Source organism: Pongo abelii, chromosome X (genome assembly GCF_028885655.2).
Source record: "Pongo abelii isolate AG06213 chromosome X, NHGRI_mPonAbe1-v2.0_pri, whole genome shotgun sequence".
NCBI lineage: Eukaryota > Metazoa > Chordata > Mammalia > Primates > Hominidae > Pongo > Pongo abelii.
This window is the reverse complement of record NC_072008.2, coordinates 94,821,612-94,893,700: the sequence shown is the minus strand read 5'-3', so window position 1 is coordinate 94,893,700 and position 72,089 is coordinate 94,821,612.

The window sequence follows — 72,089 nt, the reverse complement described above, 5'->3', positions numbered from 1 at the left end:
AAACGTTACTGAACAGCTGAATCACCTGAGGAGTGTTTCAAAATGCAGATTCTTCACTGAAGCATTATATCCAGAATTTTTGCTCCATGGATCAGCTTTAATGGATCAAAAAATAATACATCCTTATACATCCTTAGCCTATTTGTAGGCAGTGAAACTTAGAATAGAAAATAAGTCAAACTTCCAGTGTTTCCAGCTGCCACCGAAACATACTCATATTCTGCTTGTTCCTACTTTCAGGTCTAGTGCCACCGCGCATCACTGAGCAATACATCCTTCTATAAACACTCAATCCCATAGTTGTCTATAAATCCTCAAATCTGACCTCATTCCCCACTATACCACACAGACACACATACACACAAGCACACACTTCACCACCTTTACTAAACGTTGTAGTTGTCTTTCTGGAGCTCAAAAGTGATCAACAGCAAACATTTCTACGTATTCCAACTGTACCTTGAATACGCCTTTCACTTTATTTCACTCAAAAAGATACAGCTTTTTCTAAAGCTCTCTCAAGCACAGCCTCCTCCCCGCCTGCATCATGCCAGAGACTGGTGATAGATAAGCGGCTTCCTTACTTCCCACCACTTCCAGACTGTCTTCCTTTTATACAAAAACAAGTTCCTTTCAAATATATCATTGGATTTTACTACTTGCAAGTGCTCCATGTCGCTGACATGTAGCAACCTAGACACAATATTTAATTCATAAAATATTTAATTTAATACTTATTTTACTGTAGCTCACTTCATCATCATTCCTAAAAACTTCTTTATCCATATAGACAAGAAACTCAAGATGCTAGCTTCTGATTCTTCATCAGGCTAGCTTCTTTCATCTCATGTCTAATGTTTTTATCATCCACCTCAATTCAGCTACACAATCTCATGGTTCTGTCTTTGGCTATTGGGTTTCAACCTTTTTAGATCAATATAGTTTACTGTTAACTCCATGGCGTACAAAATATCTGGATGATGTTGGAAAAAACTCACAAAACCATGTTGACTGGATTGGCTGAAAAGTTATGACATAGTTTCTCAAGTGAATAATCAACACTGACAAAATTTTTACTACACTTCTCTAAAAATTTCATTTCCTTTTCTCAAAGACAGGTATTTTAACCCTTATTTTTTCTTCTCAAAGTCTTAGTCAGAATCACCTACCTCAGCTAATGACCTAGACATAAACTTCATGGAAAAACATGCAATTAGGATATAATGACTTTAACATTCGTATCATACATCCTACCATTATATACACATACACAGTGCTTTCCCTTTTAAAACAATAGAGAATGAGAAAGAGGACAAGATGGCTGACTAGATGCTGCCAGGAAGCACCACTTCCATTGAGAGAGCTCAAATTATCCAACAAACCAGGATAATTTGCTGAGAGTGGATGGAGAGCCAATGCTGATGATGAGGCTGAAGAGAGAAAAAACTGGGAACCTTGCACAGGGAATCTGAATGCCAGAGCTAGTTTCTAGTCTTGAATGGCTTTTGGGAAAGAGATGAGGGAGGGAACTTAGGGACAACTCATTCTTATTGTGGTTCTCTGGGATGCCAGCTGTAGGAGACCCTGCATTTCCCATGAACCTGCAACCTGGCAGGGGGATCTCCCCAGGCACTGAGAAAAGACAGACCTTTTAGAAAACAGCACAGAGCCCAGGAGCTTCAATCCTGGGAAGCTCCAGTGGAGCGAAGCCATATATGCCCATCTCCAGGGCTCCCCATCATCCTCTGGGAGGCACGGGCCCCAGCTGATCTCTGAGCCAGGAAAGTGCAGAGCCAACTTCCCCATGGGACTGGAGCATATCTGCTCTGCAAGCCCTCCTGCCTGCCAGTCCTTCTGAGTCTATGCCAAGCCATCCTGCAGGACTGGATGCACAGTGCAGCCACCACAGCACAACCTAAGTGCATTGCTGAACCTGAGTAATTTCCAGGTGACCCAGGAGCATATCGGATCTCCCAGGGTAGCCAAAACCTCAACCTGAGCCACGGACATTCTGGACTTCAGCACACGAGGGTGGAGTCAAGACCTGTGGCCGACCCTCGAATGGGGGAGGAGCCTTCGCCCTTAGAGCACTGAGAGGGATGAGACATGCAGGTACCTGACCCGGAGCGGGAGCAGGGCATGCCTCTTTCCGCAGAGCTGGTCCACGGATTGTGTGGCATATCTCTCTGCCACAGCTTCTGTCGGAGGGGGCCGCGTGGCCCAGTACACCTAACAAAGTAATGCAGATGCAGTGCTAGCAATCGAAGAGGCTCTTTCAAGGCCCAGGAGTGAACCGCGTGAGGGGGCTACTTCTTCCCTCAAACTCACCGCAGAGCTTGCCTGTGAATTCAAGCATGTACAAAAAACCTACACAGTTGAGAATTAACCTAGGTACTGGCCATTACTCTTAAGCGCCATCTACTGGGTCACAGCCCAAACTACAACAACAAAAATGTATCCTACTAATGTACACAACTGTGAAACTGAGCACTATAATTCACCCACAGGCAAAGATTTATAGCCCTCTGAAAGCATTTAGGAATGAAGTCAACTGACTATACTTAAGTCACACCACAGTTAAAAGAACAACAACCCTCTCAGATGAGAAATAATTAGTGCAAGAAATCTGGCAATTCAAAAAGCCAATGTCCCCTTACCTCCAAACAAGTTCACTAGTTCCCAGAAATGTTTCTTAACCAGTGTGAAATGTCTGAAATGACAGATATAGAATTCAGAACCTAGATGTCAAGGAAACTCATCAAGATTCAGAAGAAATTTGAAATTCCATCCGAGAAATCCAAAGAATCCAGTAAAATCATCCAAAAACTGAAAGATGAAATAGCCATATAAGAAAGAACTTAATTGAACTTCTAGAGCTGATAAACTCCCTATAAAAATATCATAACACAGCTGGAAGTACTAACAGCAGACTAGACCAAGTAGAGGAAAGAATCTCAGAGCTCAAAGACCAATTCTTCAAATTAACTCATTCAGACAAAAAATTTAAAAATGAATTGAGAAAAATAAACAAAATATCCAATAAATATGTCATTATGTAAACAAACCAAATCTATGACACATCAACATTTTTGAGAGGCAAGGACAGAGGATAAGCAGCTTGGAAAATATATTTAAGGATACGGTCCATGATAATTTTCCTAATATGCCTAGAGAGGTTGACATGTAAATCCAAGAAATACAGAGAACCTCAGATAGAAACTACATGACTTAACTGTCCCCAAGGCACATAGTCATCATATTCACCAATGTCAATGCAAAAGAAAAAAAAATCTTAAAGGTAGCTAGAGATAGAGAGGACCAAGTGAAGTACAGAGGGAACCCAATCAGGCATGCAGCAAATCTCTCAGCAGAAGAGATGGGAGACCTATTTTCAGCATTTTTTAAAAAAATTCCAACCAAAAATTTCATATTCTATCAAAATATGCTTCATACGTGATGGAGAAATAAAACCCATCTCAGACAAGCGAATACTGAGAGAATACATTTCAACTAGACAAGGCCTACAAGTTGTCCTTAAGAGAGCGCTAAATATGGATTCAAAAGAATGACACCTGCTACCACAAAATCACACTCAAGCACATAGCACACAGGTGCTATAAAGCAACTACACAATCAAGTATACACAACAATCAGCAAACAACATAATGACAGAATCAAAATCACACATATCAGTAGTAATCCTGAATGTCAATGAGATAAATGTCCACTTAAAATACAGAGAGGCAGACTGGATGAAGAAGCAAAATCCAACTGTTTGTGATTTTCAAGAAACCCATCTCACATGTAATGACACCCACAGACTCAAAGTAAAAAGAATGAAAAAGATCTACCATGGAAATGAAAGATGAAAAAGAGGAGGAGTTGTTATTCTTACATCAGATAAAACAGACTTTAAACCAATGTATTAGTCCATTCTTGCATTGCTATGAAGAAATATCTGAGACTGGGTAATTTATAAAGAAAAGAGGGTTTAATTGGCTCGTGGTTCCACGGTCTGTACAGGAAGAATAATTCCAGCATCAGCTTAGCTTCTGGGGAGGCCTCGGAAAACTTCAATCATGGCAGAAGGCAAAGACGGAGCTGGCAGCTCACATGACCCGAGCAGCAAGAGAAAGAGAGAGAGGGAGGCGCTACACACTTATAAACAACCAGATCTTGTAAGAACTCTATCAAGGAGAACAGTACTACCGTGATGTTACCAAACCATTCATGAGAAACTGCCACCATAATTCAACCACCTCCCACCAGGCCCCACCTCCAACATTGGGGATTACAATTCAACATGAGATATGGGCAGGTACACAAACCCAAATCATATCAATCAGTAAAAATTCAGAATAAGGAGGGGTATTGCATAATGATAAAGAGTAGACTCCAACAAGAAACCTTAACTTTCATAAATATATATGCACCCAACTTTGGAGCACCAAGATTCATAAAATAAGTTCTTTTAGGCCTAACAAAAGACTTAGATAACCACACAATAATGGGAGACTTGAACACCCTACTTACAGTATTAAACAGATTATTGAGGCAGAAAACTAACAAAGAAGCTCTGGACTTAATACTTGACCAATAGGACCTAATAGACATCTACAGAACACTCCACCCAACAACCACAGAATGTACATTCTTCTCATTTGCACACAGAGGTATTCTAGGATTACCTAAACGCTTCTTCATAAAGCAAGTCTCAATAAATTTTTTAAAAATCGAAATTATACCAAGCACATTCTTGGACCACAGTGCGAAGACAATAGAAATAAATATCAAAAATATACCTTAAAATGGCACAAATAGTGGAAATTAAACAACCTACTCCTGAATAACTTCCAGGTGAACATCAAAATTGAGGGAGAAATTTAAAAATTACTTTAAATTAATGAAAACAGGGACACAACGTACCAAAATTTCTAGAGTGTAGCTGAACTAGTGTTAAGAGAAAAATTTATAGCCCTTCATCAGGGCAAAGTTTATAATATCTTCATCAAGAAGTTAAAAAGATCTCAAATTAACAATATAACTCTATTAAAGAAACTATAAAAAAAAAACTACCCCAAAGCTCCAGAAGGAAAGAAATAACCAAAATTAGAAAATAGCTAATGAAATTGAAATTCAAAAATCCATTCAAAATATAATGAAACCAAGAGTTGGTTCTCCAAAAAAAAAATGTAAGATTGATAGACTGTTAGATAGATTAACAAGGAAAAAAAGGAGAGAAGATTCAAATAAGTACATTCAGAAATGACAAAGATGACAGTACAACTGATACCAGAAAAATAAAAATGATCTTCGGATAGCACTATAAACAACTCCTTGCATACAAATTAGAAAATCTAGAGAAAATGGAAAAGCTCCTGGAAACATACTCTCCAAAGATCGAATCAGGATGAGATTGAAACTCTGAAGAGTGTTCAGTATAGAGTTCTGAAACTGAACTTGTGATTAAAATAATCTATAAACCCAAAAAAGCCCTGGACCACATGGATTCACAGTCAAATTCTACCAGGCATACAGAGAAGAACTAGTACCAATCATTTAAAAAAATAAAGGAGGAAGGACTCCTCCTTAACTCATTATATAAATCCAGCATCAGCCTAATATGAAAATCTGGCTGAGATAAGACTTATAAAGGAAACTTCAAGCCAATATCCCTGATGAACAAAAATGCAAAAATCTCAACAAAATACTAAGAAATCGAATCAGCAGAACATAAAAAAGTTAACTCACCATGACCAAGTAGGCTTTATTCCTATGATGCATGATTTTTTCAATATTCACAAATCAAAATGCAATTTACCACATAAAGAGAAAAGCAAAAAACATATGGCCATCTCAATAGATGCAAAAAAGCTTTATATAAAATCCAAAATCTTTTCATGATAAAAACCCTCAACAGACTAGGCATTGCAAGAACATATGTGACAATAATGAGCCATTTATGTCAAACTTAGTCAACATCATACTGAATAAATAATAGCTGAAATCATTCCTTTTGGAAACTGAAATAAGGTAAGGATGCCCACTCTCACCATTCCTATTCAAAATAGACTGGAAGTCCTAGCCATGGCAATCAGAAAAGAAAAAGAAATAAAACAGAACCAAATAGGAAAAAAAGAAGTCAAACTATCTCTTTTCACTGATGATATTCTATACTTGGAAAACCCTAAAGACTCCACCAAAAGGCAACTAGAACTGATAAATGACTTCAGCAACGTTTCAGGATACAAAATCAATATACAAAAAAATTAGCAGCATTTCCACACACCAATAACATCCAGGTCAAGAGTCAAGTCAAGAACATAATCTCATTTACAATAGTCACAAATAAAATGAAATATGTAGAAATCAAATACAGCTCACTAAAGAGGTAAAAAATCTTTACAAAGAGAACTACAACACACCACTGAAAGAAATTAGAGGCAACACAAATAAATGGAAAGTCATTTCATGCTCATGGATTGGAAGAATCAATATTATTAAAATGGCCATACTGTCCAAAGCAATTTACAGATTCAATGCCATTCTTATTGAACTACCAACATCATTCTTCACAGATAGAAAAAAATATATAAAACTCACATGGAACCAAAAATAGCCTGTATAGTCAAAGCAATCCTAAGCAAATAAAACAAAGCTAGAGGCTTCACTCTACCTGACTTCAAACTACATTACAATGCTACAGTTACCAAAACAGCATGGTACTGGTACAAAAGCAGACACATAGATCAATGGAACAAATTATGTAACTCAGAAATAAAGCTGCACACCTACAGCCATCTAATTTTTAACAAAGCTGACAAAAACAAGCAATGGGGATAACTCTCCATTAATTAAATGGTGATGGATAATCATATGCAGAAGAATGAAATTAGACCCTTTTTTTCATCATATACAAAAATTAACTCAAGATAGATTAAAGATATAAATGTAAGACCTTTAACTATAAAAGTCCTAGAAGAAAATTTAGGATACACCCTTTTTGGTAAATAATTTATGGTCATGTCCACAAAACCAATTAAAACAAAAACAAAAATTGACAAATGACCAATTAAAATGACTAATAAAAAATGACTAATTAAACTAAAGAGCTCTTGCACAGCAAAAAAAAAAAAAAAAAAAAAAAAAAAACCAAACTATCAACAGAGAAAACAGACAACCTACAGAATGGTAGGAAATGTTTGCAAACTATGCATCTGACAAAGGTCTAATATCCAGAATCTATAAGGAACTTAAACAAATCAACAAGCAAAAACCAAGCAACCCCATTAAAAAGTAGGCAAAAGACCTGGATACTTCTCAAAGGAAGTCATATAAGTGGCCAGCAAATATTTGAAAAAATGCTCATCATCACTAATCATCAGAGAAATGCAAATCAAAAACTACAATGATATACCATCTCACATCAGTCATGATGACCATTATTAAAAGGTTAAAAAAAAAGATGTTGGTAAGGCTGCAGAGAAAAGGGAACATTTACACACTGTTGATGGGAATGTAAATTAGTTCAGTCACTGCGGAAAGCAGTTTGGAGATGTCTCAGAGAACTTAAAACTACCACTCAACCCAACAATCTCATTGCTGGGTATATACTCAAAGGTATATAGATTATTATACCAAAAAGACACATACACTTGTATGTTCTTCACTGTGATATTCACAATAGCAAAGATGTAGAGTCAACCTAGTTGCCCATCAATGGTGAACTGGATAAAGAAAATATGGTATATACACACCACAGAATATGCACAGTCATAAAGAAGAATGGCTAGAGCTGTAGACCATAATCCTAAGCAAATTAACATAGGAACAGAAAAGCAAATGCCACATGTTCTCACATATAAGTTGGAGCTAAACTTAGACCACACATGGACATTAACATGGCAACAATAGACACTGCAAACTACTGGGAAGGGAGGGTGGCTGGGGGATGAGCTTTGGAAAACTACTTATTGGGTACTATGCTTACTACCTGGGTCCAATATATCATATAACAATCCTACACATGTATCCCTTGTATCTAAAATAAAAACTGAAATTAAAAAAAAATTTGAAATATACTGAAGAAGGAAGGGTTTAAAGCTTTGTCTGAATAGAGCACCTGTAATATGTATGTATACCTACATATGTAATATTTTATATGTGTATATATATATATACACACACACACACTTTATTCTCACATGGGAGAACTGAAGAAACATTTAATATGTGTTTAGGGACAGTAAGAATAATGGGTAACTTTTTCTGGTATAAAACAATGCTTCTAGATACCACAGTCTTATTTTATATCTGCCTTCTTTCAAAATAAGCTTGTTGTATATGAAAAAACAGACCAAGTGTTTGTGCGACTATATAAAATAGCTCTTCCACTTTTCCCTTAATTTCACACATTCGTATCTTCTCCATGACCTTTTTTTTTTATTATATCTCTGTTTCACTTCTGTGTTTTCAACTTCTGTCTCTACTGAATCAATTCAATCAGTATGTATCCATATCTTCACATCCCTTTTTTGTATTTTGAAAACACACACACACACTTTATTACTGCTACTAAGACTACTACCATTACTGACACCTTGAACCCAGATTTTCCTTCAGCTACTTCTGCTGGTAGGAATAGAATTCTTCTAGACAAACCCTATGTTCTCAAGACTGCACCTTTCTAAAGAGATAACATATTTTTGTTTCTATTTGATTTTTGATTACCAGAATAGGCACATGTATAGAAGGGATGACTTTGTCCAATTTAGAAAAAGTTTATTCTTTAGTAGGTTAACAAAGTCCTTGAGATGGTTCAAGTCTCTGCTCCCTTTACGATTCTTCTATTTATGAATTTTTTCTGAGTGATCTCATCCAGTCCCATAACTCCGAATACAATTTGCTGAACTTTTTCTGTAGTCTGGATTTTATATCCAACTACTTTCCTAAATTCTCCACTCACTTGTCTAATAGGCATATCAAAGTCAACAATGCTATAACAGAACTATAATTTTATTCCCAAATCTGTCTATCCAAATATTTTCTATCACAGTGAAATGTATTTCCCTCCACCCACTCTTGCAACCCTAGAGGAGCTCTCCATATCACGGTTATATAAACGTCATAAAACTTAAATCAGATACTACTACTCAAGAGTTTACAATGGATTCTCATTGTATTCAGAATAAAAATCAATATCCATACCATGGCCTACATATTACTACATGACTTTGCCCCTACCTACATCTTCTATATCATCTACTTTCTTTTTTTTCCTGCTTCCCTAAGCTCCAGACAAAATGGGTTCCTTTAGGTACCTATTACAAGGCTTTACACTTTTCTAATCCAATTACTTAGTTTTTCCCTTCAAAATTTACATGGTTGATCCCTTCTCATCATTCAAGGCTCAAGTCAAATGTCAACTCTTTAGAAACATTTTCTCTAAAATGACCTTTACTAAGGCAGTGGCCATGCTCCACAGCCAGTTCATCTCTGCCATTTCACCTTATTCTATTTTCTTCGCAGTTACCAAAATTATTTTACTAATGTATTTGCATGTTTATTTTTTCTCCACTAGAATTGTTTAAATGCAGGTACTTTCTTTGACTTATTCTCAGCTGCAGTCTTAGCATTAGACACATAGTCAGGATTCAAATGTAGACTGAATGACAGAATAAAGTGACACCCATAGAGAAGTGTGGATTTACATCCTAAGTCAGTCACAGAATACTCTTGAAGAGTTATCAAATTTCTTGTTCAGTTTCTTCATTTATAAAATGTAAACAATAATGATGTCCATCTTTATGGTTTTTCTGTAGGTTAAATGATATAATGTATGCAAATGTGTGTAAGAGGGTTTAGCACATATTAAGAGCTCAAGTAAAACTTATAATTGTATACATTATATAAAAATAACTTTTATATTAATTATATAATACATACATATCACTAACTAGAACTACCTAAAATAATCTGAAATAATTTTGACTTATTATCTATATACTTGAAAAGCTATTCAATGACTTCTTCAAATATCCAAAGCATGAGACATTGGAAAAATACATTTTGCGTTGAGGTTTTTTAGATGTAAACAAGTTCATAAGCTTGAACAAATTTATTTATGACCAAGATCTATTCTAATTTTAATTATTTTCCATAATATAATATTTATTGATTTTGACTTTACATTGGTTTATATAAATATATAAATATTACATATTGGCAATAAGAAAATGAGGGTTGTTTAGTAATTAGCTAAATTATGTGTAATTTGTGTAACAAATCATGTGCCATAAGTTACAACATGGCTAAGTTAAAATTCTAATGCTGTATCTTCCCTATAGACCTTTTTGCTATATTCTGGGATAGTTTTTAAAAGAGGCAAAAAGCAGAGATTTAATATTGAGCTTAAGCTATATAACCTTTTTTCAAGACAAAATGGATAATAAAATACAGCAAGAAATATAGCACTCCTGGAGCTACATAATTTGGACACTCTCCTAATGCAATCTGCCGTTAGAAACTGTATTAGTTTACAGTCATTGTTGCTAGTTGGTACTATTCAAAACACTCTTAAGAATAAATGACCACATAGGCTAAGAAGCAGTCCAACAAATGTGAAAATTCATCTTACGTTATTTCCCACTGACAAAAAATTAGCACTTTCTTAATGGCTCACAACACGTTTAATAGATAAGAAGGAAAGATAGTGTGCAATAAAGTGTAAAGTGAAAAACATTAACTTCAAGTAAATGGCAAATGTTCTCTTTAATTGTAATGCTTTCAGTTTTTTTGGGCTCAGAACATCTTAAATGTATTACATTCTAATACTTATAAGAGCAAGTGCTGCTCCCATGAACAAAAGTCTTAGTGGAATTTACAGCAATCTGTACCTTAATTGCAAATTTTATGTTCACAAATATATTTATATTTTATAATAAAGTGAAAATACAATTGAATTTAAAATTTAGGTACATGAGTATGAGTGCAAAGAGGACTATAGACCATTTCCAAAGGTTATACCAAAGTAAATGTGGGCAACACTGGATTTTTATCTGTGTGATAGCTAGGAAGTTAATCTTCCATCAATCTTATCAACTTTCTAAAAGTAGCTTACGAAACAATAATAATTATGCATCTTGAATCTGGAGGTCTTCAAATCAAATATACCATCAGTTTTTACAATTCTTTTGGTTTATATGGCTATGAGTCTAATGCAGCCACATCATAAACCAAGTACATCATTAATATCTAAGTTTATTTATTCAGATTGACAGCATTTGTTCCCACATCTATATTATGAGAATGCATGTAATATATAATGTATATATATACACACATACAATCCTGAGTATGTATATGTTATAAACATATATAATATAATGTATAATATATGAATAATATGTATATAAATAATATATGCATATATTAATATATACCTATAAAAATATATACATACAATAATATATAATATATAAATACTATGTATATATTGTACATATAAATTGTATATAAATAATAAGGTTATATATGTTTATAGTATACACATACTAAGGATTTTGTGTGTGTGTATATATATGTAAAATTATGCCATTTGTCACCATGACCTTTAATAGGTTTTTAAAACAATACAATGGCATATTTAAATAAAATGCCGGACAACAACATTAAGATCAAGCATAGAAAACACTATTGAAAACACTTGGAATCTATGAGGAAACATCCAACTTCAGGAAAAAACAAACAAAAGTATTAGCTGTTTTTTAACAGAGCTGAATAATAACTCCTTTTCTTATTTTCTTATTGGACTTTTTCTGCTTATATGCATTTAAAAATTTTTTAGTATCAACACTGTAGGGAAAGTAAAGTAAATTTCTGGTCCTCAAAGGAAATAAGCAATTTAGAAGGGAATAAAATGGGCTTCTTTGATCCAAAACAATTTAGAATAGATTTTTTAAACTATTGTGGGATGGAATCACAATTATTTTTAATCGATTATCAACAGAGTTAACATCTGAGAGCTTGGCATCAGCTTTTACTACAATATGCTACCCCTCTCCTAATTACACAAGCAGTGTTCAAGTGCACTTTTAGGGTGAAACTTCATTGCTTGAAAATTTCTTATTTAGACAAATTTCTCATTGTTTAGAAATTTCATAGGGCATGTATAAACATAGCTTCTGAATTCACTGCATTCATTTTTCTTTAATAGAAAGTAGTCCATTTTTAATATATGTTGGGAATACTTAATATGCTTGATGCAGGAAAGAAAAAAATAATCAATAAAAAATGAGAATATCTTCCTAGAAAAAATGAATCAAGGACTTAATCAGTCAACCAACTAAAAAAGAAATACAAAGAAAAAATAAGCACATGAAAGCATACTATCATTCATACATAATTAAAATAAATGCTCTTTAACAGTAATATGCCATATTATCATCAATATAGTACTAAAATTTAGATTAAATAAATTGTGTAATGCTATGTGCACAAGGACATAAAATTCTCATATTTTGCATTCGAATGTAAATTATTAAAGCAGCTACTGACAGGGTAGAATTCTGTTTTATATGTATATCAAAATAGATTGCTGAATGAATAGATGGATAGAGAGAAAGATACACAACTGAGCATGTGGATGTTAAAGTTAAAAAGTCCTTTGACAATAGCATCAAGTGGCATAATAAATTTAGAAATAAATTTAGCCACAACAGTTCAAAACCTGTACCCAGAAAACTACAAAACAATGTTGAAAGAAATTAAAGAAGACTTAAGTAAATTGAAACAAATTTCAAAATTGTGGATAAGAGACAGTATTGTAAAGATGGCAAACTTCCCAAATTGATCTACAGATTCAACGCAACTCCTATCAAAATTATAGCTGACTTCATAGAAGTTGAAAAGTTGATCCTAAATTTCATATGAAAATGCAAAGGACCTAGAATTTTCTGAAAATCTTGAACAAGAAAAACAAAGTTGGAAGACTCATAATTGCCAATTTCAAAATTTATTATAAGCTACAATAATCAGAAATAAATTACTGACATAAAAATAGACATATATTAATATATCAATTGAATGAAACTGAAAATCTTGAATTAAAACTTCACATTTACGGCCAATTGATTTTAACTAGCGTTCCGATTCAATTCAGTGAGTAAGAAAAGTGGTCTTTTCAACAAATAGTGCTAGAAAAACCAGGTATCCACCTGTAAAAGAAGAAATCTGTACTCCTACTTCATGCCAGGAAGTATTTTCTCGAATTTTATGAAAGAGATTTAAGAGGATTAATACCATTTATCTTTAAAATTTCATAGAATTCACCAGTGAAATCATCTGGGCCTCATGCTGTCTGTTTTGGAAGGCTATTAATTGTTGATTCAATTTCTTTAAAAAATAGCCCTATCCAGATTTTTACATTATCTATTTCTCATTGTGTCAGTTTTAGTACTTTGAAGGAATTGGTCCATTTAATATAAATTGCCAAATTTGGAGGTATAGAGTTGTTCATAATATCCCTTTAATAGATTTTGAATATTTTTGGAATTAGAATTGATGACACCTCTTTAGAAACTTACATTATTGACCTTAGAACGTTTTTCTAATAAATATATCTAATGCTATAAATTTTTCTCTAAGCAATGCTACATCACACACATTTTGATAAGTTGTTTTTATTTTTATTTCATTCAAAGTACTTTAACATTTCTTGATTAAATTGAACAATTTAATACTGCATTGACCCATGTATTAGTTAGAAATGTGTTATTTTACCAAGTATTTGGAGATTTTGTGGCTGTACTGTTGTTAATGATTTCTAGGTTAATTCCACAGTGGTCTGAGAGCATACTTTGAATAATGTCTTTTCTCTTAAATTTGTTATGGTGTGTTTGTGGCTTAGAATGTAATGGTTTATCTTCATGAATGTTCCATGGGAGTTTGAGAATAATGCATATTTTACTGTTGTTGGATGAACTATGTCATAAATGTAATTTGGAAATATATTTTGCCTCACGAATATTGATACTTTGTTGTCAGGCACACACATACTCAGCATTGTTACGTCTCCTTGGACAATTGACCACCTTATCATTACACAATGGCCCTCTTTCCCTGATAATTTTCCAGCTCTGAAATATGCTTTCTCTGTAATTAACATAGCTACTCCTACTATGTTTTAATTGTTCTACCACAATGTATCTTTCTTCATCCCTTAACCTTTAATCTATATAATATTTTATATTTAAAATAATTTTTATAGACAACATATAGTTTGGCCTTTTTAAATCTACTCTGATAGTGTGTCTTTTAATTGGTGTATTTAGAACTTTCACATTAAAATGATTATTGATACAGTGACATTATTATTTACCATATTTATAACTGTTACCTATTTGTTTATTTGTTGCTTTTGTTTTTGTTCTTTTTGTTTCTTTATGATATCACTGTCATATATTTCATTTACCCCATAAGCTATAATCATCTAATATATTGCTGATATTATTATTTTGAACAAGCTGTTATCTGATAGACCAGTTACTAGTAAAATAATATATATTTTATTTACTTTCATTTATTCCTTCTTATATTATCTTTATGTAGATCCAAGTTATGGCCCAATATCATTTTCCTTCTCTCAGAAAAACTTCTTTAACGTTCTTATGCAGGTCTACAGGCAAAAAATTATCTCAGTTTTTGTTTGTTTTAAAATGCCTTTATTTCTCCATAACTTTTTAAGGAGTTTTGTTAAATTCTAATACTTTTCACTGTCCCTCCCTTAGCAAAAATGGTCGCCCTATCCCCAGTGGAAATAAGCTCTCCACACCCAGTGGCAGTGGCATTCAAACACACAGTGAAAGCAGCCTCCTACCTACAGTAGTATCAGCCTTTTCACCTCCCATGGAGGTTAGAAAGGGCAGTGACAGTTGTTTGGTTCTTTGGTTAAAACGTGGATCAAAAGATAACCCATCATGAGTGAGCTGGGTATACCCTATCTGGCTTGGTTTAATGTAGATGAAGGGATTAAAAGGTTTAGAGAGATAGGAATGTTAGAGTGAATTTGTCATTAAGACCTACTCACCCACACTTGGGGGGTCCATAAAACATGTCTTTCACCAATTCTTTGAAAAATACATTCATGGAGATAGCCACGGCATCCTTGAAGAGCTCTGTAATTGCTCTTCTCTAATAGGCCAATTGTTACAGTGGAAACCACACCTACTCAATTGGAAAACATAAATACAATAGAAATAATTAGATCTTAGAGTGATAGAGGCCAACAGCCAGCACTTTACTACTAAAGGCAAAGTGGACTTATTTGCTAGGTCAGATAGTAAAGTCAAACTAGTAAACAGAATAATCTGACTTACATAGACCTATGATATTGGCTGGTTAACTATGATGTTCCCAGAAGTGAAACAGATAGGAAGCCTACTAAATTCTTACTTGATCTATGAAAAGAGAGGAGTTCCAGTTCAAGTAAAAAAAAAAAAAAAAAGGCCTAACTCAAACCATACAAACAGAGAGCCACTGCTTCTCAATCAAATCTAAGACAAGCCAGTTTATAGATTCAGAACCCATTAAATGGGGAAGGGAAGGCCAGGTCTCTTTGAGGAAGAACCCCAGTGCAATGCTGAAAATATTTACCATTAACCTTTTTGCAACCTTCCTCAAAAAACCTATGTCCTTTTATGAAAGTAACTGTGTTTTGGGGAGAATGAAATAATAAGATCTTTGGGGTGGCTGCTGGACATTAGCTCTGAACTAACATTGATTCAAGGAGAATCAAATTGTCACTGTGGGCCTTCAGTCACAGTAGAAGTATGGAAGTCACATGGTTAATGGAAAATTAGCTCAGGTCTGTCTCATGGTGAATCCAGTGGGTCTTTGAACTTATTTTGTGGTTCTTTTCCTTGTTCCAGAATGTATAATTGGTATAGGCATAATTAGCTGCTGGCAGAATCTCCACCTTTGTTCCCTACCTATAGTGTCAGAGTTATTATGGTGGGAAAGACCGAGTGAAAGGCTCAACACTGCATTTACCTTGGAAAATAGTAATTCAAAAGTAATACTGGATTCCTGGAGGGATTGCCTAGGTTAGTGCCACCAAGTACTTGAAAGATGCAACAGTGGTGATTGTCATCACATCCCCATTCAAGTCTTTTATTTGGCCTATGCAGAAGACAGATGGATCTTGGATAATGACAGTCGATTACTGAGAATTAATAAGTGGTGACTCTAGCTGCAGCTGTTATCAGATGTGGTTTCATATCTTAAGCAAATTAACACTTCCCCGGGTACTTGATATTCAGCTATTAATCTGGCAAATGCCTTTTTCTTTATCCCTTTACATAGGCCCATTACACACAGTTTTCTTTCAGTAGTCAAGGATGGCAATTTACCTTCACTCTCCTACCTCAGAAGAATATAAACTATCTAGCCCCATGTCATAATTTAGTTTGCAGGGATCTTTTTTTTTTCAACTTTTATTTTAGGTTCAGGAGGTACATGTGATGGTTTGTTACATTGGTATAGTACATAATGCTGAAGTTTGGATTACAATGGATCCTGTCACCCACATCCAGAGCAGAGTACCCAATAGGTAGTTTTCCAACAGTAGTTGACTCTTCTCCCTTAAATGGTCACCAGTGTGTATTGTTCCCTTCTTGTGTCCATGTGTACCCAATGTTTAGCTCCCACCTAGAAGAGAGAATAGGCAGATTTGTGTTCCTGCATTAATTTCCTTAGGATAATGACATCCAGAAGTGTGCAGAGACATTTATAGCTTTTTTTTCTCCTGTACTACACTAGTCTATTATATTGATATCATTATCTAGATTTGGCCTATTGAGAAATAAACAGCAGTTACTCTAGACTTACTGGTAAGACATTTGCCCATGAGAGGATGGGAAATAAATATAACTAAATTAAAGGATCTTCTACCTCAGTGAAATTTCTAGGGAACAAGTGATGTGGGACATGTAATATTTCATCCAAGATGAAGGATAAATTGTTGCATCTGGCTCCTCCTACATCCAAAAAAGGGGCACAATGTCTAGTGAATGTAGTTAGATTTTGGAGGCAGCTTATTTCACATTTGGGTGTGTTACAAAGAGTGACCTAAAAATATGCTAGTTTTAAATGGTCCTCAAAATAAGAAAAACCTCTGCAAGAGGCAGGCTGCTGTGCAAGCTGCTCTGCCACATGGGCTATATGATTCAGCAGATCTCATGGTGCTTGAAGTTTCAGTGGCAGATAGGGATGGTCTTTGGAGGCTCTAGCAAGCCCCTAAGGTGAATAACAGAGCAGGTCTTCAGGATTTTAGAGACTAGCCCTGTCATTATATGAGGATATCTATTCTCCCTCTGAGATACAGCCCTTGGCCTACTATGGGGCCTTTATAGAACTAAATGCTTGAACATAGGTCACCAAGTTACCATGTGAACTGAGCTACTTATCTTGAACTTGGCATCACATGATCAATCCAGCCATAAAGTCTGGCATGTACAAAAGCACTACATCATCAAGTAGAAGTGGCATATGCATACTTAGGCCCAAGCAGGCACAAGTATGTTACATGAAGTGGCCTAAAACAAAATTGACAAAATAAAGGGAATGTATACTTTCGGATTTCCTCAGAGGCTACATTTCCCCAATTAAAACAAAAAAATTGTTCAAATGCCCATGGCTTCCACTCCTACTACACTGTCATCTCTCTCCCAGCCTGCACCTATGGCCTCATGGGAATTTTCTATGATCAATTGACAGAGGAAAGAGAAAAATTGAGCTTGATTTATAAATGGTTCTGCACCAAACTCAAGGCACTACCTGAGAGTGGGCAGCTGAAGCACCGCAGCCTCTCTCTAGGACATCCCTGATAGATAGTGATGAAGGTAAGTCCTTCCAATATAAATAATTTTGGGCACTGAATCTGGTTATGTGCTTTGCTTGGAAAGAAAAAAGACTAGATGTCAATTATATACCAACTTCTGGGCTGTCATCAATGATTTGGTTAGATGGTCAGAGATTTGAAAGGGCATGATTTGCCAATTGGTAACAAAGAAGTTTTGGGATGAGAGATGTGGATAGACCACTCTGAATGGGAAAAAAAAAGTGAAGATATTTGTGTCCTATGTGAATGCTCAAAAAAGAGTGACCACATCAGAGGAGGATTTTAATAATTAAGTGGATAGAATGATCTTTTCTGTGGAATCCAGTCATCCTATTTCTCCAGCCACTTCTGTCATTGCATAATGGACTCATGAATAACGTGGCCATGGCATCAGGGGTAGAAGTTATGAATGTGCTCAGCAATGTGGACTTTCACCTCGCAAGGCTGACTGGGCTATAGCCACCACTGAGTGCCCAATATGTGAGTAGCAGAGAGCAACACTGTGCCCCCAGTATGGCACCACTTTCCAGGGTGATCATCCAGCTACTTGTTGGCAAGTTGGTTACATTAGATCACTTCTATCATAAGAGAAACATTGTTTTATCCTTATTAGAATAGACACTGACTCTTACCTTTCCTGCATGAAATGCTTCTGTTAAAACTATCATCCATGGACTTACAGTATGCCTTATCCACCATCATAGTATTACACACTACGTTGCTTTTAAACAAGGAAATCACTTCACAGCTAAAAAAGTGTGGCAATGGGCTGATACTTATGGAATTCACTGGTCTTACCATGTTCCACACTATCCTAAAGCAGCTGCCTTGGTAGAATGTGGAATTGCCTTTTGAAGACTCTGTTACAGCACCAGGTAGGTGAAAATACCTTATAGGAGTGGGGCAGGGTTTTCCAGAATACCGTATGTGCTTTGAATCAGCACCCAACATATAGTACTATTCCTCCTATAGCTAGGATTAATAGGTCCAGGAATTAAGGGATGAAAATGGGAGTGGCACCACTCACTATTATCCCTTGTGACACACTAGCAAAATTTTTCTTTCTGATCCCAGGGCTTTATACTCTGCTGGCCTAGAGTATAACAATAATTTTATTGAACTGTAAAAATTAAGACTGCCACCTAGCTAATTTGGGCTCCTTATGCCTTAGAGTAAATAGGTCAAGAAGAGAGTTACAGAATCGGTAGAGATGATTGATATGGACTACCAATGGAAAATTAGACTACCACTCTACAATGGAAGTGAATAAGAGTATGTCCAGAATACAAGAGCTCATTTAGGTCTTGTCTTAGTATTACCATGCCTTGTGATTAATGTCAATGGCGAGCTCTAATAACCCAATCCAGGGAAGACAAATAAAGATCCAGACCTTTCAGGAATAAAAGTTGTGATTACCACATCAGTTAAAGAAAGAACTATAAGCAGCTAAGGTTCTTCCTGAAGGCAAATGTAACACAGAATGAGTGGGAGAAGGTAATTATAAATACTAGCTATGATGATGTGACCAGTTACAGAACAGAAAACTGTAACTGTCATGAGTATTTCCTTCTTATGTTATAAATACATGTGTATTTATATACATGTATTAATTATCTATCTTTGTTTTCTTTCTTCTCTTATTTCCTTATCATGTAACATAAGATGCATTATTTTAAATCTGTTTTTAAGAAGTTATAGTTTTACATCATATTAAGTTACAGGGCATCAGGTGAAGACTGAACATCACTTAAAGACTACTTTTTCTGAAGACGGTAGTAGTGTATTTTCAGTTGTATACAGGTTAGTTATATCATATTAGGCAGAATCATTAGCTTCTCCTTGTCTTTATTTGTAGATTATCGTTTAAGGAGATGCATATGAGTATCAAGTTGAAAAGGGATGGTCTGGTGATGGTTAACTGTAGGTGTCAACTTGACTGGACAAAGGGATACCCAAAAGCTGATAAAACATTTTTTTCTCTGTGTTTCTGAAAATGGTTAACATTGAATCAGGAGACTAAGTAAAAATGGTCCACCTTCACCAGTGTGGGCAGGCATTATGCCATCTGTTGAAGGCCCAAATATAACAAAAACTAAGAGCAAATTTCCTCTTCTCTTTTCTTGACCTGTGACATCCACCTTCTTCACTTAGACATCAGAGGTGCTGATTCTTCAGCCTGCAGACTGTAAGACTTAACGCTAGTACAGCCCTACCCCCAGTTCTCAGGCCTTTGGCCTCAGATTGGATGACACCATTGTCACTCTTGTTCCTCAGGCCATTGGGATTGAATTACACCAATGTCTTTCCTGGTTCTCCAGCTGGCAGACAGCATGTTATGAAACATTTTGGCCTCTACAATTATGTGATCCATTTCCTATGATAAATTTTCTCTTCTCTCTCTCTCTCTCTCTCTCTCTCTGCATATTGGTTCTATTTCTCTGGTTAATTCTGACTAATACATCTTTGTTGAGGAGAATGTAATACTCAGGCATATTTTAAAATGATTACTTTCCCCTCTTTCTGTTAGAAGCATAAGGGGATTTTTATCTTATCTTCACAATCTCTTATCATTTTGTAACAGCCACTCTAACAGGTCTGAGATCATATTCCATTAGGGTTTTAAGTGCATTTTCCTAATGAGTAGTGTTGTGGAGCCTCTTTATTATATCTCCGTTGGCCATTTGTATATTTTTTTGGAAAAAAATGTCTATACAAGGCTTTTGTCTACTTTTTAATATTTATTTTTTCTTTATTTTTTCTATTAAATTGCTATTAATTTGTTTTGAAAAAAGTACATACACATGTGAATGATTTGTATATTTCACATATTAGCTCTTTGTCATATATATTGTTTGCAAACATTTTCTCCTATTCTGTAGGTTGCCTTTTCATTCTTTTTATTATTTCTTTTCCTGTCTAGAAGCTTTTAGTTTGATGCAATCCTATATACTTTTGCTTTCATTGCCTATGATTTTTGCGTCGTATTCAAGAAAACATTACAGAGACAATGTCAGGAAGCTATTTTCATATGTGTTCTAAGAAATTTATAATGTCAAGTCTTACATTTAAGTCTTCAATCAATTTTGTGTAAATGTTTGTATATGGTGTAAGAATTCAATTTCATTGTTTTCATATGGATGTCCAGTTTTCCTGATACTATTTGTAGACAAGATTATCTTCTACCCATTATGTATTCTTGGAACCTATGCCAAAGATCAGTTAGTCATATATTCATGAATTTATTTCTGAGCTCTACATTTTGTTCCACTGGGCTATATGTCTGTTTTACACCTGTACTATACTGTTTTGATTACTGTAGTTCTGCAATATAATTTGAAATCAGAATGTATGATACCTCCAGCTTTGTTCTTTTCAAGATTGTTTTGGATATTTGTGGTCTCTTGTGGTTTCATATAAGCTTTTGATTTTTTTCTATTTTTATAAAATGTCATTGAGATTTTCATAAGGATAGCATTTTATCTGTAGATTGTTTTGGGCAGTATGGGCATTTTAACAGTATTGTGTGTTTCAATCCATGAACACAAAATGTCTTTCCATTTATTTATATCATTTTTAATTTCTGTAATCAATGGCTTGTAGTTTTCATTGTACAATATTTTTATCTCTTTGATTGAAACTATTAATAAATACTGTATTCTTTTTGATGCCATTGTAAACGAGATTGTTTTCTAAATTTTCTTTCTGAATAGTTTACTGCTAGTATATATAAACACAACTGATTTTTGTATGTTAATTTTGAATCCTGAAACTTTACTAAATTTCTTTGTTTTAACAGGATTTTTTTGGTGGAGATTTTAAGGATTTTCTACATATAAGATATCATTTGCATACAGAGATAATTTTAGTTCTTCTTCTGCAATATGGATTTTTTTTTTCTGTATCTTATTGCTCTGGCTAGGATTTCCAGTATTATGTTAAATAAAAGTGGGAAGAGCGGTCATCTTTTACTTTGTCCTCATCTGAGAAGAAAAATTTTCAGCTTCTTTTCATTACCTATGATATTAGCTGTGGGCTTCTCATTTATGCCCTTTATTATGTTGTGATACATTTCTTCTATACCTAATTTGCTGAAAGATTGTATTGTAAAAAGTGTTGACTTTTGTCAAATATTATTCCTGCATCTGTGGATATAATCACATGACTGTATTCTTCATTGTGAAAATGTGATTTATCACATTGATTGTGTATACTGAAACATTCTTTCACCTCAAGGACAAATCTTACTTGATAAGTGTGTACAATTCTTTTAATGTGATATTGAACTTGGTTTGCTAGTATTTTTTTGATGATTTTGCATATATATTCATCAGGGACATTGACTTGTATTTTTTTTTCTTGTGGTGTTTTTGTCTGGCATTTATATCAAGGGAATCCTGAACTTGTAAAGTGGGTTTGGAAGCATTCCTCCCTCTTCCATTTTTTGTTAGAGTTTGAGAAGGGCTGGTGTTAATTATTGTTTAAATGTTTGCTAGAATTCACCTATGAAGCTCTCTGGCCCTTGTATTTTCCTTGTTGAGAGGTTTTTGATTAGTAACTCAATTTTCTTAAAAGCCATAGGTCTGCTCAGGTTTTCTATTTCTTCATGATTCAGTCTTGGTAGGTTATATGCTTCTTGGAATTTATCTATTTCCTCTAGACAATCCAATTTGTTGGTATGTAGTTCCTTATAGTAGTCTCTCATAATCCTTTTTATTTCTGTGGCATCAGTGGCAATGTATCCTGTTTCATTTCTTATTGTAAGAGTATAGTTGAACTGTGGAGGAGGGAAAAGGCAGGAATGACAAATCTTGAAAAATTATTCTAAGAAATATATAGAATAAAATGATGAGAATAAAGACTTAAAATACTTTACAGAAATATATTTTGGTTTTATTATAATATCAACATATATAAAACACTTCTTTATAATATTTTATAGTCTGAAAAATAGTATTGAATTTACTATTTTCAAACATTATTAATCCTCTTAAGAAACATGTTATTTGCATTTTTTGCATGGTTTTGGTAATGGAAAATGTGATATTGCCACTCCTCATGTTTCTTTTTTTTATTTTATTTTATTATTATAATACTTTAAGTTTTAGGGTACATGTGCACAACGTGCAGGTTAGTTACATATGTATACATGTGCCATGCTGGTGTGCTGCACCCATTAACTTGTCATTTAGCATTAGGTATATCTCCTAAAGCTATCCCTCCCCCCTCCCCCCACCCCACAACAATCCCCAGAGTGTGATGTTCTCCTTCCTGTGTCCATGTGTTCTCATTGTTCAATTCCCACCTATGAGTGAGAATATGCGGTGTTTGGTTTTTGTTCTTGTGATAGTTTACTGAGAATGATGATATCCAATTTCATCCATGTCCCTACAAAGGACATGAACTCATCATCTTTTATGGCTGCATAGTATTCCATGGTGTATATGTGCCACATTTTCTTAATCCAGTCTATCATTGTTGGACATTTGGGTTGGTCCCAAGTCTTTGCTATTGTGAATAGTGCCACAATAAACATACGTGTGCATGTGTCTTTATAACAGCATGATTTATAGTCCTTTGGGTATATACCCAGTAATGGGATGGCTGGGTCAAATGGTTTTTCTAGTTCTAGATCCCTGAGGAATCACCACACTGACTTCCACAAGGGTTGAACTAGTTTACAGTCCCACCAACAGTGTAAAAGTGTTCCTATTTCTCCACATCCTCTCCAGCACCTGTTGTTTCCTGACTTTTTAATGATTGCCATTCTAACTGGTGTGAGATGATATCTCATTGTGGTTTTGATTTGCATTTCTCTGATAGCCAGTGATGGTGAGCATTTTTTCATGTGTTTTTTGGCTGCATAAATGTCTTCTTTTGAGAAGTGTCTGTTCATGTCCTTTGCCCACTTTTTGATGGTGTTGTTTGTTTTTCTCTTGTAAATTTGTTGGAGTTCATTGTAGATTCTGGATATTAGCCCTTTGTCAGATGAGTGGGTTGTGAAAATTTTCTCCCATTCTGTATGTTGCCTCTTCCCTCTGATGGCAGTTTCTTTTGCTGTGCAGAAGCTCTTTAGTTTAATTAGATCCCATTTTTCAATTTTAGCTTTTGTTGCCATTGCTTTTGGTGTTTTAGACATGAAGTCCTTGCCCATGCCTCTGTCCTGAATGGTAATGCCTAGGTTTTCTTCTAGGGTTTTTATGGTTTTAGGTCTAATGTTTAAGTCTTTAATCCATCTTGAATTAATTTTTGTATAAGGTGTAAGGAAGGGATCCAGTTTCAGCTTTCTACATATGGCTAGCCAGTTTTCCCAGCACCATTTATTAAATAGGGAATCCTTTCCCCATTGCTTGTTTTTCTCAGGTTTTTCAAAGATCAGATAGTTGTAGATATGCGGTGTTATTTCTGAGGGCTCTGTTCTGTTCCATTGATCTATATCTCTGTTTTGGTACCAGTACCATGCTGTTTTGGTTACTGTAGCCTTGTAGTATAGTTTGAAGTCAGGTAGCGTGATGCCTCCAGCTTTGTTCTTTTGGCTTAGGATTGACTTGGCAATGCGGGCTCTTTTTTGGTTCCACATGAACTTTAAAGTAGTTTTTTCCAATTCTGTAAAGAAAGTCATTGGTAGCTTGATGGGGATGGCATTGAATCTACAAATTACCTTGGGCAGTATGGCCATTTTCATGATATTGATTCTTCCTACCCATGAGCATGGAATGTTCTTCCATTTGTTTGTATCCTCTTTGATTTCATTGAGCAGTGGTTTGTAGTTCTCCTTGAAGAGGTCCTTCACGTCCCTTGTAAGTTGGATTCCTAGGTATTTTATTCTCTTTGAAGCAATTGTGAATGGGAGTTCACTCATGATTTGGCACTCCTCATGTTTCTAGCTGACTTCCACTGACTTTTATTTAGACAAAGATCTTTCAAGTTTTTTTAAAATTTGTCTTTTAGAAAAAAATCTCAAAAGAAGCAAAAATTCAAATAGCATTACAAAACTAGAGAAATAAAATCATTGAGGGTAAATCTATCAAAATTAGAGAATCTTACAAAAGACTTACTGGAATATATTAAACTGTGTAAAACACCTTTTCTTTTTGTCATTGTGATGGTTAGTATTGAGTGTCGACTTGATTGGATTGAAGGATGCAAAGTATTGTTCCTGGGTGTGTCTGTTAGGGTGTTGGCAAAGGAGATTTACATTTGAGTCAGTGGACTGGGAAAGGCAGACTCACCTTCAATCTGGGTGGGCACAATCTAATCAACTGCCAGTGCAACCAGAACAAAAAGCAGACAGAAGAACGTGAAAAGGCTAGACTGGGTGAGTCTTCTGGGCTCTATCTTTCTCCTGTGCTGGATGCTTCCTGCCCTTGAACATCAGACTCTGAGTTCTTCAGCTTTGGAACTCTTGGACCTTCGACCACAGACTGAAAGCTGCACTGTTGGCCACCCTAGTTTTGAGGTTTATGGGACTTGGACTGGCTTCCTTGTTCCTCAACTTGTGGACGGCCTATTGTGGAACTTCACCTTGTGATTGTGTGAGTCAATACTCCTTAATAAACTCCCCTTTATATACACATATATCCTATTAGGTCTGCCCCTCTAGAGAACCCCGACTAACACAATTATACTATGCTTTCTGGAAATATAACGAGAAAAGTGAATATAAGCCATATTTGTTTCATTTTATGATGAACAGAACAAAAAGTTATAACTTAACCTATAATTTACAATTGGAGTGCTAATGGGTGACAACCCATTTTTGAAGGCTTGTAATTGAAATTTACTTATAAATAAATATATTTTTACTTACAATATATGACATTTCCTAATTTATACCACTTTCTTCTTAACATATGTTGCAGCATTTAGTAAGTAAGAGTTACTATTGACATTGCTGCTTGACACTAATATTTGATTTTCCATTTTAAGACACATGTATCATCCTTATAGAGCCAAGGTACTCATGTGTTCTTGCCAAGATATTCTAGAATAAATGTTTTGTCATCTTCAATGTATACAAAATTTTTAAAAAGAAATATAATTCAATTTATAGCTTTTTAAAGTAAGTGAATAATTTTTGTATAAGGCTAAAATGCTAATTAACTAAGAACACATTTATATATCAAATACTGGAATAACTACCAAATATTAATGATTAAGAAATATTTCTTACCTAAAACGTTGTTGACTGAAAACTTCAAAATTAATTGTATCAGGTATTCTGAATTTCATTTATTTTATATTATCACACATCTAGATCATCTATAAGCATTATGTACCAGATCTCTCCAATTGAATTGAATTGTATATCATTTGTAAAATTAATGCGAAATAATACATACACAAAAAAATTAATGCGAAATAATACATACACAAATGATAGATTTGAAAGGTAGAATGGAAGAAAATTTATGTTTATTTGTGTTTTCTTCCTCTGGAGTAAATACAAATAGTGAATAAAACTTAGTGAATAAGCACCTGAAATAAAATTATTTTTTGAGAGCTTAGATATAAATGATGTGATGCAAATCAAACTAAACTTTCATCCCTTTATCTACCTCTCAGCATATATTGGAAGTGAGTGAGATGAAGAGATTGTTATGTGTCTCTGAAAGGAAATATCAAATGTGTGAATTATTAAATATGAGCATAATTTACCTCTCATTAAATATTTTCTAAACTTTCTCTTGCTAGCACTTCATTTTTTTGAAATCCTGTAATATTTTATTAGAATTTTACAGTTTTAACCACATAATGCCTGCTTTTTTGGTTGTTCAAGAACATATCTTATCTGTATTTCAGGAATGAAAGCTTACTTAAAGCAAGGGTCAAGTCTCACACACACTTTTATCTCCAATTTAGCACTTGAATTTTTACAGCATTCTGAAGAAACTATTATTTTTGCACAAAATTACCTTTTTGATTACTGTAGTTTTATTGTCTTTTGGGTTCTATATTCTATCATCAGGCTTAAAGCAAAAGAGGGATTCTTTCACTTTCACTCTACTGCCCCCAAAAGAGGGCAAAAACAAAGGAAAAGGAGGGGCCAACATAGAAAAACTGTGAAAAAAATAAAGATAAATAAAAATTATATTATTGAGAAATTCTAATATGATATTTAAGCAAAGCTATTTAAAACAGGAGATACAAAAGTGTAGATACTGTACAATTACATTTTTATGAAACTCTAGTGAAGGCATAACTTATCTATAGAGACAGAAACCACTTCAGTGTTTGCATAAAGGATGCGTATAAACGTAAGTGAATATTTTGGGGTGATACAAATTTTATCTGGTGATTACACAGTGCATATATTTAAAGTGGGTGCATTTTATTTTAGTAAAATTGCACCTCAACGCATTTTGTTTTTTAAACTTAAACAGTCTAAAAATAGTCATAATAAAGTCATAATATTCATAAACAGAAATCTTAGTAAGTATAAAGAAAAATATGGAGGTGCAGACAGGACTGGAGAGTTGAAAAAGAGATAGTAGAAATTGTAAACCAATACTTTTCTAATCTTTAATAAAATAAAATGAAAATGTATCAAACAATGGAAAACAGAAGAAAATAATCAGCAAAATCAAACCAGAATGTTAAAAAAATGCATGGGAAATGGCTGATGTGGCAAATCTAAGAGCGATTTTTAAAGCAAAGTAGTAAATTAAACAGATAGTTGCTTATCTGTTTTGGCTCAAGCACAATAAAAGTCCAGTGCTGTAATGATTATTTCAATAGACCCTCAAAAGATAACCAATAAAATTAAAGTGGTCAAATTTTATCCCTATCAAATCCAAAATAATCAACTGAAGTACAAGAGCAGATAGATTGTATAACAGAACAGAATAAAATACTAAGAATATTGACATGAGAAAAGACAATAATTTGGTAGTAATTATATAGTCCTGAGAAAAAATAAAATATAATCTTAATCCATTTCTAACACCAAAAGTAAATGCCAAATATATACAAGATTGAACTATTAAAATATAATTAGAGAAGTAATAGCTCTTGCAATGCTAGGATTAGCAACCTTTAAAAGTATGACATGAAAGCAAAATATGTTATTAAAAAGTTATAGATTTGAATGTATTAAAAATATAATAAACTTTGATGATACACCAAACAACACAAGTAAAATGGAAATCAAACTGCAAAATGGAGGAAAAAATTTCCAACATTTTGACAGGAAGTTAGTATTTTGAACCACAAGGAATACGTATAAATCAGTAAACAAAAAGGACCCTAACATTTCAATACAAAAATTGGCAAAAAGGCAAAAAATACATTGAAGAAGGTTTTTATTTTCAAGATGGCTGTCTGGGGATGTTTGATGCCAGTTATCCTCAGAAAGAAGGAACAAAATTACAGGTGAATAATCATAACTCAAATAGAATATGAAGGGAAGAGTGCTGGATCCTAGTGGAGAACTCATGGGAAGAAGCTAAGGCACAGAAAAACAAAGAAGGAAGAGACTGGCAGAGATCAGCTAGAAACCATAAGAGACTCAGTATTTCATTGAAAGTATAGGTGGAGATGTTTTTGACTCTTCTCACACCTGTGGCAGGCTGCAGGTATCCAAACTGACAGAGGGCTCCTCTGATCTCGTGAATTCGATCACTGGTGTGGACAGTGATTAGGAAATTTCTTGAAGGCATTACACCGGACTACCCACTTGCACCGGGTTTCTCATCCTATCCCAAGTTCCAAGCTGCAGTGGCAGGGTGCCATATGGGGGGTACAGTCATTGAGGAACTATGTCATAACCAGGAAGCCTCAGTTCTCTCAACTCTTTTGTCTACACATTGCCAGAGCCCCTGCAGATATTACCCAGCACTCACTCCAATTGTGGCAGCCACATGAAAGTGACTGGACCCAGAGGAGCTGCAGGGTTTTAGACGACAGGGACTGTTGCTCCTAAGCCAAGGGAGAAAGCAGTGCACCAAGGAAGCACCCACTGGGACAAAAGAAAGCAGAGAAGCCATTTTCCTGTGCTCAAATTCTTCCCCCTTCTGGGCTGAGAGTGACTGCACCACTTCCAATGGGGACGTGGGCACTGTGCTTAGCTCTGCAAGAAAGGAGTGTGGTTCCATCTCAGTGACCCAGTGACCTCAGTGCTTGGGCTAAGGTGTGGAGAGGAAGGCTTCTCCACCTTGCTCACTGTGGCAGACACGACCATGTTTGCTACCCAGAGGAAAGTGGCGTGGGCATGCCAGAATATGGCCATTCTAGGGCTATTGAAGTGACTGCATCCCCACTGATAGTATTCCCACTGAGCATTAGCTTGCACAAAAGGTGGGGCACCTGCCCCTCTCTGCATGGAGCAGCAGCATTCTTTCTCACAGTGGAGAGCAGGAGATCCTCAAAGCTGTGTGTTTTGGGCTAAAGAAGAAGGTTCTATACAAAATATGTCTCAACAATGAGTCAAGGGTCAGGTGTCTTTCATAGCTTTCGGCAACATTGCAGCCTGGAGATAGACAGTGGTGTATGCCCATTCTGAGTGTCTCAAGCACTGGGACATGGTTGTGATAAGGAAGCAGATCACATTCACACCTGCCAAGGCCATGGATCTAGAATAGTCACCTGCCTCCCTGTGTGGTGGCCTTGGTGCATTACACCAGGCACTGTCCTTGGTGCCCACATCAGGGCTGGTACTTGTGCCCACCATTGGTTTATCCAAGAGTGGGCATGACAGAAAAGCTCCACACACCTTTGCCCCCCTAGAGGGGCTGAGTGGGAAGCTTTGGCCACTGTGCATTCCACAGACTGTCCCATTGCCTGAGGCTACATAGAGCTTCTCTCAATAAACAATAATCAAGCATATAACCTTCTGTGTCTGTTGCAGCTATAATCAAGCATATAACCTTCTGTGTCTGTTGCAGCTGGCTCTTACCCATAAACACCACCTACTTGCCTGGAGATTGAACTGCACAACCCAATACAAAATCTGTTGACACAAATGCACAGCAATGGGGAATGAGATAATCTTCCTGAGACCTTCACCAATTTGGCTATGCAGGAGGCAGTGAGCATGTTCACAAACCCAGCACAACGCTGCTAAAACCAGAATTTGAAGAAGCTAACACACAAAGGCTATCTATAACCAAGAACCTCATCCAGAGTCTTTCCTTCTGAAATAACCCCGAAGCCAAACTACCCTACACACATATATTGTAGCCATATCCTCAAGGAGAAAAACAAATCATGTTCAAATGCAAATAAATTCAAACATAATAATAAGAGATATTTTATCCAGAAGAAAATTAATCAGAGAAACATTCTGGAAGTATACAAAAAATAAAGTGTTGCAACACCCTCAAAGAATCAGACCTCTATATGAATGGATACTAAACAAAATGAAACTTTGAAATAACAGATAAATAATTCAAAATACTGATTTTAAAGAAATTCCAGCGGATACAAAAACAGTTGGAAACCAACAAAAGAAAATAAAAAAAAAAAATTCAGATATATCGGGGGAACCCATCCCCAATATTTCAACATAGGTTATTTTTATTTTCCCTAAGTGTTGGCCAGTCTGAGAAATAAAGAGAAAGAGTACAAAAAGAGGAATTTTACAGCTGGGCCGCTGGGGTGACATCACATATCGGTAGGCCTGTGATGCCCACCCGAGCTGCAAAACCACCAGGTTTTTATTGAGGATTTCAAATGGGGAGGGGGTACAAGAACAGGGAGTAAGTCACAAAGATCACATGCTTCAAAGGGCAAAAAGATCACAAGGCAAAGGGGAAAGCAAAGATCACAAGGCAAAGGGCAAAATTAGAATTACTGATGAGGGTCTATGTTCAGCTGTGCACGTATTGTCTTGATAAACATCTTAAACAACAGAAGACAGAGCTTGAGAGCAGAGAACTGGTCTGACCTCAAATTCACCAGGGTGGGGAAAATCCCCACCCTAGTGAACCTGAGGGTACTGCAGGAGACCAGGGCGTATTTCAGTCCTTATCTCAACCGCATAAGACAGACATTCCCAGAGCGGCCGTTTATAGACCTCTCCCCAGGAATGCATTCCTTCCCCAGGGTATTAATTATTAATATTCCTTGCTGGAAAAAGAATTGAGTGATATCTCTCCTATTCGCATGTCCATTTATAGGCTCTCTGCAAGAAGAAAAATATGACTCTATTCTGCCTGACCCCGCAGGCAGTCAGACCTTATGGTTGTCTTCCCTTGTTCCCTGAAAATTGCTGTAATTCTGTTCTTTTTCAAGGTGCACTGATTTCATATTGTTCAAACACACGTTTTACAATCACTTTGTACAATAGTGGTCCTCAGGTGACGTACATTCTTAGCTTACAAAGATAACAGGATTAAGAGATTAAAGTAAAGACAGGCATAAGAAATTATAAGAGTATTATTTGGGAACTGATAAATGTCCATGAAATCTTCACAATTTATGTTCAGAGATTGCAGTAAAGGCAGGCGTAAGAAATTATTAAAGTATTAATTTTGGGAACTGATGAATGTCCATGAAATCTTCACAATTTATGTTCCTCTGCTGTGGCTCCAGCCAGTCCCTCCATTCAGGGTCCCTGACTTCCTGCAACACAGATACAAAGGAAAAATTTACCAAAGAGCTAGACATTAAAAGACAAACAACCACAATTTCTGGACATAAAAAAAAATTTAACTAGGAATTACATAATCTGATTGAAAGCTTTAAAATACACTAGGTCAAGAAGAAAGAATCTTAGGGCTTGAAGACAGGTTTTTCAAAATAACCCAATCAGACAGAAAAGAAAGAAAAATAAAATAAAAATATAAATAAAACCTTCAAGAGGTGTGGGAATTATGTAAAACATTCAAACCTACAAGTCATAGAAATTCCTGAGTAAGAAGAAAAAGTAAAGTGTTTGGAAAACCTATTTGACGAAGTAATTGAGGCAAACATTCTCATCTTGCTAGTTACTTGGACATCCAGATACAAGTGGTACAGATAATTCAAAGAGGATACATTGCAAGACAGACTTCACCAAAACATATAGTCGTCAGACTATCTAAAGTTAACATGCAGGAAAAAATACTAAATTTACCAAAGGAGAAGCATCTAATCACCTATAAAGGAAATTCAATCAGACTAACAGCAAACTTTGCAGTAGAAACCTTACAAACCAGAAGAGATTTGGGTTCTATTGTCATACTTCTTAAGAAAAACACTGGCAACCACATATTTTGTATCCTGCCAAACTAAGCTTCATAAATGAAAAAGAAACAGTGTTTTCCAGACAAAAAGAAATTCTGAGAGAATTTGTCACCACTAGACCAGACCTATAAGAAATGCTGAAGGGAGCTCTAAACATGAAAACAAAATGTCAACACTTGCTATGTTAGTCTGTTTGTGTCACTATAAAGAAATAACTGAAGCTGAGTAATTTACAAAGAAAAAAGGTTTATTTTGCTCATGGTGATTTGGAATATTCAAGCATGGCACCAGTATCTTCTCAGCTTCTAGTGAATCCTCAGGAAGATTTTACCCAGGGAAAAGGTAAAGAGGAAGGAGGTGTGTCACATGGTAAGAGTGAGAACAAAGAGAGAGAAGAAGGTTCTAAGCTCTTTTAAATAATCATCTCTCATGTAAACTAATAATAGAGTGAGAACTCATTCACTGCTGTGAGGACAGCACCAAGTCATTCATGAGAAGTCCACCACTATGAACCGAACAGTTCCCACTCGGCCCCGCTTCCAAAATTGGGTATCACGTTTCAACATGAAAGTGACACACATCCAAACAATATTACTTGCCATCATAAAACACCCAGAAGCATAAACCTTATAGTTCTTATAAACAATTACAATTGAGGCTACAAGTCAGCTAGGTAACAACATTACAAAAGGAAAAAAACCTTATATATCAATATTAACTTTGAATGTAAATGGATTAAATGTTCCACTTAAAAGATATGGATGAGCAGAATAGAAAGAAAAAAAAAACAGGATGCAACCATATGCTGCTTATAAAAGATTCAACTAACTGAAAAATATACTTACACATTAAAAGTAAAGTGCTTTAAAAAGGCCTTCCATGCCAAAAAATGTTAGCAGGAGTAGCAATACTTATATCAGACAAAACAGACTTTCAATAAACAACAGTGAAAAAACACAAAGACCATCAAATGATAAAGGGATCAATTTACCAAGAAGATATAACAATCCTAAATTGATATATATCTTAACTAAGACCACCCAGATTAATAAAACAAATTATTTTTTTTCCTTTTTTTTTTTATACTTTAAGTTCTGGGATACATGTGCAGAACGTGCAGGTTTGTTACATAGGTATACATATGCCATAGTGGTTTGCTGCACCCATCAACCTGTCATCTACATTAGGTATTTCTCCTAATGCTATCCCTCCCCTTGCCCCCCACCCCCCAACATGCCCCGGTGTGTGATATTCCCCTCCCTGTGCCCATATGTTCTCATTATTCAACTCCCACTTATGAGTGAGAACATGTGGTGTTTGGTTTTCTGTTCCTGTGTTAGCTTGCTGAGAATGATGGTTTCCAGCTTCATCCATGTCCCTGCAAAGAACATGAATTCATCCTTTTTTATGGCTTTATAGTATTCCATGGTGTATATGTGCCACATTTTCTTTATCCAGTCTAACATTGATGGGCATTTGTGTTGGTTCCAAGTCTTTGCTCTTTTGAATAATGCTGCAGTAAACATACGTGTGTATGTGTCTTTATAGTAGAATGATTTCAAATCTTTTGAGTATATACCCAGTAATGGGATTGCTGGGTCAAATGGTATTTCTGGTTCTAGATCCTTGAGGAATCACCACACTGTCTTCTACAATGGTTGAACTAATTTACACTCCCACCAATAGTGTAAAAGTGTTCATATTTCTCCACATCCTCTCCAGCATCTGTTGTTTCCTGACTTTTTAAAGATCACCATTCTAACTGGTGTGAGATGGTATCTCATTGTGGTTTTGATTTGCATTTCTCTAATGATTAGTGATGATGAGCTTTTTTTTTTCATATGTTTGTTGGTTGCATAAATGTCTTCTTTTGAGAAGTGTCTGTTCATAGTTTTCTCTCACTTTTTGATGGGGTTGTATTTTTCTTGTAAATTTGTTTAAGTTCATTGTAGATTTTGGATATTAGCCCTTTGTCAGATGGATAGATTACAAAAATGTTCTCTCATTTTGTAGGTTGCCTGTTCATCCTGATGAGAGTTTCTTTTGCTGTGCAGAAGCTCTTTAGTTTAATTAGATCCCATTTGTCAATTTTGGCTTTTGTTGCCATTGCTTTTGGTGTTTTAGTCATGAAGTATTTGCCTATGCCTATGTCCTGAATGGTATTGCCTAGGTTTTCTTCTATGGTTTTTATGGTTTTAAGTCTTACATATAAGTCTTTAATCCATCTGGAGTTAATTTTTTAACTATTAAGTTCACGGTTAAATGTGCAGATTTCTTATATAGGTAAACATGCCATTGAGGTTTGTTGTACAGATTATTTCATCATCCAGGTATTAACCCTAGTACCCATGAGATATCTTTCCTAATCCACTTTTTACTCCCAACTTTCACCTTCTGATAGGACCCAGTGTCTGTTGTTCCCCTCTATGTGTTTATGTGTTCTCATCATTTAGGTCCCACTTATAAGTGAGAACATGCAGTATTTGCTTTTCTGTTCCTGTGTTAGTTTGCTATGGATAATGATCTCCAGCTCCATTCATGTTCCTGCAAAGGACATGATCTCATTCTATTTATGGCTGCATAGTATTTCATGGTGTATATGTACCACATTTTCTTTATTCGGTCTACAATTGATGAGCTTTTAGGTTGATTTTATGTTTAGTTCTGTGAAGAATGTCATTGATAGTCTAATAGGAATAGAATTGAATCTATAAATTGCTTTGAGCAGTAAGGCCATTTTTAAAGATAATGATTCTTTGCATCCATGAGCATGGGATGTTTTTCCACTTGTTTGTGTAATATGTGATTTCTTTGAGCAGTGCTTGGTAGCTCTCCTTGTAGATATTTTTCACTTTTCTAGTTAGCTCTACTCTCAGGTATTTTATTATTATTATGACAATTGTAAACAAGATTCTGTTCTTGATTTGGATCTCAGCTTGACTGTTGTTGGTGTAAAGAAATGCTAGTGACTTTTGTACATTGATTTTGTGTCCTGAGACTTTGCTGAAGTTGTTTTCCAGATTAAAAAGCTTTTGGGTGAAAACTTTAGGGTTTTCTAGATATAGGATCATATCATCTTCAAACAGGGATGGGTTGATCTCCTCTCTTCCTATTTGAATGCCTTGATTTCATTTTCTTGCCTGATTCCTCTGTCCAGGACCTCCAGTACATATTGAATAAGAGTGCTGAGATAGGGCATCCTTTTCTTTTGCCAGTTTCCAAGGGAAATGCTTTCAGCCTTTGCTCATTCGGTATGATATTGGCTGTGGGTTTGTCATAGATGGCTCTTATCATTTTAAAGTATATTCCTTCAATACCTAATTTCTTGAGAGTTTTTAACATAAAGGAACATAGAATTTTATGGAAATTCTTTTCTGCATCTATTGAGATAATCATGTGATTTTTGTCTTTAGTTCTGTTTATGTGATGAATCACATTTTTTTATTTGCATATGTTGAACAAAGCTTGCATCCCAGGGATAAAGCCTAGTTGATTCTGATGGATAAGATGTTTTTGTGTTGCTGGTATTAGTTTGCTAGTATTTTGTTAAACATTTTTGTATCTATGTTCATCAAAGATATTGACCTGAAGTTTTATTTTCTTGTTGTGTCTCTGTCAGTTTTGGTATCAGGGTGTTGCTGACGTCATAGAATTAGTTAAGGAGGAATTCCTCCTCCTTAATTTTGTGGAATAGTTTCAGTAGGGATGGTACCAGCTCTGTACATCTGGTAGAATTCAGCTGTGAATCTATCTGGTCCTGAGGTTTTTTTGGTTGGTAGGCTATTTATTACTGCCTTAATTGCAGAACTCATTATTGGTCTATTCAGAGATTCAGTTTCTTCCTGGCTTTGCCTTGAGAGGGTATATGTGTCCAGGAATTTATCAACTTATTCTAGATTTTCTAGTTTATGTGCATAGAGGTGTTTATAGTATTTTCTGATGGTTATTTGTATTTCTGTGAGGTCAATGGTGATATCCCCCTTATCATTTCTGATTGTGTTTATTTGATTCTTCTGGGATTTTTTCTACTAGTTTAGGTAGTGGTCTATTTTAGTATTTTTTTTCAAAATCAACAGCTCCCAGATTCATTTATTTTTGAATCTCCTTCAGTTTAACTCTTATGTTGGTTATTGCTTGTCTGATAGCTTTGGGGTTGATTTTCACTGGGTTCTTTAGTTCTTTTATTTGTGATGTTAGGTTGTTAAATTGAGATCTTTAAAAGTTTTTGATGTGGGCATGTAGTGCTACAAATTTCCCTCTTTTTTTTTTTTTTTTTTTTTTTTTTGATGGAGTCTCACTCAGTTGCCCAGGCTGGAGTGCAGTAGTGGCACAATCCTGGCTCACTGCAATCTTCGCCTCCCAGGTTTGAGTGTTTCTCCTGCTCCAGTCTTCAAAGTAGCTGGGATTACAGGTGCCCACCACCATGCCTGGTTATTTTTTTTTTATTTTTAGTAGAGATATGGTTTTTTCCATGTTGGCCAGGCTTGTCTCGAACTCCTGACCTCAGGAGATCCACCCACCTAGGGCTCCCAAAGTGCTGGGATTACAAGCGTGAGCCACCTTGCCGTGCCAGATTTCCCCCTTAACACTGATTTAGCTGTTTCCTAGAGGTTCTGGTACACTGTATCTTTGTTCTTATTAGTTTCAAAGAACTTATTGATTTCTGCCTTTATTTCATTATTTACCCAAAAGGAACAAGTTACTCAATTTCCATGTAGTTGTATGGTTTTGAGTGAACTTCTTAGTCTTGATTTTCAGTTTGATTGTGCTGTGGCCCAAGAGGGTAGTTGTTATGATATCAGCTATTTTGCATTCATTGAGGAGGGTTTTATGTCCAATTATTTGATTGATTTTAGAGAATGTCCAATGTGGTGATTAAAAAATGTATACTCCATTGTTTGGGGGTGGAAATTTCTGTAAATGTCTATCAGTTCCATTTGATCAGTGCTGAGTTCAGCTCTTAAATATCTTTGTTAATTTTCTGCCTCCATGATCTGTCTAATATTATCTGTGGGTTGTTAAAGTTTCTCCCTATTATTGTGGGGGCAGGAGTCTCAGTCTCTTTAAAGGTCTCTAAGAACTTGCTTTATAAATCTGGGTGTTCTTGTGTTGAGTGCATATATATTTAGAATAGTTAGGCCTTCTTGTTGAATTAAACCCTTTACCATTATGTAATGTCCGCTTTTAAAAAAATCATTATAGTTTCAAGTCTGAACGAAACAAATGATAGAACTAAGAGATAAATATCAATACAATAATAGTGGTGGACTTCAATCCCCACTGACAGCACTAGACAGATTATCAAGACAGAAAATCAACACAGAAATACTGAACTTAAATTGGCCTCTAGACCAAATTGACCTAACAGACATTTACAGAATATTCTACCCAACAACCAAAGAATATACAATCTTCTCATCAGCATATGCACCATTTTCCAAAATAAACTATATGTCAGGTTACAAAAGAAGTCTCAATAAATTTTTGAAAATCAAAATTATATCAAGTATCATCTCAGATCATAGAGAAATGAAAGAAGAAATCAATTCCAAGACAAACTCTCAAAACCACACAAATACATGAAAATTTAAAAACTTGCTCCTGAACAATGTTTGGATAAATAAAGTAAGAGGGACATTTTAAAAATTGTAACATATAAAAATAGGGAAACACCATATCAAAACCTTGGAGATACAGCAAAAGTAATGCTAAGAGGGAAGTTTGGAGCATTAAATGCTTATATCAAGAAGACAGAATGATCAAAAATTTGTAACAGCATGTCACACCTCAAGGAACTAAAAAATGAAGTAGAAACCAAATTCAATGCTAGCAGAGGAAAAGGAATAAATAACAAAGTTTACAGCATCACAGCAGAACTAATTGAACTTGAGACCAAAAAACCATACAAAGTATCAGTTAAACTAGTTTATTTTTGAAGCGATAAACAAAATTAATTGAATGCTAGCTACATTAAAAAGAGAGAAGATTAAAAAAAGCACAATTAGAAATGAATAAGAAGATATTACAACTGATACAACAGAAATACAAAATATTATCAGAGGCCGGGTTCGGTGGCTCACGCCCCTAATCCCAGCACTTTGGGAGGCCGCGGCGGGCAGATCACCTAAGGTCAGGAATTTGAGACCAGCCTGGCCAATGTGGCAAAACCCTATCTCTATTAAAAAAACAAAAAAAGCCAGATATCATGGTGGGCACCTGTAATCCCAGCTACTCGAGAGGCTGCGGCAGGAGAATTGCTTGAATCCAGGAGGCAGAGGCAGAGGTGGCAATGAGCTGAGATCACGCCATTGTACTCCAGTCTGGGAGACAGAGCATCACTCCATCTCATATACACACACACACACACACACACACACACACACACACACGTGTATACATATAACATATATACATATATGTTATATATTAATATGTATATATATTCATGTATGTATATAATATAAATATATAACATATACATATATGTATATATATTCATATATGTATATATATTCATATATGTATATATATACATATATGCATATATAATATAAATAATATTATAATATATACATATATGTATATATATTATTAGAAACTACTATGAATATCTCTATAGTCATGAACTAGAAAACTTAAGGAAACAGATAAATTCCTGGAATATATAACCTCTCAAGATTGAACCAAGAAGAAATAAAAATTTTCTAGAGACCAACAATGAATAGTGGGATTGAATCAGTAATTTAAAAATCTCCCCACAAAAAAGCAGCCCAGGACCAGATGGATTCACAACCTAATTCTACCAGAATTACAAAGAAGAACTGTTACCCACTGTAATAGTTTCAACAAATTAAGGAGAAGTGAATCCTCCCTAACTAATTATATGCAGCTAGTTGCACTCTGATACCAAAGCCAGGCAAAGAAACAATTAAAGAAAACTGCAGACCACTATTCTTGGTGAACATAGATGCAAAAATTATCAACAATATATGAGTAAACCAAATCCAACAGCTCATCAAAAAAAGTAATGCACCACAATCAAGTGGATTTTATCCTAGAGATGCAAGGGTGGTTCAACATATAGAAATCAATAAATGCAATTCACCACATTAACAGAATTAAGGACAAAAACCATATGATCATCTCAGTAGATGAAAAAAATCCTTTTATAAAATTCAGCATTGCTTCATAATAAAAACACTCAACAAACTATGCATAGAAGAAACATACCCCAAAATAATAAAAACCATATATAATAAACCCATAGCCAACATAACAGCAAAAGCTTTCAGCTTTTCTTCTTAGAAATGAAAAAAGAAAAGGATGCTCACTTGCACCACTCTTATTACAACATAGTACTGGAAGTCCTAGCCAGAGCAATCAGGTAAGAGGAAGAAATAAAAGGCATCCAAATTGAAAAGAGAAAGCCTAATTATTTCCATTCGGTTATCATATGATCTTATACATAAAAAACCCTAAAGACTCCACCAAAGTACTCCTAGATTTAATAAATGAATTTAATAATATTTCAGGATACATCAAAGTACAAAAATTAGTAGTATTTCTATACACCAATACTGATCAAGCTGAGAACCAAATCAAAATGTCAAACCTAATTACAATAGCTACAAGAAAAAATAAATACCTAGGTATACATTTAATCGAGAAGATAAAAGATTGCTACAAGGAAAACTATAAGACAGTAATGAAATAAATCCTAAATGACAAAGACAAACGAAAAAAAAATCCCATGCTCATGATTTGAAATAATCAATCATTAAAATGACCATACTCCCCAAAGCAATTTACAGATGTAATGCCATTCCTATCAAAATATTTATGTCATTTTTCACAGAATAAGTAAAGATCCAAAAATTCATAAGGAAAAAACCCAGAAAAGCTAAAGCAATTCTAAGCAAAAAGAACAAAGCTATAGTAACCAAAACCACACGGTACTTGTACAATAATGGACACATAGATCGATGGAACAGAATAGAGAACCCAGAAATAAAGCCACATACCTACAGCCTATAGATCCTCAACAAATTTGCCAAAGAAAACAGAGCAAGGAAAGAACATCCTATTCAATAAATGTTGCTGGGAAAATTGGCTAGCCATATGCAGAATAATGAAACCGGATCTACAAAACTGGGTCTTTTACTTTGTTGATTGTTTCTTTTGATGTGCAAAAACTTTGTATAAGCAGCTAAAAAAATAACATATAAATGAGCTCCAATACATGTGGCAGAAAACTTCTCAGTGGAAACCTCAGGGGCCAGAAAAGAGTAAGTCGACATATTCATTGTGCTGAAGGAGGAAAAACAAACTTTCATGCTGGAATAGCGCATCCAGCAAAAAATACCCTTCAAACATGAAAGATACATAAAGACTTTCCTAGACAAGCAATAGTGGAGGGATTTTGCCAACACTGGACCAGTTCTACCAGAAATGCTAACGGGAGTTATCTATTCTGAAAGAAAAAAAAGATCAATAATAAATCATCTCAAGATGTAAAACTCATTAGTAATACTAAGCACACAAACAAATACAGAATATTCTAACGCTGTAAATTTGATGTGCAAACTACTCATATCTTGAGTAGGAAGACTAAAAGAAAAACCTATCAAAAGTAATAAGTACAATAGCTTTATGAGATAGATAGTATAAAAATTATAAATAGAGAGAAAATGTCAAGAAGTGGGGGAATGGTGATGTTAAAGTATAAAATTTTAAATTTTTTTTTGTTTTTTAAAATTTTTTTGTGATTCAAATTAAGTTGTCATCAGTTTAAAATATTTGGTTGTAAAATATTATTTGAGAGCCTCATGGTAACCTCAAATCAATACTCTACAACAGATACACAAAAAAGCAAAAAATTAAAACATACTGCTAGAAAATCACTTCACACAAAGAAGAAATATTTATATAATCTGTGAATTTAGTCTATCACTAAATATTTTTGTGATTGACATATGCTGACGTGCATTACTATAGTTTAGTAATTTTAATTGTTGTACAATATTCCACTATATTACTTTACCATAATTTCTTCATCTATTCTACCTTGGTAGATATTTGGGTGTTTGCCAGTTTTTACTTTTGGCTTTTTGTTATATATTTCTTCTTGAGCACCTGTACAAATGCCACCTGAGGCATAAGTAGAAGTAAAATTTTTAGGGCATGTACATATTCAACATTACTAAATAATAAAAAATGTTTTTCAAAAGGTTTATACCAACTTGAACTCTCAACTGAAGCATATGATAATTCTATGTACCACAGAATAGCAGACAATTAGTGTCTTTGTTTAGTGTTATTCATGTTTGTTCAGTCTTAATGTTTGTTTAATGTTAGTTTCATGTTAGTATCTTTGCTAAAACTTAGTGTTATGGGCTAAATTATGTACCCCTGAAATTTATGAGCTAAATTGTGCACCCTTGGATGTTGAAGTGCTAACTCCCAGTACCTCAGAATTTGACTGTATTTGGAGATAGGGTCCTTTAAGAAAATTCAGATAAAATGAAGTCATATGGGTGAACTGTCATCTAATATGACTGGTATCCTTATAAGAAGAGGAAATTAGAACACATATAACACAGAGAAGAATGACTATGTAAGGACATAGTGAGAAGACCACCACCTGCAAGCCAGAGAGAGAGGCCTCAGAAGAAATCAAATGTGCCAATAACCTGATCTTGGACTTCTCACTTTCTGAATTATAAGATAACAAAATTAAGTTTTTCTGAGCCGCCTAGGCTGTAGTATTTTTTATGGCAGCCTTAGCAAATTAATACATTTAGTGTTGTCTGAAATTTTTATTTTCATAATTCTAATGAATATGAAATGGTATCTGATTTTAATTTGCATTTTCTTTCTGACTAATATAATTGAGCATGTTTTCAAATGCTTATTGAACACATATGTCTCTGTTTATGTAGAAAGCCCTTTTGTCACTTTTGTATATTGCTTTATTAGTAGATTACTTATCTTTACCTATTGGTTAGTAGTGTTTTCTTTTAATTATCCCAAAACATATTCTGAAAAGTAAGCCTTGTCAAACGATATGTATGATAAATATGTTTTCCCTGTCATGGAATGCCTTTTCACTGTCTTTATCACTTGCATCTTTTTATCATGTGTAAAATATCTAATCATAGAAATATTATGTTTTTTTCTAAAAGTTTTCAAGTACTATTCTTGTATATTGAAGTACTTAGTATATCTATAACTGCATTCTGTGGAGGTATAAAATGGAATCCAATTATTTTTTTTTTCTATGTAGATAACCACTCATTCCAATACCACATATTAATGGTTTTTATACAGGTGCTGATTAAATTCTGCACTCTCTATTTTCCTGCATTCATTTATTTTCCAGTACAATATGATCCTATAACTATGGCCTTATAATGAGTCTTAATAATGTCTTGATAGCTGATAGGACAAGTAGAAATAGTCCCTTTACTGTGCTCTTATTGAAGAATATCATTGCTACTCCTGGACTTCTGCTCTCCTAAGAGAGTTAAATAATCTGTAAAATTCCACTAAAAATACTAAAAACCTTGTTCAAATTTTGATTTGAATTGCCCCAAAACACAAATCAATATAATAATAGACTTCTTTGACATACAGTCTATTTTATTCATGAACATAATGTATCTTTTTACTAATTTAGTTCTTTTTAATATTCTCAATATTTTACATTATTTTCTATGTAAATATATTATAAGTCTTATAATTTTAAAATATATACGCTATTTTGTTGGTATTAAAGATTGAGGCTTTTAATTTTTTTGTTGTAAAAAATTGCAATTACCTTTAAAAAAAATTACACTGTCTCTGTTCATCCTGCCAAACAATTTGTAGGTATTTATCAAAGTCAATGGAGACAATCATAATCTGGAAGTAAGGTCACTTGTAATTATTTTTTTCTAATCTTTATCACTTTAAATTTTCCCACTTTAATTGTTTGGACTGAATATATGTTCTTCTTTATGGGGAATAAAGTATGTGTGGTGAGGGGCATTCTATATTCAATCAAGATTTGGAAATTCTGTGTTAAACAAATGAAAATATTCCAGGCAAATTTTCTAAAGATATTTCAAAAGATAATTCTTTTAGAAACACTAGGTTTTAACCTGCTCTCTCCTCCATCCTTGGAGAGGCATGTTAAAGCTTCTGGGAAGTCATGCAGAAAAATACAAATATTTAACTATGTTTAGCTTATTATTTACCAAACTTACATGACCATGTCATCTTGTCTATGCCTATAGAACCTATCACTATTTCACCCAGTTATGTTTCATTGAACAAATTGGGGAAATGCTCTAAAGAGCAAAATACTCATTGAACTTATAAGGTCAGATAATTAATCTGTTTCTACCACAGTAATGAAGGAAAGAATTTCTAATCTATGATGCTGAAAGTCCTTGTGAGCCCTATAGTGCTGTAATATCAGATGTTGGTTCCATATTAACTATAAGGCTGGATGGTCTCTGGAAATGGGGAAAATAAATTAGATATGCTGTTCTGCAGGACCTTGGAAATGTAGGGAGAATTTTGAAAGGCAAGCATTTGAAAATTCCTTTATGATTACTAAACCTGTATAAAATAATTGATACTAGGTGGTATGATCACAACTCAGACTTCCGTGACTGCTTCCTGTATAACAATAAAGAGAAAAACATTCTTCTACGTTATCAAATTTACATTTAAAAATCTATATAATGTATTGATCACTTAAGTGCAAATTGTGATTAAAATTAAGGCAAATTGTCATTAAAATTTTGCACAACAATTTTTAACTGGCTACCTAATGGTTAGTCAATAAAGTTTAGTGCACATTAGTATGTCTCTAAATTTTGTTTAGCTTTAATTAGCATGTTTCAAAATTTAGGCTTATAGTTTGCAGTGTCAAGACACATGGCGCTAATCTTTTGGAAAGCTGTAGAATGGTGAAATATAAGACTTTCCAACGCAGAAAAGTAAGAAAATCTTCTGCCTAGTATTAATAATTTTCTATTCAATTCTGGAAATTCTACTTATTACTAGTTACAATATATACTACCCAGGCAGGACCTAAAGCCTAATTTTCTGATATGTTTTGCCTAACTTTTAGATAGCAGCATTCCATATTGGTTAAGAAAAAAAAAGTTAGACTGTTTTGGCCACTGGGAGAAAAGGTTGAGTACACATATAATGTAAAATTCTTGTTCAGACAGGAAGGCATTGATTTATCCCTGCTACTTTCTACAAGTCCAGCTATGAACTCTGAAATAATGTAAAAAACAAACAGAGAAGAATGATACAAATGGTAAGCAGAAGGAATAATGATTTGGTACTTAAGGAGAAACATAACAAAACTGAATTAAGGACCCAGCCAAAACAAGTGGCCTGGCCTTGGAAGCTTTTGGGTCACAATAGGCCTAACATGTTCCTCCCTGACAAAGAGACACTGAGGTAAATAGTGGGATCATTCAGAAACTAACGTGCTACAACAAGCACCCAACCCAGGAAATACTACCTGTTACTCTAAGGCAAGGAGGATTCCACCACAACAAGGGTCTCACCAGAGAAGCCTCTTTCCTCACAAGCTATAGACTCTCTTTCACATCAAGAGATACTAAGGCAGCCTAGCCTGGTGAAATCAGTTTAGTTCTTTCAGGCAACATCAGCAAAGACCACAGGGAGCCATAGTAGCATCAAATCAACCAAACAGATCAAAATAACACTGCAAATCTCTGAAAAATAAGCTGTCACTGGAATTACATCCTGCATATGTAAACTAGGGCCTTTATGCTAAATGTGACAGTTAAAATTGAAACAAATAAGAGCCAGGGGCTTTTTACATAATAGACAAAATTTCCAATGTATAATTGAAAAAACCTATTATACCAATAAATAAGAAAATCACAAATTTAATGAAAAAAGACAACTGACAACAATATTAAGATTAATCAAATATTTGAATTATCTGACAAATATTTTGAAATAGCCATAATAAGAATGCTTCAACAATTAATGACAAATTTTCTTTAAACAAGCCAAAACATTAGAAAATATCTGCAAAGAGATAGAAGTTACAAAAAAAGAAAAAAATGAAAAATATAAAAGTAAAAAATTATAAGTAAAATTTAAAACAAATTAAAAAACAACAAAAAAATACCTAATTGTGCCCTGAATGGACACAATAACATAGTAGAGATGACAGAAGATAAAATCAATAACCTTGGAAACAGGTCAAAAGAATTGACCTGAAGAATTGAGGGGAATTAGACTAAGGAAAAAATAAGGACAATAAACAACTTGTATGACAGTAACAAAAGACCTAACGTTCATATAATTAGAATCCTGGAAGGAGAGTAGATAAAAGGAGAATTGCAAAAAACATGTGAAGAAATACTTAGCTGAAAGTTCTCAGTTTTGAAACAAACAACAACAACATAAAACCATACAGATTCACAGAGCTTAGCAAAACCTAAATAATATAAGCTCACAGAAATACACATCAAGAAATATTAGATTAAATCTCTAGGATGAAAATAAATTGAAAGCAGCAAAGACAAATTACACTTAACTACAGGGGAAAAAAACACTTCAAATAACCATGGATTTTTTATCTGAAACAGATTTTTTAATGCGGAGAGAAAACAATTAAAACTCTGAAATCTAAATGTGATAAAACTAAGCAGAGTAAAGGGAAATAAATAACTCTCACATAAAGAAAACTAAAACAGTTTGTCACTAGCACACCTATCCTTAAAGACTGGCTAAAGAATAATCATCAGACAGGACATCATTTAAAAAAGTACTCTTGTAGCATCATGCAGGAGGAGGAAACAATGGAAAGAGCAAAAAAATTGGCATACGGGCAAGGTTGCAGGCATCTGTAATCCCAGCTACTCGGGAGGTTGTGTCAGGAGAATCGCTTGAACCTGAGAGGAAGAGATTGCAGTGAGCCGAGATTATGCCACTGCACTTCAGCATGGGCGACAGAGACTCTGTCTCAAAAAAAAAAAATTGGCATAAAAATATTTTTTCCTTGTAAGTTATATAAATTTTATTTTTTTCTGAAAAATTATAACATGATCTAATGTCATGAAAATGATTATTTAAAGTGAGACAATAAAAGGAACTTAAATGAAAGTAAGGTTTTCATGCTTCACATGAAGAAATAAAATATTTATGCTAGTAGACTGTAATAAGTTACATGTATAATTCAATACCTAGAACAACCACTAAAAAAAGTATATACTAACTGATTTGCTTAGGAGTTCTATATAAAATAATGTTGGGGTCCTCAAAAATATTCAGGCAAGCCAAAGACAATTAAGACAAGGTAAAATTGAAATGAAAAACAGAGGTAACATAAAACAAATAATTAAGTGGCAAACTAAAACACTAACACAACAATAATTACATTAAATATGAAAGATCTAAATTTACTAAACAAAAGACATGAATTGCTAAAATTAAAAATGTCTTCTCTGTAAAAGATACTGTTAATATAATCAAAGGAGAACCCACAGATTAGAAGAAAATATTTACAAAGTATATATCAAGTAAAAAATTATATTCAAAATATACAACACTTACAACTGAATAATATACAACTGAACAACTTAATTACAAATGAGCAAAACATATAAAAATCACTATAAATCATGCTGCTATAAAGACACACGCACACTTATGTTTATTGCGGCACTATTCACAATAGCAAAGACTTGGAACCAGCCCAAATGTCCAACAATGACAGACTGGATTAAGAAAATGTGGCACATATACACCATGGAACACTATGCAGCCATAAAAAATGATGAGTTCATGTCCTTTGTAGTGACATGGATGAAATTGGAAATCATCATTCTCAGTAAACTATCGCAAGAACAAAAAACCAAACATCGCATATTCTCACTCATAGGTGGGAACTGAACAATGAGAACACATGGACACAGGAAGGGGAACATCACACTCTGGGGACTGTTGTGGGGTGAGGGGAGGGGGGAGGGATAGCTTTAGGAGATATACCTAATGCTGAATGACGAGTTAATGGGTGCAGCACACCAGCATAGCACATGTATACATATGTAACTAACCTGCACATTGTGCACATGTACCCTAAAACTTAAAGTATAATAATAATAAAATAAAATAAAAATCAGTATTGTTTCTCTACACTAACAAGCCAAAAAGGAAATTAAGAAAATAATTCCATTTACAATAGCATCAAAAAGAATGTAATACTTAACAATAAACTTAATCAAGAAAGCAAAAGACTTGTCCACTGAAAACTGCAAAACATGGTGGAAAGAAATTAAAGAAAACAAATAAATGGAAAAATTCCATATACATGGATTGGGAGGATTAATGTTGCTAAGATGTGAATACTACCCACTTCCTATCAAATTGCCAATGATGTTTTTTGACAAAATAAAAAAAAGATCCTAAAATGCATATGTAGCCACAACGAACCCAGAATAGAAAAAACAATTCTTAACAAGAACAAAGTTAGAGGTGTCATGTTTCCTAATATTAAGACTTACTACAAATTTACTGTAATCAAAACAACATGATACCGGCATAAGAACAGGCATGTAGACCAACAAAATAGAACATAAAAAGTCCAGAAACAAATCTTAGGCTTATAGTCAAATTAGTTTTGACAAGATTATCAAGATCATTCAATTAGGAAAAGGATAGTCATTTTAACAAATGGTGCTAGGAAAACAATATCCACACTTGAAAGAATGAAATTGGACTCCTACACTGCACCATAGATGAAAGTTAATTCAAAATGGATAAGAGGCCAGACATGTTGGCTCACGCCTGTAATTCCAGCACTTTGGGAGGCCATGGCGGGCAGATCACTTGAGCCCAGGAGTTTAAGACCAGCTTGGGCCACATGGCTAAACCCCGCCTTTACAAAATTACAAAAGTTAGCCAGGCACAGTGGCACATCCCTGTGGTCCCAGCTACTGGGGGAGGCTGAGGTGGGAGGATTGCTTGAACCCAGGAGTCGAGGTTGCAGTGAGCCTAGATGATGCCAGTGCACTTCAGCCTGGGCAACAGAGTGAGACCCTGTCTCAAAACAGACAACAATAACAACCACAATAACAACAAAAATGGGTCAGAGATCCAAATGTGGGGGCTAAAACTATGAAACTCTTCAAAGAAAATACAGGAAAAAAACTTCATGGTATTGGATCTGACAGTTATATTGGATATGGCACAAAAAACACAAACAACAACAAAAAAAGATAAATTGGACTTAATCAAAATTTAAAACTTTGAACATCAAAGGAAACTATCAACTAAATAAAAAGGCAACCCAGAAAAATGGAGAAAATATTTGCAAATCATATATATATATAAAATAAGAGATTAATATTCAGAATATATAAGGAATTCCCACAACTCCACAAAAACTAAACATTTCAGCTCAAAAATAAACAAAGGCTTTAAATAGATGTTTATCTAAAAAAGATACAAGATAGCCAATAAGCACATGATATACTGTTCAACATCACCAATCATTAGCGTGAAAATCAAAATCACAATGAAATATTATTTCATATCTATTAGGATAAACATTATTAAAATAAAAAGATAAAAAACCTAGAAAATAATAAGTGTTGCTGTTGATGTGGAGAAATTGCACCATAATGCATTGCTGGTGGGAATGTAAAATGGTGTAGCCATTGAGAAAAACAGTATGGAGGTTCCACAAATTAATATACATAAAATTACCATATGCACCAGCAATTCAAATTCTGATTATATATCCAAAACAATTGAAAGTAGAAACTCAGATAATTGTATGCCTACATCCACTGCAGCATGACTCACAATTTCTAGAAGGGGAAAATAACCCAAGTATTCACCAACAAATGAATGAATAAACAAAATGTGTTATATACACATAATAGAATATTATTCAACCACAAAAAGGAATAAAGTTTTAATACATGTTACAAATGAACAAACCTTAAAAATAAGTGAAATAATCCACACACAAAAGAGCAAATATTCTATGATTTCACTAAAATGAAATATCCAGGAAAGGCAAACTCATACAGACTAAAAGTACAATGGTCATTGCCAGGGGCTGAAAGGAGGGGGCAATAGAGTTACTGCTTAATGGGTATGGATTTTCTGTTTGTGTTCTTAAAAGTATTTTCAAAGTAGATAGTAATGATAGCTGTACAACATTAGTAATATAATTAATGTCACTAAATTTTACCCTTAAAAATCATTAAAATGCCACATTTTGTTATATGCATTTTCCAAAATAAAAATAAATTTTTTAAATTTATAAGACCTATACTCTAGTTCATATAATCATGTCCACTGGGGTACATGTTATTAATTTGGATATTGCTGTACATATATAGTGAAATTGAACAATTAAATAAATGGATGTCATAGTATGGGAGCAAGGTTTTTCACTGAATAGAGGATTACAGAAAAACAAGGTGATGATCCATTTTGTAACAACTGGAATTGGAAACATCAATATGAACTCATGTTTAGCTTGATACAGATAGCAGATGGAGACATATGGAAATATAAATAGGCATGTGTATATACAGAGGTTAGCATATCCACCCATTATCTTGTTCTGTGTCTTAATCCATTCCAGACGCTACAACAAAATACCATAGGCTGGGTGGCTTGTAAACAATAGACATTTATTTCTCACAGTTCTGAAAGCTGGTGAGTCTAAGATCAGGGCAGCAGAAGATTCAGCATCTAGTAAGGGCTACTTTCTCATAAATAACCTTCTTCTCACTCTAACCCACATGGCAGAAGTGGCAAAGGGTCTTTCTCAGATTTCTTTTATAAGGGCACTGATCCCCTTCATGAAGGCTCTGTCTCCATCACCTAATTATTCTAAAGTTCCCACCTTCTAATAGCATTACCTTGGGGTGAAGATTTCAACAAAGAAATTTCACAGGAGCATAAACATTCAGACCCTAACAATCTGCCAACAACAAAGGCCTAGAGGCAATAAAATTCCAGTAGCAATTAGCACACATGTCACTTAAATTTTGTTTTTTGATACATTCCTCAAGAAAGAAAACAGGGAAACTTGGAGAAATGACTGAATTTAGGGCTTGGGCAGGAAATATAGAACATGAGCTTTCAGCATCAAGTAGTGCCAAAAAGTAAAGAAGTGCTTTAAAAAGTCTATGAAAAGTCTATGGATGCAGGTATGTCAAGGAGACAAACACCAATTGAAAAGTTCCTGATTGCCAAAATAGTAACAATTAGAGCAACAAGAGAAAGTAGTATTGGATTAGATCTCAAGTATAAAATAAATAGCCAATTTTCCATACTGAAATACATAAAGTATTGAATAAATTAATAAATGTGGATGAAGGACAAGTTTTAACTGCAGAATTCCAAAAAGTTTATGTAGATATAACTTCCCACTCCTTAAGCCACATAGTAACTTTCTTACAAAAAGGAAGAGAATGAAAGACTAGAAAAATGCAGAATCAAAGAGTAATTTTACAAGCAGGAAACCTGACACACATTATCTCAGCCAAGTGATTAAGTCAATATTAAGAGTCATAAATCTCGTTGATAGTATGTATTTTTGATATGATGTGGTGAAGCGAAACATCACCTCCATGGAATTCCTCCCAAGAACTCATAATCCCCAGTCTTATTATAATAAAAATATCAAATTCCAATATTGGAACATCCTACAAAATACCTGATAAATACTTCTGAAAATTGCCAAGGTCCTCGAAACCAAGAAAATCCAAGAAACTGCCACAGCCAAAAGCTTCCTAAAGAGACATGGCTAATAAAGCAATATTATATCCTGGAGGAGATCCTGGATGAGATCCTGGAGCACAAAAAAAGACATCAGGTAAAAAAGAAGGAAATCTAAACTATGGACTTTAGTTAATAACAAGAAGTCAATATTGGCTCATTTATTTTAACAAATATACTAATGTAAATTATTAATTATAAAAAATGGGTGTAGGATATATAGGAATTGTATGTTCTATCTGCTCAATTTTTCTGTAAGCCTAAAACAATTTTAAAAATGAAATCTATCAAAAAGAACAAACACAGAGATTGGTAAAGTAATTTTTAAAAAAACCAAATACATGGTTTTTAAAAAATTATTTCAAATTTAATAACATACAAAATTTAAAGAGAAAGAGGGACATACATACAACAATCTACCTACTAACATCAGAATACACATATTTTTAAGTGACCATGAAGCATTCACCAACGCAGAACATATTTTGGGCCATAAAACTGGAGGCAACAAATTTAAGAAAAATATATGAAGATTGTTTTATCTGATCATAATGGTATGAAACTAGAAATCAATACCAGAAAGACAAAAGAAAATATTTAAACACTTGAGGATACTAAATGACACATTTTTAAATAATTCATCTCTCAAAGAGGAAATTACAAAAAAAAAATGTATTTGTGTGCGTGATTTAAATGAAAATACAACATACTGAAACTTGATGTATGTAGCTAAATCCATGTTGACAGGGAAATTTATCTTACTGAGTGCTTATATTAGAGAAGTAGGAAAGTTAAGTCAATAGTCTAAGTTACTACCTCAAGAAAGTAGAAAATGGAAAGCAAAGTAAACAGTATAAGTAAAAAGAAGGAAATAATAATAATATGGACAGAAATCAAGGCAAATAACAACCAGAAAATAATAAAGAAAATAAATATAGTTATTTTTATATTAATAATATTTAGAAACTTCTATCAAGGCTGATAAAAATAGAGAAGATCCAAACCACCAACACCATAAATGAAAATAAAGAGAGACATCACAAACCACCAATATCATGAAAGAAGCGAGGAATATTGTAACAGGTCCTGAAGAAATAAAATAATAATTAGAAAACAGTAAAGTGAACTTTATACTCATGAATTCAAGACTAACTTTATGCTCGTGAATTCAAGACCATGATTAACAAAACTCAAACAAGACCAAATACATAACCATATTCATTCTACAACCATTAAAGAAAGTGAAATAATAAGTAGAATGTTCCTGAAAAGTTCGTCTTCAGGACCAGGTGATTTTAATTTTTCAAATGTTTGTACTAAATATTCATTTCAACTTTAAATAATCTTTTCCAGAGAAAGTAATAAAAAGAAACATCTCATTTTATGAGATAAGTATTATCCTGATAGTAAAGCCAGACAAAAACTATGCAAAAATGAAAAATTAAAGAAGATTAATATGCCTTATGAAGATAGACACAAAAACCTTTAACAAAATACTAGTGAATGAAGTACAACAATATACAAACAGAGTTATTTACAATGACTGAAAAATTTATGTCAGGCAAGGCTGGTTAAATAATCAAGAATCAATCTACATAATAAATCATATCAACAGTCTAAGGAAGACAACTCATGTGATTATATAAATTGAAACAAAAAGGTATTTTATATAACTCAACACAATTCAAAACACAAAACAAACCAACAAACACTCAGCAAGTTAGGATTAGAGAGAAAAACTTACATGTCTTGATATAGAGCATCTACAAATGCTAACATCACTGAAGCATCATATTTATTAGAGCTAACATCATACTTAATTGTGAAGGGCTGAATACTTTCAGGGACAAGGCAAGGATGTCCATTCTCATAACTCTTTTTCAACATGATATTAGAACTTTTGGCAACTGTAACAGGAAAATGAATAATGATAATATATATACAAACTGGAAAAAAAAGAGTTTTTTATTTGCATATGCATGATTGTAGATGCAGGAACTTTCAAAAAGTCTACTAAAGAAAAGTTTAAAAATTACTAAAACTAATAATTGTGTGTAGCAACACTGCAGCATACACAATTACCACACAATAATCGACTGCATTTCTATATACCAATAGTGACCACATGAAAATCATCTTTAAAACTGAAGTATCATTTATAATCTATCCAAAAATATTAAATACTTAGGTGAAGACTTAACAAAACACATAAAGGTTTTTCACGCTGACAATTACAAAATGCTAATGACATAAACAAAGAATTAAATAAATGGCAAGACATACCATGTCTATAAAATGGAAGACTCAGCATGCTAATGATGTCAATTTTATCCTAAATGATTTATAAGTTTAATGAATTTCCAATAAAAATTTCAGCAAGTTTTTTTGCTTGTTTGTTTGTTTTTGTGTGTGTGCTTTAAAAAAAAACACACACAGACAATCTTACTCTAATATTTATATCAAGAAAGTGATTCCAGAAGGAACTGTGGAGTTAAGTCCTTCAAAAATCTGTTCCTCCATAAAAAGCTAAAACAAGACCACTGGAAAAAATGGTCAAAATGAACTATTCAGAGTTCTGGAAATTAATCAAATGTTTGCAACAATCCAAGGGACACTTATTCAATAGAAACACCTACGTCTCAATAAGGAGAGCAAGCTTTGTGGCATTTTTACTCTCCCTATTTCGATTCCACTTTCCCCAGTTCCATGGTGTCCTTGAAAACCAACAGTCCCACAAATAGCTAGCAGCCTAACAGGAACTGAAAATAGTAGAAAATGTTTGAAGCATGCAAAAGCATCATTTCTGAAGAATTGTCATTATTTGACCTGTTTGGCAGTACATGTAATGCCTCAATTGCAGAGCTTGTCTTTATTTGGCGTAAGATCTCATTCCATGGAAACAGTCTTTCTCCCAAGGAAGTCTGTCAGAAACAATTAATAAAAATGGTTTAGCATCCTAGATTTTTGAGATACAGATAGCAGTTGGGGCAAAAAGAATGGAATAAAAAAACTTAAAAAGAAAAGCTGAGAAATCAAGATTTACATATGGGACTTTGAAATATTCTGACATATACATGGGAATCCAGAAGGAAACACAGACATAAGGTTGTGTATATACTCGGAAAAGAAAACTGAGAAAACCCTAAACTTTCACCTCTATCTTGCCTTGAGACTCTGTGTAATCAGAAAGTGAAGGAAAACGCAGAGCTCCCAACTATACGATAGAATGTCAAAGTTATGCTAAAAATACATGCTGAGCCCTCTGGGTTAGGAGATTATTGATTCAAAATTTTTACTGAAATGTCTCTTTAATCATTAGCAGGGCTCTGTGGAGAAACCTTAGTGGTCACATGCAACAAAGAATGCAGATTGTCTTCAACCATTTGCACACGAAGGATATGAATAGACACTTCTCAAAAGAAGACATTTATGCAGCCAACAAACATACAAAAAAAAGCTCATCATCACTGGTCATTAGAGAAATGCAAATCAAAACCATAATGAGATACCATCGCCAGTTAGAATGGCGATCATTAAAAAGTCAAGAAAATAACAGATGCTGGAGAGGATGTGGAGAAATAGGAAAGCTTTTACACTGTTGGTGGGAGTGTAAATTATTTCAACCATTGTGGAAGACAGTGTGGTGATTCCTCAAGGATCTAGAACTAGAAATACCATTTGACCCAGCAATCCCATTACTGGGTATATACTCAAAAGATTATAAATCATTCTACTATAAAGACATGCACACGTATGTTTATTGCAGCACTATTCACAATAGCAAAGACTTGGAAGCAGTCCAAATGCCCATCAATGATAGACTGGATTAAGAAAATATGGCATATATATACCATGGAACACTATGCAGCCAATAAAAAAAAGGATGAGTTCGTGTCCTTTGCAGGGACATGGATGAAGCTGGAAACCATCATTCTCAGCAACTAACACAGGAACAGAAAACCAAACACCGCATGTTCTCACTCGTAAGTGGGAGTTGAACAATGAGAACACATGGACACAGGGAAAGGAACATCACACACCAGGGCCTGTTGGAAACTGGGGGGCTAGGAGAGGGATAGCATTAGGTGAAATACCTAATGTAGATGCCGGGTTGATGGAAGCAGCAAACCACCATGGCACGTGTATACCTATGTAACAAAACTGCACTTTCTGCACATGTACCCCAGAACTTAAAGTATAATAAAAAAAATACTTCAGTCTGGGTGGTTTTTAAAAAACAGAAATATCTTTTTCACAGTTCTGGAGGCTGGGAAGTCCAAATCACCGTACAAACAGATTTAGTGTCTAACGAGGGACCATTTTTCTTCATAGATGGCAACTTCTTTTTGTGTCCTCTCATGACAGAAAGGGCCAAAAGCTTGCTGGGATCTCCTTCATAATATCACTAATTTTATTCATGAGCACTCCACCTTCATGACCTAATTACGACCTAATATTTCAAAGATCCCATTTCCTAACATTGTTGCATTGGTGATCAGATTACAACACATGCATTTGGTGGGGAGTAGGAGGGACAGAAACTTTCAAACCATAGCACAGACCTTAATGAATTAATTTAGGAAAGTCACAAAGACATAAACAGCAGCAGCTGCAACAAAAGCAACAATAACAAATTGCAGCAACGCCAAACACCATGCCTAGGTAAAAAGAACAAAACTGGAGGAATCATATTATCTCAGTTCAAATTATACCACAGATCTATATTAACCAAGACAGCATGGTACGGGCATGAAAAACACATAGAACAATGAAACAGAATAGAGAACCCCAAAACAAGTCCACACACCTACAGCAAACTCATTTTTGATAAAGGTGCCAAAAATCATACACTGGGGAAACAGAATTCTCCTCAATAAATAGTTCTGGAAAAATTGGATATTCGTATGCAGAAGAATGATACTAGATCCCTATTTCTCACCATATACAAAAATTGAATCACAATGAATTAAAGACTTACATTTAAGACTGAACTGTGAAATTATCATAAGAAAACATTGGGAACAATCTGTGCTACTATATGATCCAGCAATCTCATTGCTGGGTATGTACCAAGAGAAAGAAAATCATTATATCAAAGAAATATCTGCACTCCTATGTTCCTCAGAAAACTAAAAATTGAGCTACCTTATGGTCTACTAATCATGCTGCTTAGTATATATCCCAAAACTGGAAATCAATATATAATAGAGACATTCACAATCCTATGTTTGTTGCAGCACTGTCTACAATAGCTAAGACTTGGAAGCAACCTAGATGTCCATCAATAGATTAATGAATAAAATATGTGGTGTATATACACAATGGAGTACTATTCAGCCATAAAAAAGAACAAAATTGAGTCATTTGCAACAACATGAATGGAACTGGAGATCATTATGTTAAGCAAAATAAGCCAGGTACAGAAAGACAAACATTGCATGTTCCCACTTATTTATGGGATCTAAACATAAATAACATTGAGATTATGGTCATAGAAAGCAGGAAGATAGTTACCGGAGACTGGGAAGAGTTGCAGGCGTTTGAGGAAAACATGAGGATGATTAATGAGTACAAAAAAAAAATAGAATAAATAAGACCCACTATTTGATAGCACAGTAGCACGACTACAGTCAATAAAAATTGTATATTTTAGAATAACTTAAAGAATGTAATTAGATTGTCTATAACTCATAAATGTTTGAGAGGATAGTTACCCCATTCTTCATGATATGCTTATTTCACATTGCATGTCTTTATCGAAATATATCACATACCCTATAAATATATACCTGTACTGTGTACCCACAAACATTTTAGAAAATAATAATTTAAAAAACTTAATTAATGGTATTGGAAAATAATATATGAAGGATGTGTTTTTTCTCTAGCTTGGCCTGATTATTAGGTAAAGTTTTGAGTTTTCTTTCATGTTGTATTTTTAGAGTGTGTGGGGGTTGGAGAGGCATTATAATTTACAAATAGTAAAATGTACCCTCTTCCCTATAGAGTTCTATGATTGCTGACAAATATATCCAACCATATAACTATCAGAAAAGTCAAGATATAGATTTGTTCCATTACCCTAAAACATTTTATTATGATCTTTGTAATCAATTCTTACCTCCAGTACCTGACAACCACCCATCAGGTTTCTCTTCCTATTGCTTCTTCTATTTAACAATGTCATATTAATGAAATTATGTATAATATACACTTTTAATGTATGTTTTTGCTTTACAGAATACATTCGAGATTCATCCATGTTGTTGATTGTTGAGTATATTCATAGTTGATTCCTTAATTGCCGGGCAGTATTCTGTTGTATAGATAGATGTACTGTTGTCTGCTTATTCATTAACCCATTAAGGGGAATTATGTTGTTTCTGTTTTCTGGCAATTATGAATATAGCAGTTGTAAAAATTATTGTACAGTTTGTTTTTTGTGTGTGAACTTAAAATCTTATTTCACTTGGGAAATCACCTAGCAGTAAGATTACAAGGTAACACATTAAGTGTATGATTAATGTTCTAAGTAACTACTAAACAGTTTTCTCAAGTAGCAATATAATCTTGCTTTCCCACCAACAATATGTGAGAGATCTGGTTGTTCTATATCTTCATCAACGCTTGGTATGTCATTGAAAAAAATGTTTTTGCCATTCTAATGCATGTTTGGAGAAATCTCATGTTTTTCCCCTGGCAATTCCCTGATAACTAATGGGGTTAATTTTTCACATTCTCATTTGCCATATGAAAATTTAATTTATTCAAATGTCCATTGATATGTATTGTTCTTTTTTGAAAAATTGTTGTTTACACAATGTTGAGATTTGAATGTCCTTTATACATTCTGGTTATATGTTCCTTGTCAGATACGTGATCTGAAAATATTTTCTCCCAGAAAAAGTGTGACTTTTCTTTCCATTATTAACAGTGTATTTGAAAGAGCAGAAGTTTTTAGTTTGGATACTGTTCAATTTATCTAGGTTTATTCTTCTGTGAATGGGATTTTTGTAAAATATGTAATATATATATTTTTGTAACTCCAAGAGGAAAACATTTTCTCTTACATTTTCACCTTGAATTTGTCTAGTTTGCAGTTTTATATTTAGGTCTATGAAACATTATGAGCCAGTTTTTGCATATAATGCATTTTGTATTAAGTTTTATTTTTATTGGTACTGGAGGAACTAAACTTCCATGGGAAAAAAATATCAACCTTGACCTAAACCTTACTCCTCATGTAAAAATCCATTCAAAATAGATCATGGACCTAAATGTAAAGCACACACCTGAAAACTTTTATTAAAATCATGGTAGAATATCCTTGGGTCCTATGGCTAGTCAAAGTGTCCTTAGATTTTATAACAAAATCCAAATCCATAAAACTTTGCTACCTTGGACATAATTAAAATTGAAACTAAAAACATTTGCTCTTTGAAGTTCCATGTGAAAAAGAAAAGAGAAGGAACAGACTGGGAGGAAATATTTGCAAACCATATATCCAACAACAGCAACAACAAAACTTGTATCTAGAACCTATAAAGTACTAATAGCACAATATTAAATAATTAAATAACCCAATCATAAAATGGGTTAATAATCTGAATATACATTTCTCCAAAGTGGCTCTCTAGATAGTATTATAAACACACAAAAGTATTTTCAACATCATTAACCATTATTTCCACCAATTCTCTTTACCATAATAAAAGCTTCCAATGCTCAAGTTAATGTTCAGATATCTCCTAAAACAATTGTTTGAAACATCATAGTTAAAATCTTTTAAAGCTAGCAAATTAAATATTGTAAGGGTACAAAAAAGATTCAGAATATAGTCCAGAGTGGCTGATCATTAACATTGCTAACTTTGATAAAATTAAATTTCTGTGAAGCTCCATTACTTTGGTTTTCTTAATATCATCAGATATTCTATGTGTCTTCATTTGAAGAATTTAAGCCTATCTCATACTTAATTAGAATTTTTAAGGAAGAAGTAGTAAAATAAATATTTTTATAAACTTGATAATTTAGAGTTTTAAATAAAAATAAAATTGTATGTTTTCCATATATTCTGCATCCAGTTTCTCCTATAACTAGTATCTTATATTAGAAAAATAGATTTGTTATAATTAACAAACTAGCATTGATATCTTATTAACTAAAGTCCATATTTATGCACATTTTCTTAGTTTTTACTTTATGTCCTTTTCCTATCTTAGATTCCCAAATGTAACACCACACTATATTTAGTAGTCCTGTCTCCTTTGGCTCCACGTAGCTATGATGGTTTCTCAGATTTTCCCTTTCTGTTCTGATGACTTTGACAGTTTTGAGGAGTTCAGGTTATTTTGTAGAATGTTCCTACATTGCAATTTCTTTGATGTTTTTCTCATTAGACTGGGATAATTGATATTTGGTTGCAAGATCACAGAGATTAAATGCCTTTCTCTTCATAGCATATCAAGAATATATGCTATCAATATAACTTTTTAATGTTGATATTAATCACTTGGCTATGGTAGTTTGTGAAGTTGCTACACTGTAGTTCCTTTTTTTTTATTCCTTTGTAATGTGTATTTTTTGGAAGAAAGTCACAATATAAAGACCACATCTAAGAAACTGGGAGATGAGCTCTGCTTCCTTAAGGTGAATGTATCTTAACAAATTATTTGTAATTCTTCTGCAGAGGAGATTTGTCTATTCTCCCTTCTTTATCTATTTATTAATTCATTTTTAATATCTGTATGGACTTGTAAATATTTATTTTATAATTTTAGCTATAATACAATACTACTATATTCATTTTGTTCGGTCTGTCATCAATACGATGTTCTTTGTAAGTTTTCCTATCTGCCTTATTAGATAAAGGATGTTTCCCTCTGAGATGATTTGGATCTGTTTCCCCATCCAATCTCACATTGAAATGTAATCCCCATTGCTGGAGATGGGGCACGTGGAAGGTGTTTGGATCATGAAAATGTATATCCCTCATGAATGACTTAGCACCATCCCCTTAGTGATGAGTGAGTTCACACAAGGTCTGGTTATTTAAAACTCTGTAGGATTTCCCATTCTCTCTCTTGCTCTAGCTCAAGCCATGTGATGTGCCAGTTCCCACTTTGCCTTCCACCATGAATAAAGGCTCCCAGAGGCCTCAGCAGAAGTCCAGCAGATGCCAGCATCATGCTTCCTGCACAGCCTGCAGAACTGTTAGCCAATTAGGATTATTTTCTTTACAATTTATCCAGTCTTGGTCATTTCTTCACAGCAATGCAAGACTGGGCTAACACACCTTCTATTCCTGATTTTTGAGTTTTTAATCATAAATGGATATTAAATTTTGTAAAATGCATTTAATGTATCTGTTGATATGATTTTTCATATTTAGCCTGCTGATAAGATAAATTACATTGATTGACTTATGAATGTAAAACCATACTTGCATTCCTATAATGAATCAGTTGTGGTGTATTACTCTTTTTGTATTTTACCATTTTTGATTTGCTAATACTATAAAGGATTTTTGTATGTACTCTATGTTCATAAGATATGTTTGTATTTTTTTTAATCCCACGTGTTATTTAGAGCTATATTCTCTATTTTATAAATAGTTCGGGTTTTATGGCCATACTTCAGTTACTGATTTCTATAGTAAATCTGTTACCATCTGAGAACGTACTTTACATAATTTCTAGCATTTTCAACTTGCAAATGTTTATTTTATGGCCTATACTGTGATGTATCTTCATGAGTGTTCTGTCCTGATGAGTGTTCCATCTGCACATAAGAATGTGTATTATTATGATGCTATACAGAATATTCTATAATGTCAATTTGTTGATAGTGCTGTTCAGTTTATCTTTAGCGTTATCATTTTCTGCCTGCTCTATTCATCATTTACTGACAAGGGAGTGTCAAACTGTGCAACTATAATAGGATATTTGTCTATTTCTCCTTTCAGTTCTATAAATTTTTGCATATATTTTGATGCTGTTTTGTTAGGTGCACACCCTTTTATGATTATGTCTGCTTTGAGAATTGATCCTTTTTTCATTATTTAATGTTTCTTTTACTCCTGATACTCTTTTTTGTTCTGAAGATTGCTTTGTCTGAAATTAATAGAGGTAATTCAGCTTCTTTTTATGCTTTGTGTTTGCATGATATATCTTTCTTCATCGTTTTATTTAACTTCTATAAGTCTTTATATGTAAATTGGGTTTCCTTTACACAGCATATAACTAGGTATTATATTTTTTGTTTTGTTTTCTTGATATTGGTGTTTGTTTCTTAATCTAATCCACAATTTATGATTTTTCATGCCATTGAATTAACAAATGTGCATTTTGTCTTTATTATATATGTATGTCCCCATAAACAAATATTCTATTAATTTGTGTGTTTTAATTTTTATATGTTGCTTCCTACTCTAAGTACCCTTTTGAAGGTTTGATTTTTACTTAACATTATCTTTTCTATATCCCTCTTGATACAGGTAAATCAACTGAATTCATTTCTAATATTATATACTATTTTCTTATAAAAATAAGCTATCTCTAAGTCACCCATTTTCCTACTGGCAGAAAGTTAATTTATTTACACTTTATTTGCTGATATAAACAAGTGCTAAAGTAAATACTTTTTTTCATATGTTTCCTGGCATATATAAAATAGAACATATCTGATACAGACATTGAGAGTTGGAATTGTCTGGTCATGAAATATGCACATTTTTAATCTCACGAGATATTACCAAATGGCTCCCAGAAGTGATCATACCAATTAAAACTCTACTAAGTATTGTGTAAGAGTGTTCTTAACTCTACATCTTTCCTTACGTTGGTGTTTATCAGTTGATCATTCTTCCCAATTTCTTTTTTTTTTTTAATTCAACTATTTTTTAGACACAGTGTGTACATGTGCAGATTTTTTACATGGTTATATTGCACCCAGGTACTGACATATTACCCAATAGGTAGTTTTTCAACCCGGCTCCTTCTTTCCACCTCCCGCCTCTAGTAGTCCACAGTGTCTGTTGTTCCCTTGTTTGAGTCCTTTTGTGCTCAATATTTAGCTACCACTTATAATTGAGAAAATGTGTTACATATACACCATGAAATACTACACAGCCATAGAAAAAAATAAAAGCATGTCCTTTGCAACAACACGGATAGAACAGGAGGCCATAATCCTAAGTGAATTAACACAGGAACAGAAAACCAACTTCTGATTTTGACTAGTGTATTTAGACTACTCAGGTATAAAGTGATTCCAAATATATTTGGAAGAAACTATATATACTATCTTTTTCTTTTTTTATTTTTTGAGACGGAGTTTCACTCTTGTTGCCCAGGCTGGAGTGCAATGGCATGATCTTGGCTCACCGCAACCTCTGCCTCCCAGGTTCAGGTGATTCTCCTGCCTCAGCCTCCTGAGTAGCTGGGATTACAGGCATGTGCCACCATGCCTGGCTAATTTTGTATTTTTAGTAGAGACACCGTTTCTCCATGTTGGTCAGGCTGGTCTTGAACTCCTGACCTCAGGTGATCTGCCTGCCTCGCCCTCCCCAAAGTGCTGGGATTACAGATGTGAGCCACCACGCCCAGCCTATTATGTTCATGCTTTGTATTAATTGCATGTGCTCTTTCTTTCTTTTAAATGTTTCCTTCTCTGTCTCTCTCTGCTATTTATTGAGCATTTATTATGATGCCATTTGTCTTCTATACTAACATATCATTTATACTTCCTTTTCATCTTTTTTAGTGGTTGCCTGAGGGTTTACTATAAACATTTTCAAACAATCTAAGTTCCTCTTTAAATAATACTGTTTCATTCAGAAATAGTGCAGGTAATTTATGATAAATATTCTTAATTCCTCTCTCCTCTCTTCTGACACAGTCATCATTCATTTTACTTAAACATATGCTATAAATACTCGATACATTGTTATTATTATTGTTTTAAAGTGTCAATCATCTTTTGGGAAATTAAGAAAAACATAAAAGATATTTTACCTTTATTTTTTTGTTGTGCTCCACTCTTCCTTTTTTTGTGTATTCTCAATTTTTCTGACCTATATAAATTTCTTTCTGTGAAGAATTTCCTTTAACAATTTTTGTAGGGCTAGTCTACTAGCAATAATTTTTTTTTTGAGAAAGGATTTTTTTTTTCAATCTTAAAGTACATGTTTTGCTGAGTATAGAATTTTCGATTGGCAGAATTTTTCTTTTAAAATTTTAAAGATTGTGTGCCATTATTTTCCTGTTGACATAACATCTGATAAGACGTCTTTGGCAATTCTTATCTATGTTTTGTTATGTGTGATAATTAATTTTAAGTGTCAATTTGGATGCCTCATTGTGCCCAAATATTTAGTCACACATTATTCCATATATTTTTATGAAGATTGTTTTTCATGAGATTAGCATATAAATTAGTCAACTTTGAGCAAAACAGATTTCCCTCTGTAATTTGGGTGGGTCTCATCCAGTCAGTTAAGAACTGAATAGAACAAAAGTACTGACCTCCCCCAAGCAAAGAGGAATGCTGCCAGTAGATATCCTTTGGATTTGAACTGCAATGTTGGTTCCTTCCTGGAACTTTATTCTGATGGCCTTCAGATTTGAACTACATTATTTGCTCTTCTTTGGATCTCCAACCTGCCAATCCATCCTGCAGATTTTGGATTTGCCAGCTCCCATAATCATGTGAGCCAGCTTCTTAAAATAAACTTCTGTATCTCTCTGTCTATAGAGAGACAAAAATAGAGCGTATTGTTTCTATTGCTTATATTTTTTGGGAGAATCCTGACTAATACAGTGTGTATCTTTTCTTGGGGTTCTCTAAGCTTCTTTGATCTGTGTATTGGTGCCTGTCACTAATTTAACATTTTTCAACTACTATTTCTTCAAATTTTTATTTTGTTTCACTTTGCCTTTTTCTTCTAGTATTACAATTTTGCAGATATTTTCCCACAGTTCTTGAATGTTCTGTTCTACTTGTGTCACTTTTTTATTCAATTTCAGTTTGAAAAATTTCTATTGACCTGTCTTCAAATTTACTGACTTTTTATTTAGCTGTGTTGGGTATACTGATGGACTATGGAGAGCATTCTTCATTTTTGTTGCCATATTTTTTAAAAATAATTTATAACGTTTTCTTTTTATTCCTATAATTCTCATCTCTCCTCTTATGTGACCCTTCTAGTTTTGCCTGTCCTGTACCTTTTTCATTAGAGAGTTTGACAAGGTAATCATAATTATTTTAAATTTCCTCTCTGATAATTCCAACATTCATGTCTTAAGTGAGTCTGTGTCTCATTAATACTTTGTCTTCTATATGTTGTTTGTTTATTTGTTTGCTTCTTGCCTTTTGGGCACGTCTTAGAACTTTTTCTTGAATGCTGAACGTATCATATATGTTAATAGATGTTTGATATACATGTTAATCTGGCCAAGAGTTGTGTTAAGATGTTTGTTGTAGCTATGGACACTGGAAGATTCATATTTCTCTAGTAATTATGTGTTTTTTCTCTCCTCTTGAATTTTGGGCTTTATTCTGCTTCTCAGAAAGTTTCATTTATTTATTTTTTCTTGTAGCTCTTTCAGTTGTAATCCACTGTAACCATTATTGGAGGCATTACTAGCATAGTGATAATATAGGAAAGAAGGATATAAGGCATTCTTTAGTTTTTATTTTTTATTCTCAGGCTTTGGAATGTATAGTAAGCTGTGTTTCAGAGCTGTGACTTTTGTAATTCATATTTCTTTTTTTTCTTTAGGGGTAGACTTTTTTTCACCCTGCCTCCTAATTCCTTCCCTTCCCTTGGCAAAGTCACAAAGCGAGCATTCTTAGGATTTTTCTAAATCCACTCTATGAAAGCCTGGTGGAGCTTCTGCAGGAAAGCCTATAGAAATGAGGGGTATTCCTGTGACTGCAGCCTCCAGAAGCTAGCTCACATTTGGGCACCATAAATTCATCAAAATTTCTAGTTTAATGTTCTTACTGACTTCTAGCATGTCTGGCAGTGTCTGCTCCAGATAAGAAATTGCTCATGTACTTTGTCCTTCTGAAAATAACTGTTTCTAAATATTTCAAGGAAATCCAGTAACTTCACTTCTCTGATGAGTCCAAAAAGTGTCAACTGATTTTCAGTTTTTCCAGCTTTTCCTTGTTAAAAGAATGAAAGTGACAAATTCTAAGCTCTTATGTGTCTTAGCTGATCTATCTTAGATTTCTGAAGTATCCAAACATGTCATTAGCAATGATATGGAAGGGAAATTCTGGGAAAGGAAGGGCATGATCCCTTTAAATTATACGGAATGGGGTAAGGGTGTGGTCCCTGGCTAGGACTCCACACCCAGGCCTGTGGTCACCGACCTACATGAGGACAGGCATTTTTGTTTTCCAGCTCAAATGTTGCATTTCCCAAGACCACCCTGGCCTGCCATGGCCCCATCCTGTGCCTGTAAAAACCCCAAGATGCTAGCAGGCAGACACACAGGTGACTGGACATTGAGAGGAGCACATCAGCGGAGGAACACACGGGTGGCTGGATGTTGAGAGGAACACCCTGAACATGCCGGCAGGCCAGGGACCAGCAGAACGACACAGAGTTTGGTTGGGGCAGTTGGAGGAGAGCCCAGGCCTCAAATGGCCCAACTCTAGGGGAAAATCTTCTCTCTTCTGGCTCCCCCATCTGCTGAGAGCTACTTCCATTCAATAAAACCTTGAACTCATTCTCCAAGCCCATGTGTGATCCAATTCTTCCGGTACACCAAGGCAAGAACCCTGGGATACAGAAAGCCTTCTGTGCTTGCGATAAGGCAGGGGTCTAATTGAGCTAACACAGCCACATATGGATGCCTAAACTAAAAGAGCACCCTGTAACACATGCTCACTGGGGCTTCAGCTGAAACATTCACCCGTAGACGCTGCCATGGGTCTCCCTGCCCATCTGTGTGCTCCCCTAAAGGTTTGAGCAATAGAGCACTGAAGAAGCAAGCCACATCCTCATTTCACGCCCTGCAAGAGGGACAAGGGAACTTTTCCCATTTCAGCAACATCATATATATATGATCATACATGATATATATGGTATATAATTTATACAATGTTGCAAATTATAAAATATATTAAGTAAGATTTCCTGACAAATATTTAAAATTGGGATGGTAGAAAGCGTCTTTGTTTTTTTCCTAAATATAATATATTTAATTTTCACTGTTTCTCAGATAAGAATTTTGTTGGCTGTTGGTTAGTTATTCACCTCAAAAGAGTTTAAAGTTCACAGTTGGCAGAATTTCTTATAGTCTTAGTAAGACTACCTGTTTCTGAGCATTGACATCATTTTCAACATGATTTAGGCAGCTAGCATAGACATCCACTTGCTTTTTGTAATGTAGTCTTTCCCTAGGATGAACATCACATTAACCTATTAGAAAATATATGGGCAAACTCAGAGAGTTCCTACTCATGGAGAGACCCTAAAATTATAATAATTAGAATAATTATTCACCTCCATGTAAATGACAATAGAGAAAATTATCTTTATGACTCTTGTCCTTGCTTACTTTGATGATCACAAGGTGGCCAAGACTCCAAAATTCTCTATCATAAAATGGATCGATTCTTATCTTCTCATGGCAGTGTATATACTATAATATGTACCAATTTTCAATCTATTCTAAATGCCTTAAATCCTCTCACTGTGCTCTCTAATGGAAAAATGCTTCAATGTTTTCCTGGATGTATCCTTTACCTTCTTAAATTTTCTGGATGTCTCCAGAGGACAGTGTTTCCCCCAGGAGCTAAGATAAGTGAAAGAGATTCTATTATCTCACATTCTATGAACTAGTAGGCCTGAGAATATATTGTCTTAGTTTTTCTTGCCAATTCTGGACCATTATTCTTCCCTTCTAATTTATAAAAAGAAAAAATATCCTTTGAATTGCATGCCATACTATACTATATATTATATATGGTGTTAGTATAAGATTTGTATTAGTCTGTTCTCACACTGCTGTAAAGATATTAGTCTGTTCTCACACTGCTATAAAGATACTACCCAAAACTGGGTAATATATAAAGAAAAGGAGTTTAATTGATTCACAGTTCTGCATGGCTGGGGAGGCATCAGGAAACTTACAATCATGGTGGAAGGGGAAGCAGGCACCTTCTTCATAAGTCGGCAGAAGAGAGAAGAGTGAGTGAAGGAGGAACTTGCCAAACACTAATAAAGCCATCAGATCTTGTGAGTACTCACTACCATGAGAACAGCATGGGAGAAACCACCTCCATGATCCAATCACCTTCCACCAGGGTCCTCCCTCAACACCTGAGTATTACAATTCAAGATGAGATTTGAGTGAAGACACATGGGCTAACCATATCACTACCTCTCTTTTTATTTATAGACTGGCTAATTATTTACATTTCTTCCTTCAGAATTTTATGTCTGAGTTAATTTATATCCAACACCACTCTTGTCAGTTGTCAGGAATGTTAAAATAAAAAAAAAAAATCCTTCAAACTGTTCTCTTAGTTTCTTCACTTCATTAGTGTCAGTGATCTTTTCCTTTGTCCCACCTGTGACACCTCCACCTATGATCATAGACATTATTATTTTCATTAATTGCATTTACAAAATCTCAATTTCAATAATTCTATTCACCTGTCACAACATCCTATCTTTCTAGGTCATAGCCTCTAGCATTCCTTTCCAACAATTATTTGACTCTATTGGAATCAAACTTATTTACATTACCACCTTTTCACTTTTCAATGTTTTCTGCATGTATTACTTTCCCTTATTACCCACTTTAGAGTTCATGTTCTTTCATTGCAATCTCTGCCTTGCATGTACATGCCACTTGCCTGTTTGTTTCTCTCTTGCTCACACTTTTTATTTCTCTATTGTAGTTACCTGGAAGACCCTCAACTCTAGTTAATCTAACCCTCTACTTAGTCTGTACCTATAACAAAAATAACAGGTCTGGAAAAAGAAAACAAACAAACAAAGAAATAACAAGAAACTCAAGCTGAAAAGTCTCAAGTTAATTTATGACCAAAGAAATAAAGTGAATTTTCCTGCTGCTTAGCAATCGTACTATCTGTCCTGAGTTAAATTCACTTGATCCTCAAGACAAACATGGAGTGAATTAAAACTAAATTAACATGTGCAAATATGTATCATTGAGTATGCAGGTTATATGTGAACCTGTAAATCCTAGTTGGCCGAGTAACTCTCACAGTTAATTTTAACTTTATAAATGTTCATATGGAGTGTTCATGTCACAGAGCAGATGTCAATCCTGTGGTTTAACACTTCCTAGAGATTTTTACAGCATATTGCCGTTAATGGTTGAAATCAGACACTTTTCATTCTGCTCCCAGTTTCGTATAGCTTGTAAATTATAGATTGTACAAACACAAGTTCTTAATGCACTTTCACAATAAAAAAAAAAGCATACATTGTGATACGGAGGATCTGCTTGACTATAACTGAGGAGTGTCCAATCAAAGCTTTGAACAGACTGACCAATCCTGCACTGTGTAGGGTGCTCATTAATAATTTGTAATTAATGATGGAAGTGAGACAGTCTAATACTGTTGTAAACCGAAGGTGTTGAAGCCTTCTTGTAGCTTCGCATCAAGGTTAAAAGATTCCATCATCAAATCCATATTTGTCACCCTGTCAGAAATGTTCTCTGTGGGGGAGGTGGCCAAGATGGCCAACTAGAAGCAGCTAGTGTGCATGGCTCTCATGGAGAGAAAAGTAAGGGGTGAGTAAATACAGCATTCTCAACTGAAACATCCAGGAGCGTGCATAAGGACTAATCAAGAAAACAACTTGACCCATGAAAAATGGAGAAAATCAAAGCAGAATGATGGCCCACCCAGGAGTGACATGGAGCCAAGTAACCTCCGCCACCCAAGGATGTGGTGAGTGAAAGTGTGGCTGCAGGAACCCACGCTTCTTCCACAGATCTTTGCAACCCTTGGGTCAGGAGATTCCCCTCATGAACCCACTCCACCAGGGTCTTCAGTCTGACACACAGAGCTATGTGGAGTCTTCGCTGAGCAGCTGCTCAGGCACATGCTGAGACCCAGGAGCCTTAGATACTCAGGCTTTCTGGGCTTCCCAGAAAAATTACTTGCAATTCCAGCAAAGTGAAAGGTTAGACCCCTGTACATATCCCTAGGAAAGAGGCTGAATCCAGGGAGCTGGGCAGTGACTGTCCGCAGGTCCCACTACCAAGGCACCTCACAGAATAAAACTCTGGCTTGGAATTTCAGCCAGCCACTGATAGTAATATTGCGACTGGGATGGAACTCCTGGGGGTAGGGGTAGGCTACCATCTTTGCTGTTTGGGAGACAGCCGTTCCACCCTGTGGGCTTTGGAGGGTCTAAGCTGACCAGGAACAGGAGGGATCCTACAGCACATCACAACTGCTCTACGAAAATACAGCCAGACTGCCTTTTTAAGAAGGTCCCCTATCCCATTCCTTTTCAGTGTGCAGGACTTCCAACTGGGGTCTTTTAGCCACCCCCGCTGGTGTTCTCCAGTTGACAGAAATTTGAAGCCTCCCTGTAATGGAGCTCCCAGAGGGAGGGGTGGGCTGCCATCTGTGCTGTTTGAGTGACATAGCTATTCTGGCCTTTGGATTTTGGAGAGTACAACGTGACTAGGGGCTGAAGTGGACCCCCTGCACAGCACAACTGCCTTATGAAAACATGGCCAGACTGCTTTTTTAAGCAGTTCCCCAATCCTGTTTCTCATCATCAGTGGGGCCTCCCAACCCGGATCTCTAGCTATCCCCACCAGTGTTCTCTGGCTGACAGAGGTTTCAAACTCTCCGGGTATGGGGCTCCCAGAGGAGGGGTGAGCCGCCATCTTTGCTGTTTGAGTGACTTAGCTGTTCCGACCTTTGGGCTTTGGAGTGTCTGAGGTGACTGGGGGCTGAAGTGGACACCCAGCATAGCACAGCTGCTCTACCAAAACATGACAGGCTGCTTTTTCAAGCAGGTCTGCCAATCCTGTTCCTCCTCACTGGGTGGGAACTCCTAACCAGGGTCTCTAGCTACCTTCTACAGGTGTGTTCAGGCCAAAAACAGGTCTGGAGGAGAAGGCTGCCATCTTTGCTGTTACGCAGCCTTCACTGGTGACACCTCCAGGTATTGGAAAATCTAAGGTGACTAGGGACTGGAGTGAGCCCCCAGCATACTGCAGCAGCCCGATGGAAAAGTGACCAGACTTAAGTGGGTGCTTGGTCCCACGTCTCCTCACTGGTGAGGTCCTCCATGCCTGGGCCTCCAGCCACCCCTACCAGAGCCACTGGGACAGTAGCAACTAAGAAAATTCCTGGACAGAGCCTCCAGGGGCAACTGAAAGCCTCTCTGCCACAGCCTCTGGAGTGGAACTGATCTTTCTACCCTCAGACTAACAAAGGAGCAAAGACCCTAAGTCCTTTATCCACACCTCCAATGCACTGCAGTTAACCCAAGGAGAGGAAGCCAGTCCATGTCCCACAGGTTCCACACCTGTGTGTGTGTGTGTGTATAGATACACACACACACACACACAAACACACAACGTGGAAAGATTAAATAAAGCTAAATTATTACATCACTTGCTATCATTTTTAATGAGAAATTTGAATTGTATTCTCTTAACAATTTTTAAATATACATTAATATTAGCTATATATAGTTAATAATATGATTTTAAAATACATTATTAAAAAACATATTATGTATTAAAAGTACATATTATTGTATTGCAATAATAGAAATATACATTATTATTAACTATATATGTGTGTGTATATATATATGCTGGATTTCTCAGTGTCTATTATTTCCATATTTGTTCCATGTGTACCCACTGCTTAACTCCTAAAGGTGAGACTATGCAGTATTTGTTTTTCTGTTATTGAGTTATTTCATTTAGATTAATGGCCTCCTGCTCCATCCATGTTGCTACAAAGGCATTATTATTTTTTATGGCTGCATGGGATTTCATGCTGTATATATACCACATTTTCTTTGCACAATCAACCATAGATTGACACTTAGGTTGATTCCATGACTTTGTTACTGTGAATAGGACTGCCATAAACATATGAGTGCGGGTGTCTTTTTGGTAGAATGATTTTTCTTCCTTTGGAGAGAGAAGCAGCAGTGGGGTTGCTGGGTCAAATGGCAGTTCTGTTTTTAGTTCTTTGAGAAATCTGGATACTGATTACCTTATGGGTTGAACTAATTTACAGTACAAGTAATGGTAAATAAGTGTCCCTTTTTCTCTACATCCTCACCAACATCTTTTATTTTTTGAGTATTTAATAATAGCCATTCCAACTCTTATGAGATGGATTTCGTTGTGGTTTTAATCTGCATGTATATGATGATTTGTAATATTGAGTCTTTTTTCATATATTTGTTGACTCATTATATGTCTTCTTTGAGAAGTGTCTGTTCATGTCATTGCTCACTATTTGATGAGGTTATTCATTTCTTACTGTTGATTTCTTTAAATTCCTTATAGATTATGAATATTAGTCATTTATCAGACTCATAGTTTGCAAATATTTTCTTCCACGCTGTAGGTTATCAATTTAGTCTGTTGTTAGTGCCTTTTGCTGTGCAGAAGCTCTTTTATTTAATTTTAATTTGTATATTTTTGTTTTTGTTGCACTGGCCTTTGATGCCTTAGTCATAAATTCTTTACCTAGGCCAATGTCCAGAAGACATTTTCCTAGGTTTTCTTCCAGAACTTTTTGAGAATCCAGTCTAAAATATAAACTTTTACTCCATCTTGAGTTAATTTTTCTATGCGGTGGGAGATAATGGTCCAGTTGCATTATTCAACATTTAGCTAGCCTGTTCTTCCTGAAGCATTTATTGAATAGGATGTCCTTTCCCCAATGTTTACTTGTGTTTACTTTGTCAAGAATCAGTTAGTTGTAGGTATGTGACTTTATTTCTGGTTTCTTTTTCTATTCTATTGATTTATGTGTCTATTTTTGTCCCTGTGCAGTGCTGTTTGGGTTACTATCTCCTTGTAGCATAGTTTGCAGTCAGGCAATGTGATGTTTCCAACTTTGTTCTTATTGCTTACAATTGCTTTGGCTATCTTGGGCTCTTCTTTGTTTCCATATGAATTTTAGAATTGTTTTGTCTAACTGTGAAAAACGATGTTGGTATTTTCATAAGAATTGTATTGAATCTGTAGAATGCTTTGGGGTGTAT